A 72,089-nucleotide genomic window follows, 5' to 3' on the forward strand; every position below is an offset into this window, starting at 1 on the left:
GTATGAAGAACCGGTATCTCAGTTCAGTTCGGTTGATGAGATATTCTCTCCCAAGAGGCCTTCCAGTATAGTGACTATTTGGGCCGGAGTAGACCTTTCCCCCTTGGGCAAAACGATTATGGCCTGCTGTGCATCTTCCTCCAACGAGAAAAAAATAAGTGGTACTGCACTTGCAGATTACACAATCTATATGCCTTTAGTAAATCCATCCCATTGAGCAGGCTCAGGTTTTAAGCCCCTTCCACACAATTTTACTCATAATTCACTATGGCGCAATCTTTATGCCATCTATTTTCCTCTGGCTGTCCAGGGCTGAACCCCCCCAGGAAAAAAATGATCTACAGCCCCGGGTGAGCACAGAATAGGTACATAAGTCTTACCGTTGGGTGTCAGTTGTCCAGTTTGACCCTTCTGTCTTACATCAGACATGGTGGTCAAGTAAGTAGCCAGTCTGACCACCAAGGGACGCAAAAAATGTCTGAGCTGAATAGTGCATTTTGTCAAATTACAAATTAAAAAGACCAAATTCTTCTCTTCATGCAATAAGAAGGTTTTATTTTCACAGATATGGAGAACAGTACAGACAATATGGCTGTTCTGAGTTCTTTCAGCCATTGCACAGAAGTTTTATGGTTCATACATTTCCATTTGCTGCTCATTTGGGTGGTTACAAAATATGAAAATATAATATTCTATCATGGATACCTAGTAGGAAAACTACAAATTCTAACCAAAATTACAACAATTTCAACAAGTTAACACACATTTTGCAGCTTAAGATAGAATTATATATTTTATATAATGTTTATACCGCAGTTCAAGATGTTTTTCATTATACCACATCAATGAAAAACATTTTTTATAACATAACTGAGTACTGTATGTTAGATATGACCATGTACTGTACAATATTTCTAGATGTCTATACCACAAAACTCTTCTCTCTTATTCTATATAATAGGCGGGAAGCTGGGTTAGCTCTAAGCAGGATATGTAAGTAGCTCAGCGTAGAAGTATAAAAACAAATTGAAAATACACAATTTGTCTTTCTGATACAAAGAAGCAAAAGTCCCTTTCTAAAATGTCTAACATAAAACTAAATGGTTGCTTTTATATCATATATTGTATTGCCTCTCAAGTTTTACATGTGCTTGAGGGTAGAAGCTTTGCAAGTTACAAATTCTAGCTCAATATACTTCTCTAATGCTCGTAGTCAGTTTGCCCCCTTACCCTGGTGGTCAGCGTGCCCCATTACCCTGGTGATCAGTCTGTCCCCTTACCCTGGTGATCAGTGTGTCCCCTTGCCCTAGTGGTCAGTGTGCCCCCTTACCCTGGTGACCAGTGTGTCCCTTACCCTGGTGATCAGTGTGTCCCCCTGCCCTGGTGGTCAGTGTGCCCCCTTATCCTGGTGACCAGTGTGTCCCTTACCCTGGTGATCAGTGTGCCCCCTTGCCCTGGTAATCAGTGTGCCCCCTTGCCCTGGTGATCAGTGTGCCCCATACCCTGGTGGTCAGTGTGCCCCCTTAACCTGGTGACCAGTGTGACCCTTACCCTGGTGATCAGTGTGTCCCCTTGCCCTGGTGATCAGTGTGCCCCCTTGCCCTGGTAATCAGTGTGTCCCCTTGCCCTGGTGATCAGTGTGCCATCTTGCCCTGGTAATCAGTGTGCCTCTTACCCTGGTGATCAGTGTGCCCCATACCCTGTTGGTCAGTGCGCCCCCCTTACACTTGTGACACAAAGGTTGCAGTGCCCAGTGTTTCTCCCCACCTCCAGATCTGCAGCTTGTCTCTTCTGCCCCCCACGCTGATTGTTTTCCCGCACTTTTCTGCGGTGTGACAGTAGCTGGCGGGGATCACTTTCCCCCTGCTGTCAGTGTATGTGTTCCGGCACTCTTTATCTACAGACTCTGTGCCCATCTATTGGGGTGAGCACTGTACAGTAGCAGCACTCTGCAGAGACTGTGCCCGCTGTTACTGTCACCCTGCGGCCCAGCAGGGGAAAAGTGATCCCCATCAGCTCTTTACACTGTGAACTCTGTCAGGCCGTCACCCAGCAGAAGGAAGGCCATGACCTGGCCGATGGAACACCTCAACTGTGCTGCTAAAATCACTAGAAGAAGCAACCGATTGCTAAACAAATGAAATGTGGAATAAGTTATACAGATAGCATGCAGCAGAATATTGCAGTGGTTGGTGGTATGTGATTGGAGCAATTTATGATCATGTGACATTGATTGCCTCTGTATGGAACTTGTGTATCTTACTCCATAGGGAGCCATGTGTTCCATCCATTGCTATTCCTAATAAATCATTACTGATCAGTAAAAATCTCCTCGGTAGCTCTAGGTCTAAACTTTAACTAAATGCAAACACAGAGCAAAGTGTATACATGTATATTTCCAGAACAGTTTTTAATAAATTATCTATGAATTCCCTATTATTGTTATTACTATTATTCAGGATTTATATAGCGCCATTAGTTTGTGCAGCGCTTTACAACATGAGGGCAGACAGTACAGTTACAATACAAAAATCAATATAGGAGGAATCAGAGGGCTCTGATGCTGAGAGATTACAATCTAAGAGAGGGGGATCAAGTGATAAAAAAGGTAATAACTGTGGGATGGTCTGATGGAGAAAATAAATGTACAGTTGTTAGGTGGGGGCAGGGTAGGCTTCTTTAAAGAGAAGGGTCTCCTAAAAGTGGACAAAGTAGGAGATAGTCAGACAGATTGGGGTAGGGGGTTCCATACGATTGGGGAGGCTTCTGGAGAAGTCCTGGAGGCGAGCATGGGAGGAGGTGATGAAACAGCTAGAGAACAGGAGATCTTGGGAGGAACGAAGAGAATGATTTGGTTGATGGTCTGAGATTAGGTTAGTGATGTAGCTGGGAGCTGAGTTGTGGATGGCTTTGTAAGGTATTGTTTCGTATTTTGAATTTCATTTGTTGGGTGAGCGGAAGCCAATGGAGGGATTGGCAGAGATGGGTGGAAGATACTGAATGGAGACCAGTGGAGGATTGGTGGAGAGGGGTGGAAGATACTGAATGGAGACCAATGGAGTGATTGGCGGAGAGGGGTGGAAGATACTGAATGGAGACCAGTGGAGGATTGGTGGAGAGGGGTGGAAGATACTGAATGGAGACCAATGGAGTGATTGGCGGAGAGGGGTGGAAGATACTGAATGGAGACCAGTGGAGGGATTGGCAGAGAGGAATGGAGGACACTGAGCAGTTGGTAAGGTGGATGAGTCTGACAGCAGCATTTATGATGGACTGAATGTTTGGATTATCCAAATGATGATAAGTTATCTTATAGACACAACAATGCTTTCCTTTCAAACTCGGATAAAACGTTTTTTAGTGATTGAAGAACTTCAAATATAATTTATTTGGCTCCAACACAGAGATAGCAGAAAACATGCTGGAAGTACTATAAGTACTGAAATTCCAAGTATAATGTCTATGTATTCACTAATTATCACATGCTCTATATGATATGGATGGGTGAAAAGGGAAAACAGCGAGTAGCCTGAGGCACACATGGGTATTGTTCTCTATCATATATAAAAATGAGTGAGATGGGAGGCATTGGAGAACTGCTTAATCAAACAAAACAATAATTGGGACCCTCCAGATTTAAAATGACACCTTGTTTTTCAGTTTTACCAAATTGCCAGACTGAATTTCACCGATAAGTTCAAATTTTTTAATGTTTTCTTCCATTATTTTAATTCTCCCCAAAAATCCATCCTTTCCTTCCCGCTTCTCTTTTTCAATGAGCAGCTTCATGTAATCTACAGCAGACATCGGATTTGGTTTTAGGGCGATCTCCTGGAGAAGTTTGAGGATCTTGCCAATCTCCCCAGTAAGTTTCATTACATCATCCTCTGCTGTCTTCATGTCTTCCTTCAATTTTGAGAGAACTTCTTCTAGATCCATCACCTTCATCCCTGCTTTTTCATATTTTTCTTTAATATCAGAATAGGTTTTCTTCTTGGTTTCAACAAAAGATTTCCAGGAAAACTTTTCCGATATGTGTTTGCTTTGGCTATGTCCACACACACGACAAGTTCCATTCCAATAAAAAACTTCACATAAATAAACCAGGAAGTTAGCTAACACAATGCAGTCTTTGTGACATGTAGAGCTGCACTCCTGGCAGTTGGTTGAGTATTTGGATGATTCTTCCTTTCTTCTTACAGTTTCTGTCACTTCATACTCGAAATTCCCGTTCTTTTTAACCTCCTCCTTGTGGTCATTCAGAGCTCTCTCGTTTTGCTCCAGTTCATGCTGTTTCCCGGTCACCATCTCAATTTTTTTGGCAAGTCCATTCAAAGTTACATCCAAAGCATTTCTTTTTGCTAGAACATTCTTTGTTAAAGTTAAATCTTTACTGGCTAATCCAGGCAAATACTGTAAAAAAAAATCCTCAATGCTTTCCATTCCCATTTCCCACTGCATTTCCTGAGCCTTGTAGAAACGTTTGCCAACTTGATCAGGGCGGTTATTAGCGTACAGCATGCTGTTATTGACCATAAAATACACAGGTTTTCCATCTTTAGATTTTGCACAGGGAACATCAGCCTCAGTAATTGCTGAGAGAACATTTGGTTCCTGGGAATCAGCGAAGGTAGTGAAGAAGACTATATTATCCTTGATGTCATTCCCAAAAATGGATAAAATGTTGTCATAGATGTACTTCTGTGTTGCAGTTAACCGAGCCGAAGATGACTGAACCACAAAACAAATCGCATCAATTTCTGAGAATTTGCATTTAGAAAAAAATTCTCGTATCTTCTGCATGATTTTCTCATCATAGTATATCCCTCTGGTGTCTCCAAACCCCGGAGTGTCAATGATGGTTAAGTAGTATGGGATCCGGAAGCCATCTTCCTGGTTGATCTGGTACGTAGTGACACTCGATGTTTGGCTGTGAGCTTGACTCTTCTTACTAATCTCTTCAATTAGCTGGAACCGGTGATCATCCTTCCACTCCACACCAAAGATGTAGTTGATCACAGCATTAATCAGGGTTGTTTTACCAGACCCGGTTTCACCAACCATCATGATCACTTTGTTTTTCTTATTGAGCTTCATTGTTTTAAATTCCCATATACTCTGCTGCTTTACATCCTCCAATTTCATCTTGTAAATGATCAGAGGTCCAACCTTCTCTGTGCTGCTCGTGTATTTGTGCAGTCTCAGCAGTTTACTATCTTCTACCATAGAAAGGCCTCGTTCAGTATCTACAAAATCCACATACAAAGTTATTGATATCTTATTGAAATCTTTATATGATCACAGTAACAAGTTACCAAACACTGAATATCATACAAGGGCACAAGCAGATTATGGTGAGGTGGGCTAAGCCCTATCATGTCCTATAAACCGTTTTACTGAATAAGCAAAAACAAGCCCCTGAACCTATTTTCTTGTCACAGACATCTATAGGTCAGCATAACAGCAGAAGCAACTTTGTCGGGAGTTACTTTGGGTGGAGGGCTTGTGGAACTCAGCTTAGCTTGGAGAGCTCTGGGAACTCTGTGTCTCCCCTGGCCCCTCCTATATGTAAATTGCCCTGTGTCTATTAGGGGCACAGGGTGACCGAGAACCCCAGTCTGATCGGTGCTAGTCGGACTCGCTGTACAGCCACACTGGAATATTGTATATATGCATATAATATGTGTTGTCTCACGCTGTTGTGGACTTGTTGCTGGGATCGTTTGGGGTGTGGTTGTATCTCATTGTTCTATTGTGTCTGCCTTGGGAGAAAAGTATATTATGGAATGTATGTCTAAGTGGAGGGGGGGGGGGGAATTGGTCCAGCTGACCCTCCTTGCTGATAAGACTGTTTACTGATGAGAAGTTTGAATACACCTGACCTGTGTGTCTATTGTTATTGGACAGTTTACCCCACCCTGAAAGCAAAGGGGGGGAGGGGTTGTCCCTGAGCGTTACCTCTCTGTACATGTGTTTGAAAAAACAGTCTGTTTTTCACCCTACATTGAGTTACGGCTAATGACTGGGTGAGCTAAGGGGTCTTGGGTAGTGCTGGTTCTGGACAAAGGAAGCATTTATGGCAGACATAGTCCTGTTGAGGACGAGGGGTCCATCACAATTGGTTGGCAGCGGTGGGATCTTGCTTCCTGGCTGTGAACATGTCCAAACCACCCCCAGGATCCAAGGTCTGGATAGCAGAAGAGGAGAGGCACAGATACCAGCCGCAATAAATAGAGTGGGAAAAAAAATTGACTCGCGCTCAAAGCAAAAACTAACGTGTGTATGACTGAAAAAGAGTACTCAGCCGATATTTAAATAAATGTTGTGAAAACATATGATAAATGTGACAAACTGAATATTAGATGGGAAAATTGATCCCACTTCCCCTTAAAAGAAATATATTCAATAGCAAATCAAATTCGTACATAAAAACCATAAAGGGTAGCAGTGTATATAAAAGGGTAATATCTAAATTTGAAGAAAATATGAAAAAAAGGGGGGAAAGTCCATATACAAAAAACACCCTACAAGTGCTGTAGAAATGCAAAAAAAGTCCAATTTAAATGAAATCCCAGATGTGTGAGTCCACCACTATAAATAAAGTGCCTGGCCGCTTACCGGAACCCCATGACCCCCCGTTACAGAGGGTCTAAATGGGCATTGTAGTCATGCTGCTCGGATAGCTCAGGAACTAGAATGATGACCGGATTGGAACCTCTGAAACTGTATTGCTGTAAAGGCTGTATAGCGAATGGATCCACAGGGAAAAGGCAACACTCAGCCCTCAGTGGAGTGTAGACATCATATGGGGGAAACAGAAGAAGGCTCCCATAGTGTAAAATCAATTGGTATTTTATTAAAAAAACATAGTAAACACTCACATATAAAAAGCAAATATCCTCTGATGAGAGGCAGTCTGTGACACCGGCCGGATGTTCACAGGCCGCCCGTCCTGCTGGAGTACAACGATAGAGGAAAGTGACGCGATGACACCGCTCAGCCCTACGCTGCGTTTCGCAAAAGAATTGCGTCTTCCAGGGGCACGGGCGGTGCATCGCGCCACCTTCCTTAAATAATGACAATAAATGGAGAGAAAGCCTCGCTCTGGGTTCCGGATATCCGCATTCGTGTGGAGCGCAGAGGGTTAGACACAAGGGCGCATGCGCGCCCTGCATCGCAGCAGGTCGTACGTAAGGGAAGCCCAGGGTGGAGTGAAGGCCAAAAAGAAAGTTCCAATGCGCCTGCGCGCCTTGAATCTTTATATAACATGGCACTAGGTTAGGTAAACTGCTGAATCGCCTTACTGCACATAGGCAGCAGAGACCAGACACAGAAGGGGGAGGGGAAAGGGGGGCTTGGACGGGAAAAAGCCAACATTCACATATGCACATTGGGTTCCCGCGCCAAGCCCCACCCAAAAAGGAGAGAATGCGCAGCCCAGAGAGGGTCCACCATCCGCCATACCAGCGTGCGTCCACACTGAGGTGGACAAGCCACATCATACCACCCCATATTAGAAAGCATATGAGTGGTGACACGCATACAAAAATTGAAAATAAGGTCTCTGGGGACATGACAAAAAGGGGGACCTCTAGTGGCCAGCCTAAAATATTGCATACAGAATGCAATATTTAGGAATGTATTCCTGAATACATGTATGCATCATGTGTAAATAAGGAATATATAAAAAATCTTAAATATATAAAAAAAGGGGATAAATAATAATAATAAAAAGTATATAAAAATATATATATATAAAAAAGGAAAACTGTGGAGTTAGTCCGTGGGTCAAGTATGTGCTGAAATTATGTGTACTAAAAATGTGAAAAAGGGGGGGGGGGGGGGAGCAACCAACTGGGCCAAAAACCCCAAAATTCTATCAAAGTCCTCGTCCACAGACTATGACAATAAGGCCAAAAAATAATTGTGTTGGTGCGTGCTACCAAAAAGATTTTTGTGGTAAAGAAATATGAACCCGAAGCGCAACAGGTGTTCCAATTATGTGAACCCAGAGCGATGGCTTTGACAACGGATTCATAAATACAGTATATTTATATCCCATGATCAAATATTTGCATAAGATTACATGATAAAAAGAAGAGAAAATTGGAAAAAAGGGGGGGGGGGAGGGAAGGAGAAGCGGGGGGGTAGGGGGGTGAAGGGAACAAAAGAAAAGCCCACAATGAATTAGGCATTATTGATGAAGGCATTTACGTCGGTGTCGACGTTCATGCCGAATGGCACGTAACTTTTGACTTTGTATATCCAGGACATCTCTAACTTAGAGATCTCCCTAATGAGTGAACTGCCTCGCCAATGGGGTTTATACTTGTCAATTCCTACAAAAAGTGTTTTAGAGGGGTCTCTACTGTGGACCTGATCGTAATGCCTAGAGACAGGGTGTTTATCATAACCTCTTCTTATATTCCCTATGTGTTCATTCAAGCGAACACGTAGGGCCCTTTTGGTCCTCCCTATATATTGGAGCCCACAGGGACATTGTAGGAGATAGACCACCCCTTCAGAACTGCACGTAATAAATGGTTCAATATCATGTGAACGCCCTGTGCTGGTAGATGTAAATGTTGTGATACGTCTAGATCTATTGATGTTGAGAGAACACACTTGGCATTTTCCACACTTATAAAACCCCGTCAGATTTTGAAGAAAAGATCTAGTTTCTTGTGGGGGGTCTTGAACTGTGGGTGCTACCCTATTTCCCAAGGATGCTGCTCCCTTAAATATCACTCTAGGGTTGGATGGTAGAATGGTCTTAAGAGCTGCATCACTACCAAGAACGTGCCAGTGCTTACGTATCAGTTGCTTGATCGCACTGAGAAAGTAGTGATGAATGGGACAGTGTCTGAGACCTCCATCCTAGGTCTAGAAACATCAGACAGTAGATCAGCCCTGTCCCTATCCCTTGCTGATTTAACCGCCTGAGAGAGGGAAAGCTGGTCGTATCCCTTCTCTAGGAATCTTTTGGTCAGAATAGATGCTTGATGGTCAAAGGTAGCTATATCTGAACAATTACGTCTGAGGCGCAAAAATTGTCCTAGAGGGATGGCCTTAATCCAGGGTTCATGGTGGCAACTGTCTACAGAAATGTAGGCATTTCTGTCCGTTGTCTTGAAATATGTGGATGTCACGAACTGTCCATCCACGATCTGGATATTTAAGTCCAGGAAGTGGATGGCATCCTGGCTGGCCTCAAAATTAAACTTGATGCCTCGATTATTGGCATTCAGGGTATTCATAAAGTCATGGAGTTCGGCCTCGCATCCATCCCATAGGAGGAGGACGTTGTCAATATATCTAGCCCACAGGAGCACCTCAGGTCTCCTGGGGGCGTCGACGACGTCCTCCTCCCACTTGGCCCAGCACCAGTAACCTCTTCTTCATTCTACGGACAAGAGATGGTGAACCTCTATCCCCAGACACCAGTTATAGAGATTGGTGATTTGATAGACTTTTCTGGTGAGGAAGAACAACATGGTGAGCCTCCAGCAGGAGAGCTGGCGTCAGGGCCAAACTTCACTGAGCTGTGGAGTTACAAGAGACTTCTCCAGCTGAAGATCTGGCCACTGGACAGAGGGTCTAAGACCTCTGCCCCATACCTGCAGCAGTTTCAGGAGCCCATGGTGAGAAGATGATAGTCACTCCCCAACAGTTAGCCAAAGTGGATGATGTGGGGTACTCAGCTGAAGTGCTAACAGGGCAGAATGCTACTGGCCTCTGCACACAACTGCAGCTTGAGCTGATATCAGTGGATGGGACTGCGGTCTCCACTGACACCAACCCAGCAGAAGAGCGTGCAACAGAGCAGAGTGTTGCTGGCCTCTGCCCTCAAATAACAGAAGAGGGAGTTCCTATGGAAGTGGATGGGACTTCGGTCTCCACTGACACAACCCCAGAAAATGGTGCAGCTTTGAGACAGTAGGATGTCAACCATGCTTTGCAAGCACTGGGGGATTTTCATCTACCAAAAGTAGCTGGGACTTCAGTCTACACTTGTATACCCCAGGGATGCTGGGCAGTCGGCCCAGATCCCCAGCAGCATGACAGAGTGAGCCCAGTCACCGTGTCTTCACTCCAGTGGCTGAAAGGACTCCAGGGAGAAGAGTCAGTCCACGCGGGTATGTTCTCTGAGAGAGGCAGAGGTTGGCTGGGTGAGTAATGCTATGTTTGGGACAATTTATTTGGGGTACTGTGTGGATACCGGAATTTGGGGACTGGAACTACTGACTAACTTTGGATTCAACCCCTCTGGCGTCACCTCCTGTGTTAGCCCACAGCCAAAAGGGGAGAGATGTGACGGGAGTCACTTGTGGAACCCAGCTTACCTTGGAGAGCTCTGGAAATTCTGTATCCAGCTCCCCCAGCCCCGCCTATGTGTAAATCACCCTTTGTTAATTAGGGGCACAGGGTGACCAAGAACCCCAGTCTGATCTGTGCTAGTCAGACTCGCGGTACAGCCACTCTGGAATATTGTATGTAGCACCCGCTATCATAGGTAGGTGCTAGAATAGGATTTTTCTAGGCTAAAACTGTTAGTACAGGCAAATTTAGGCAGGCCTATGCTTTAGGCTAGGCCTGTTTGTTTTGATCTGGGGCTGGGAGTGGTTAGTGTAGCTGGGTTTGACCACCTGTGCTCTGGTTCTGAGACGCCTCCCCTGCTTTCAGGGAAATTGTTCTGGAAGAGGGGTTGGGCCTGGAACTGGAGTGGCAGGCAGCTCATGTGAGGAGCTCTGACCAATCCCCATTCGGTATTGGCAGGGGGCAGGCCTCCCATATAAACTGAGGTCACATGCCGCTGGGGGGGATTGTCGGCCAAGAGAAGTGGAGAATGGAATACTAGGCAGTTGCTGTAGGGCAGAGAAGCCCGGAGTAAAGCAAGAAAATGCCATAAACTGAGGGCTGGCATGACAGGATTAACAGTGGGAGCAATGCTGGAGAACTGGATGTAAGGAGGTAGAGGATAGGGTGCAGTAGAAATGGGGAGGGGCGATTAGGCACGAGGTAAAGCGTAGGTCCCTCCCCAGCTCAGTGTTACCAGGAGGAGTGAGCTTGCAACATGGCCGTGATGGAGGAGCTTCTGGCTAAGCTACGGGCAGAAGCGGCGGTAAAGGGGAATGGATGGCTGCAAGAGAGGCTTACGGCGGTGCTAGGTGAGGGTCCCCAGTGGCCAGCACAGCGGGGAGGGAGCCCGCACAAACTCGTCAATCTCAGCCGCCGGAGCGCTTCTCCCCGGACTCATCCCAGAGCTCAGCAGCAACGTGGGAGTGCCTTGCGGGCCCCTTCAGGGCCCCCTGCAAAGCGCACGGCCGGGCCTGTGGTGGGGGGTCCTGGGAGGAATCCCCATCATGGCCGGAGCTCAGTGGGCGGGAGCGCCGGCTGCTCCGGAGCTCCCAGCAGGCCTGCCACGCGGAGGGAGACGGATACGGAGACGGAGGGAGATTCGGTCATCAACGGCCGCCGGGCCTCCTTCATCCTCAGCCGGCGGCCCCCCACGGGTGGAGAGGCAGAAGAAGAGTGCAGAGCGTAGTGATCCACACTGTCAGAGCGGTGCAGGCGGCAGAAGCCCAGGCAAAGCGACCAAGAAATCTGTGGGCGGATCTGGCGTGCGGAGGCGTTAAGCGGAACAGCGCAGATCCCTGGCATCCAGTGATACATCTTATGGAGGGCTTTCGGCAGGAGAAGAAGAAATGGTGGTCGACCGTTCGGAGGGTGAGCTGTCGCTGTCGGAAGATGAGGGGCCATGTGGGTGCCCAGGGGCGATGGAGGCGGGACCTTCGGCTGGTGGGACCCTTCCTAGGCAGCCTGGTAAGTTGATTTTTTCTTCTTTACCTGTGTTATGTGATGATGTAGGGAGGGCATTAGTGTGGCTAATCGGTCCCCTGCGCAGTGGGTGGCTCTGACCGCGGCCTCCCCTTTGGCCGCGACGGTCCAAGACCGCACCACAACGGAGTTGGGATTACGGGGGTTCTTGGCGGGTTTAAAAGAATTGGTACACAAGTTCGAGCAGGGGCCGGGCGATCTCATGTTGCCGGTGCTGGCCTGAGTAGCTCCTGGGGGGGACGGGAGCGGGGACCCCCGGTACAGTGGTCACCCCTGCACCTCCAGTAGTGACGGCAGCGCCCACGGTGGTGGTTGCCGCGGCGGCAGGACAGGACGCAGCTCCCAAGGCGGCGGCGGGGGACATGGCAGGGGAAACTTCAAAGAAGCAGGATCTGGTCAGGCTGGCTGATGCGGCAAAGTGTGAGGTCTATGTGTGCTTTAAGGGACTCCTTGGGGCACACCTTAAAGAGGGAGTCCCGCGAAAAAAAGAAATAAAAGTCAGCAGCTACAAATACTGCAGCTGCTGACTTTTAAAATAAGGACACTCACCTGTCCCAGGGTCCTCGGGCGCTTCCGCCACCATTCTCTGTAAGGGAATCAGGAAGTGAAGCGCTGCGGTTTCACTTCCCGGTTCCCTACTGCGCATGCGCAAGTCGCGCTGCGCTTCCTAACTGGTCCCCGCTGTCTCTGGGACCCGTGTGTGCCCAAGCAGACAGCGCAGTGGGGACGGGAAGAGGCATAGACTCTAATGGGAGTCTATGCCAGAAGTGGGTGCAAATACCTGTCTTAGACAGGTATCTGCACCCCCCTCCCCCCTGAAAGGTGCCAAATGTGACACCGGAGGGGGGGAGGGTTCCGAAAAGCGGGGGTTCAATTTTTGTGTTAACCTCCGCTTTAAGCTGGAAGTGCGGGAAAAGATTTGGAAAGGTGAGTATGTTGAGATTTTTGCACTGCTGCCGCTGGAAAAGTTCAGTTTAGACGGGGTTAAGCCTAAGGATCATAAGAAGGAAGATGAGGAGAAGAGGAGGTATAGGCTCATACCGCGGACCTTCCCGAACTGGTTGCAGGCCTTCGCCATAATGGCTAGCGTGATTGGGAAGAAGAACCCAGAACATTGATCGGCGCTGTTCTGCCATTTAGACGCTGTGGGCGAGGCATGCAGAGTCTACGGGGGAACAGCGTGGTTGCGGTATGACAAAGTTTATGCAGCGGAGGGCGATACACGCCTGATGACGTCGGCGAGGACCAGTGGCTCATCCAACCCCGGACAATCAGCCACAAGAAAAAGTGTGCTGGCAATATAATGAGGGTTCCTGCAGGTTGGGGGGGTCATGCAAGTACAAGCACGAATGCTCCTGTTGCGGAGGTGCGCATCCCGTGTCCCATTGTTTCAAGCAAGGAAAAGGTTGTGCAGGTTAGTCTGTTAGTAAAGGGGATAACGCTAGTGAAGGTGGAAAGGATGCAGCCTTTTCTTGATAGGTACTCGGATAGGGGGGGGCGGTGCGGTTGTTAAGCCTGGAGTTTTTGGAGGGGTTTCGGATTCCGTTGACAATACATTAATAGCCGCGATCAGTTTTAAATGACTTTTTTTCCTTTAGAAATGTCATTTTGCTGTCAGACTGTTCTAAACACAGGAAACATGCGCCCCTTTACAGGCATACTATAGACACCCCCCAGGTACGAAATTTAAAGGGATATTACACTTTTATTGTTTGATTTTAAGCATTATTAAAATCGATGCCCCCGAAAAAACGGCCATTTTTAAAACATTTTTTTGCATTGATCCATGTCCCCTGGGGCAGGACCCGGGTCCCCAAACCCTTTTTATGACAATACCATGAATATAAGCCTTTAAAATTAGCACTTTTGATTTTTCACATTCGTGTCCCATAGAGTTTAATGCCCCGTACACACGGTTGGATTTTCCGATGGAAAATGTCCGATCGGAGCGTGTTGTTGGAAATTCCGACCGTGTGTGGGCTCCTTCGGACATTTTCCATCAGATTTTCCGACACACAAAGTTGGACAGCAGGAGATAAAATTTTCCGACAACAAAATCCGTTGTCGGAAATTCCAATCGTGTGTACACAAATCCGACGGACAAAGTGCCACGCATGCTCAGAATAAATAAAGAGATGAAAGCTATTGGCCACTGCCCCGTTTATAGTCCCGACGTACGTGTTTTACGTCACCGCGTTTAGAACGATCGGATTTTCCGAAAACTTTGTGTGACCGTGTGTATGCAAGACAAGTTTGAGCCAACATCCGTCGGAAAAAATCCATGGATTTTGTTATCGGAATGTCCGAACAAAGTCCGACCGTGTGTACGCCCTATAACAGTGTTCGCACAAACTTTTTGGCAGTTCGCATGTTCTGCTGCAAACCGAACCGGGGGGTGTTCGGCTCATCCCTAATCAACAATAAAGCCCTTTTCACACAGGGCAGGCTTTGCTCAGCAGGGAATTTGTCCTCTGATCCCCTCAGAGCAGGTGGATGACAGGTCCGTGTCCTCATGGGCGGTCGGATGTAAACAGATTCCACTGTCTGTTTACATCCAGCTACCCTCCGATCCCCCTAGACAGGGGGGAATGGATCTGTTTGTTGTTAGCAGACTGGATCCGTTTACATCGCCGCTTAATACAAGAGAATGGAGGGTCCGCTCAGGTCCACCTGTAAAATAGACGGGTGGACCCAATCTGCTCATGTGAAAGTGCCTACAGTGCAATGTGATAGATATGGAGAATTGATATATATATATATATATATATATATATATATATATATATATATATATATATACACACACATTACAAACTGCTAGTACAATAAATAACAATGCATAAAACATACATTTCATACAAATAAAACAATAAAATTGTGCTGTGATAAACATGTGAAGATCCACTGCAAGCTGTGTGCACCAACTTCAATGTGCCATCACCAAGATAGAGCACACACACCATCTGCTTATCAAAAAATGTGACCTCTTAGACCCCTTTCACAGTGAGGCACTTTGCAGGCGCTATAACGCTAAAAATAGCGCCTGCAAAGCGCCCTGAAAGAGCTGCTCCTTTAACTCCAATGTGAAAGCCCAGGTGCAGGACGCTAAAAAAAGTCCTGCAAGCAGCATCTTTGAGGTGCTTTAAAGAGCCCTTGCCCATTCAGATCAATGGGCAGCGCCGCAAAACCGCCGGTGGTTTTAACTCTTTTCTTTAAGCCTCTTTTTTTTAACTCTTTTTCGGCCGCTAGCGGGGGGTTAAAAGCACCCCACTAGCGGCCAAATAGTGCCGCAAATTGTTGTATGTGTGTCACCGGCGCAAAACCACTACTCTTTCAAACGTATGTGTCAGGGTTGCTGCGTTCAAAAAAGACCCTTCTTTAAGATGGGCTAGAAATACTGGTTGGTGTGTGTGAATGCGCTACTCCCATATTAACCACCACTTGCAATGTTCTTTTTCTATTAATCCAAATAATCACTTATAAATAAAATAAAATCATGTGCATTAACTTAAAACTTTAAATCAAGTAAAAATATAACCAAATATTATCCAATACATGAAAAAAGTCCTTCAAACGTGCTGCAAAATCCTTTAACAATTATTGTGGCTGGCGTGCTCCTATGTTCCTTCAATATCATATGTGACTGAGTGAAACACCTCTACCATTCAGATTGGCCACTCACCAGATGCTTAATTAAAGATGCGCCTTTGGTTCATTCAAGGGATAACCACTCCACCTAAGTAACACTCCTCACCGGCTATACTTGGACTCTAGTATTCCTCATAGGAAAGCATAGGGACAAAAAACGATCATAGCGCAATATGCTTGAATTATTTATTTAAAATTCAAAGAAAGAGTATCCACTCACATTTAAAAGTGCCCTCGAGCCGGCACGAAGCTTATCCAGCAGTTATGGACGGGTGTTGGGCTGTTTGCATGGTCCGCCTGGTAGTGTTGTGCGGCCTCCACGCTTGGCAGCTGGGAGGCTGCTGGGAGTTTTTTGCATCAGGTGACCGGACGTGAACGGGAACGAGGCTTGGAGCGCAAGCCAAGCGTGGAGGCCGCACAACACTACCAGGCGGTGAGGAGTGTTACTTAGGTGGAGTGGTTATCCCTTGAATGAACCAAAGGCGCATCTTTAATTAAGCATCTGGTGAGTGGCCAATCTGAATGGTAGAGGTGTTTCACTCAGTCACATATGATATTGAAGGAACATAGGAGCACGCCAGCCACAATAATTGTTAAAGGATTTTGCAGCACGTTTGAAGGACTTTTTTCATGTATTGGATAATATTTGGTTATATTTTTACTTGATTTAAAGTTTTAAGTTAATGCACATGATTTTATTTTATTTATAAGTGATTATTTGGATTAATAGAAAAAGAACATTGCAAGTGGTGGTTAATATGGGAGTAGCGCATTCACACACACCAAAAATAGTGCCGCAAAAACGACGGTAAAGCACTGCTAAAAATAGCGGCGCTTTACCGCCGAAGCCCCCACCACCCCAGTGTTAAAGGGGCTCTTAGACCCCTTTTACACGGAGGCGTTTTTCAGGCTTTAGCGCCTGAAAAAAGCCTCATCTGCAATCCCAGTGTGCTGGCAGGACTGGCCGAGTGCTGGCAGGACGTCAAAGGAAAGCCAAAGCGCCTGCAAAGCACCTCGGCAGCAGCGCTTTGTGGGCGCTTTTAACCCTTTATTTGGCCTCTAGCGGAGGTAAGCGCCCTGCTAGCGCCTGAAAAACGCCGGTAAAGCGCCACTACCCTGTTTCCCTGAAAATAAGACCTAGCGTGATTGTCGGTGATCGCTGCAATATAAGCCCTACCCCCCAAATAAGCCCTACCCTGTTTCCCCGAAAATAAGCCCTACCCTGAAAATAAGACCTACAAGGACTTTAACTAGGGCTTATTTGGGGGGTAGGGCTTATAATGCAGCCATCACCGACAATCACGCTAGGTCTTATTTTCAGGGAAACAGGGTAGTTTTAGCAGCTTTACCAGCATTTTTCAGGCACTGGCAGTGTGAAAGGGCCTTATAAAGTTGTGCACTATATCGTGCTTTATTCTTAGCAGGCACGGGGTTGCCTGTGGTTGGTACCACAGCGGACAGAGTGGTGAAAGGATGCTCTTGGGAGAAAACTGCTATACCTGTTTATTGTCACTTTTTGAGTGAAGTGGCTGCAAAAACCAGCAGATGACAAGCGCATGTGACCTCATACGTGAAATGCCGCGTACACACGATCGGGATTTTGGTTGGAAAAAGATATGACGGCTTTTCCGACGGGATTCCGCTCAAGCTTGCCTTGCATACACACGGTCACACAAAAAGTTCTCTGAACTTTCGACTGTCAAGAATGCAGTGACGTACAACACCATGAAGAGCTGAGAAAATGAAGTTCAATGCTTCCGAGTATGTGTCAAATTGTTTCTGAGCATGCGTAGGAATTTTGCGCGTAGGAATTGCTACAGACGATCGCATTTTCGGATAGGAACTTTTTCCGACCGAAAAATTGAGAACCTGCTCCCAATCTTTTTCTGGCTGAAATTCGGCCAGCAAAAGACCGATGGAGCATACACACGGTCGCATTTTCTGATCAAAAGCTCTCATCGGACTTTTGCTGGATGTATTTCTGATCGTGTGTACGCGGCATAAGAGGTCACATTTTTTGATAAGCAGATGGTGTGTGCTCTATCTTGGTGATGGCACACTGAAGTGGGTGCAAACAGCTTGCAGTGGATTTGCACAAGTTTATCACGGCACAATTTTATTGAACTTTTTGTATGAATTTTAGGTTTTATGCATATTATTTATTGCACTAGCACTTTAGAATGTACATATGATAATTATTCTCAATATCACATTGCACTCCCGAGCTTGGCTCTCATTGGTCTGTGGTCGGTGCCTACGTAAGCAAAAGGAGGGAAGAGGGAGGCGGGCCCATGCGATGAAATCATTCCCGCGCATGCGCCATGATTGGTTGCTAGGCTCAGCTAATTTGCCTAGCAACTGAGCGTATTGAGGCGGGGTCACCTGATGTTTCTGCGCATGCGCTGCCCACAGGAGCAGCACGGTGTTTTGGTCTTACAAATAAAGCTTTGAAGGGAAAAAAAAGAAAAAGCAGCCACGAAGCAGCAGTGAGAGTTTCTGGAGAGGGAGGGGACTGAAGCCATGGCTGAGCTGTATGTGAAGCCGGGAAAGAGGATATGGGGAGGGTTGTGTGTGTATATAGAGAACAATGCCCAATGATTGTTATTATTGATGATGAAGGATACCACTTCACTTGGGCCTCATTCAGTAAATCTGATAGATGTGTTGTTTGGACTTTACATGAAGAATCCAGTGTGCTGGCCAAACAAATCTGCAAAAGAAATCTTTATCTACTATTCTTTTTGGACGCTTGCGGGCCGTGTTTAGTCAATTGAAGAGCAGCTTTTTCTATATTAGATGAAGATTTATTTTGCAGCTTTGTTTGGCCATCAATAAAAATTCTGCCCCCAGCACTGCCCATCATTTAGAAAATCCGCCCCTTCGTGTAACTCTCCGCCCCTCACGTACATGAACATGCTTCAGCAATGCGAGACAACAGCTGATTGTAAACTCAGCTGTTCAGCGGCTCCATACTGCGCATGCGCAGCGCATGTGCAGCGCATGCGCAGAAACATCACGTGACCCCGCCTCAATATGCTCAGTTGCTAGGCAAATTAGTCGAGCCTAGCAACCAATCACAACACACGCACGGGAATGATTTCACCACACGGGCCCACCTCCCTCTTTCCTCCTTTCGCTGATGCAGGCACCGCCCATGGACCAATGAGAGCCAAGCTCGGGAGCTTTGTTCGCAGCCGCTGTTCAAACGCCTCCTGTGGCAGTGGGTGACAGTGCAGGCAGGCTCAGCCGGGACATGAGCCCGCTGTCAAATGCGGGAGACTCCCGCGAGTCGCAGGAGACTTGAGATGTCTGCACTGGTATAGCTGCATTTAATTGGCACTGATTAGGCTGTATTTAATTGGGGTGGGGGGGGGTCAGTGCCAGCGCAAAGCGCCACCTCCCTGAAATGAGTTTTCCACCTCTCTGAAATGATCTTTTTCAGGTTGGGATGTCTGGCATTGCATAGTATCCCATTCTGTGTCACATACCTGAAACCGAAGCCTGCGAGCATCCATCTTCGCCCCCTTCCGGGGCCGCGAACTCCGGCTCTGTGACTGGCCGGAGTCGTGTGACGTCACTCCCGTGCATACACGCGGAAGCCGCCAGTCACAACATGACCTCTTAGAAACGCCACGATCTGTCCTTTCTAAAGTGCGCATGCACCGTAGATGTTGGCGCATGCGCCGTAGATGTTGGCGCACAGCTTTCTTGTAAATATCTCCTAAACCGTGGAGGTTTAGGAGATATTTCCAGCACCTACAGGTAAGCCTTAAAGCAGAGTTCCACCCAAAAATGGAACTTCCGCTGTTCAGAACCCTCCCCCCCCCCCATGTCACATTTGCCATCTTTCAGGGGGGAGGGGGAGCAGATACCTGTTTAATACAGGTATTTGCTCCCACTTCCAGGCATAGATAGCCGCATTATCTGCGCAAGGCTTCACTTCCTGATTCCCTTATCAAAGATGGCGGCAGCAGCATCCGAGAGCCGAGGGACAGATCAGCCTGGGTGCCGACATCGCGGCCGCCCTGGAGAGGTAAGTGTCCTTATTTTAAAAGTCAGCACCTGCAGTATTTGTAGCTGCTGACTTTTTAAAAAAAAATTTTGGCGGACCTCCACTTTAATATAGGCTTACATGTAGGGAAAAGTGGTTGTACAGGGTGTACAACCACTTTAACTGTACTTTGCAGAAACACAAGATCTCTGTCTTCTCTACTAACAGAACGGCGATCTGCCTTGTTTACATTCTGCTTATCCCGGGAAGGATCCACGGGTCCCGGCAGACATCGAGTCCACCGGACCCACTGATTGGCTCCTGCTGTGTCCAATCACAGTGGGAGCAGGTCGCTGGTGGCTCACGTGCATGCCCCAGACCCAGAAGTGCAGAATCAAATACTTGTACGTGTTTCTGTGCACAGGAGCTGCCGCCCCACAGTACATGTACTCCGGGCAGTCGGCAAGGGTTTAAATATATGCTGGCAAACCCAAAAGCTGTTGCAGAGAATACAGTGAAAAACAGAACACCACAAACGCATTTGCCATAAAATATTTCAAAAACCTCTTTTGACACTGACCTTTCTGCTGAGTATTGTGAGAACTGTATGCACATACTCACCAGCCATTATTAGATACACCTGTTCAATTACTTGGGGGGTGAAATTCCTCTTTGCAGCTGCTGGCAGGCAGCTCTCCCCAAATCAAGCTGAAAAGCCTGTGTACATTGTTCCGGCCAGCTTGGCGAGGTCCTGGGTTATAGCTTGAGAGTGCCAAGCTAGGGACCCAGCAGAGAAGTGGGGGTGACGCTTGAGGAAGATACCACAGTGAAGATTGGAGGAGCTCAAGGGATTCAGTGGCAGTGAATCAGTGGGTCCAGTGAGAGACCGGGAGCTCAGTGGGCGAAGAACTACAATGAGAGATTGTAGTGGAAGTGAAAGAACTGTTATGCTTTGTGTTAGGAACTCTTAAAGACTGTTGCCATAGGCAGGGTTGTCTTTAAGGCAGGGCAAAAGGGGCAGCTGCCCTGGGCCCTGTCATTGTTGAGGGGCCCAAAGCAGCTACCTCACACTTGCCAACTATCCTGGTTTAAATTCTCTTGAAGTTTTAGTCCCGTGCTGTGTCCCGATATCTCAGTGTGAAGTTCTGTTACTAATGCTGGCCAGCTCTGCCCTATTGTTGTGTACAGATCCTGCAGACCCTGTGTTTACATGTAAATAACTGGCATTTATATGTAAATAGCAGCTGAATTCATATGTAAATAGCCATGGACCGACTGCATTCATATGTAAATAGAGGCAGCATTCATATGTATATCATGCCCCCCTGAGGTCATATCTACCATCACCTATACTGAATGCTGCCCACTGGGGAGATGAAGGAGCATGCTTGAAAATCCTGCCTACAACTGTGGTCATTAAGCTTAACATCAGCCTGTTCTGCAAAGGTAAACAAATTAGTGTGTGTGGGGGTGAGGGGGTAGTGTGGGGTGTGCAGAGGTAGGCAGAGAAGGAATTACAGTTTGGGGTGCTCAGGTGAGCAAGGAGGGGATGTATAGAGGTAAGGAAGGTGAGTGCAAAGATGAGCAGAGGAGGCAGGTAGAGTTACAGGGGTGGAAGGTTGGAGTGGAGAGGATGGGGGGGGGGTTGGGGTGCAGAGGTTAGCAGGGGTTTTATAATGCAAAGGTGTACTGACAGGGTAGATAAAGATGGAGGTCATGTGTAGGGCAGCCCAATTATTTCAATGGGCCGCTCTATGCGCTAGAAATGCTGAAGAAAGTCCCAAACCCTTTTTCAAAATCAGATGGGTGAGGGTGTCATTAGCAATTAATGGCACTGCTGTGTATCTGCTAAAGGGCCACACGTTTCCGTGGTGTCAGGAAAGCGATTTTGCATGCGTTCCCGACACATAAATGTGAACGCAGGCTGAATGTCTTAGTTACATTGGTGGTCAGTGTAAATCTCTCCTTACATTGGTGGTTAGTTACTATGAATGCTCCTATTACATTAGTAGTCAGTGTAAATCCCCTTTACATTGGTGGTCAGTAGGGATGAGCCGAACACCCCCCTGTTGGGTTCGCACCAGAACATGCGAACAGGAAAAAAGTTCGTTTGAACACGCGAACACCGTTAAAGTCTATGGGACACGAACATGAATAATCAAAAGTGCTAATTTTAAAGGCTTATATGCAAGTTATTGTCATAAAAAGTGTTTGGGGACCCGGGTCCTGCCCCAGGGGACATGGATCAATGCAAAAAAAAGTTTTAAAAACGGCCGTTTTTTCAGAAGCAGTGATTTTAATAATGCTTAAAGTCAAACAATAAAAGTGTAATATCCCTTTAAATTTCGTACCTGGGGGGTGTCTATAGTATGCCTGTAAAGGGGCGCATGTTTCCTGTGTTTAGAACAGTCTGACAGCAAAATGACATTTCGAAGGAAAAAACCCATTTAAAACTACCCGCGGCTATTGCATTGCCGGTCCGACAATACACATAGAAGTTCATTGATAAAAACGGCATGGGAATTCCCCACAGGGGAACCCCGAACCAAAATTAAAAAAAAAAATGATGTGGGGGTCCCCCTAAATTCCATACCAGGCCCTTCAGGTCTGGTACGGATTTTAAGGGGAACCCCCCGCCAAAAAAAAAAAAAAACGGCGTGGGGTCCCCCCAAAATCCATACCAGACCCTTATCCGAGCACACAACCTGGCAGGCCGCAGGAAAAGAGGGGGGATGAGAGAGCGCCCCCCCCTCCTGAACCGTACCAGGCCACATGCCCTCAACATTGGGAGGGTGCTTTGGGGTAGCCCCCCAAAACACCTTGTCCCCATGTTGATGAGGACAATGGCCTCATCCCCACAACCCTGGCCGGTGGTTGTGGGGGTCTGCGGGCGGGGGGCTTATCGGAATCTGGAAGCCCCCTTTAACAAGGGGACTCCCAGATCCCGGCCCCCCCCCTGTGTGAAATGGTAAGGGGGTACTTACCCCTACCATTTCACTAAAAAACTGTCAAAAATGTTAAAAATGACAAGAGACAGTTTTTGACAATTCCTTTATTTAAATGCTTCTTCTTTCTTCTATCTTTCTTCATCTTCTTCTTCTGGCTCTTCTGGTTCTTCCTCCGGCGTTCTCATCCAGCATCTCCTCCGCGGCGTCTTCTATCTTCTTCTCCTCGGGCCGCTCCGCACCCATGGCATGGGGGGAGGCTCCCGCTCTTCTCTTCATCTTCTTCATCTCTTCTTCTTTTCTTCTCTTCTTCATTTTCTACTCCGGGCCGCTCTGCATCCATGCTGGCATGGAGGGAGGCTCCCGCTGTGTGACGGCGTCTCCTCGTCTGACGGTTCTTAAATAACGGGGGGCGGGGCCACCCGGTGACCCCGCCCCCCTCGGATGCATGGTGACTTGACGGGACTTCCCTGTGACGTCACGGGGAATGCCACAGGGAAGTCCCGTCATGTCCCGTGCGTCAGAATTATTTAAGAACCGTCAGACGAGGAGACGCCGTCACACAGCGGGAGCCTCCCTCCATGCCAGCATGGATGCGGAGCGGCCCGGAGAAGAAAATGAAGAAGAGAAGAAGAGGAGAAAAGAAGAAGATGAAGAGAAGAGCGGGAGCCTCCCCCCATGCCATGGGTGCGGAGCGGCACGAGGAGAAGAAGATAGAAGATGCCGCAGAGGAGATGCTGGACGAGAACGCCGGAGGAAGAACCAGAAGAGCCAGAAGAAGAAGAAGATGAAGGAAGATAGAAGAAAGAAGAAGCATTTAAATAAAGGAATTGTCAAAAACTGTCTCTTGTCATTTTTAACATTTTTGACAGTTTTTTAGTGAAATGGTAGGGGTAAGTACCCCCTTACCATTTCACACAGGGGGGGGGCGGGATCTGGGGGTCCCCTTGTTAAAGGGGTCTTCCAGATTCCGATAAGCCCCCCGCCCGCAGACCCCCACAACCACCAGCCAGGGTTGTGGGGATGAGGCCCTTATCCTCATCAACATGGGGACAAGGTGTTTTGGGGGGCTACCCCAAAGCACCCTCCCAATGTTGAGGGCATGTGGCCTGGTACAGTTCAGGAGGGGGGGCCGCACTCTCGTTCCCCCCTCTTTTCCTGTGGCCTGCCAGGTTGCGTGCTCGGATAAGGGTCTGGTATGGATTTTTGGGGGGACCCCACGCCGTTTTTTTTTTTTTTTGGCACGGGGTTCCCCTTAAAATCCATACCAGACCTGAAGGGTCTGGTATGGGATTTAGGGGGACCCCCACATCATTTTTTTTTTAAATTTTGGTTCGGGGTTCCCCTGTGGGGAATTCCCATGCCGTTTTTATCAATGAACTTCTATGTGTATTGTCGGCAATGCAATAGCCGCGGGTAGTTTTAAATGGGTTTTTTCCTTCGAAATGTCATTTTGCTGTCAGACTGTTCTAAACACAGGAAACATGCGCCCCTTTACAGGCACACTATAGACACCCTCCAGCTACGAAATTTAAAGGGATATTACACTTTTATTGTTTGACTTTAAGCATTATTAAAATCACTGCTCCTGAAAAAATGGCCGTTTTTAAAACTTTCTTTTGCATTGATCCATGTCCCCTGGGGTAGGACCCGGGTCCCCAAACACTTTTTATGACAATAACTTGCATATAAGCCTTTAAAATTAGCACTTTTGATTTCTCCCATAGACTTTTAAAGGGTGTTCCGCGGCATTCGAATTTGCCGCGAACACCCCAAATTGTTCGCTGTTCGGCGAACTTGCGAACAGCCAATGTTCGAGTCGAACATGAGTTCGACTCGAACTCGAAGCTCATCCCTAGTGGTCAGTGTAAATCATCTCATTACATTGGGGCTTGGTGTAGAATCCTTTCATTCACACTAGTGTCCAGTGTAAAGGCCCCCCTTACATTGGTGGTCAGTGTAAATCCCTCCTTTTATTGGTGGTTACTATGAATGCTCCTATTACATTAGTGGTCAGTGTAAATCCCCTTTACATTGGTGGTCAGTGTAAATCATCTCATTACATTGGGGCTTGGTGTACAATCCTTTTATTCACACTAGTGGCCAGTGTGAAGGTCCCCCTTACATTGGTGGTCAGTGTACATCCCTTCTTACATTGGTGGTTACTGTGAATGCTTCTATTACATTAGTGGTCAGTGTGAACCCCTATTACATTGGTAGCCAGTGTTGAAACTATTGGTAGTCGCGTAAAAAAAATCAGCATTGCCATTGATCACAACCTCCTCTCCCCTGGCACTGCCACTGATCCCAGGACTTCTAGGATCCCTAGGAGTTTTATGTCTATTGATGGGCCCCCGCACCACCCCAGTCCATGGTGTGCAAGAAGGTGGAGATTGCATGGAGGGGGGCCCAAGAAAATGTTTGCCCAGGGTCCAATTAATATTAAAGACGGCATTGGCCATAGGAGACAGCATTCCTGCATGTGCAGATGTGGCATCTTGCTGAATGCCTTTCCCTGCATGGCTGTCCTCATATTGAAGTCTCAGAGTCTGTCAATTGATCTTGCAACTACCAAAGGGTGTCCTGGCCCTAACCCTCTCCCCGCAAAAAAAGTTTGTTAAGAGAGAAAAACTTTCTTTTGCATTCAAGAAGTGTCTGGCACCCAATAACCACTCTGCAAAAACCATGCCTCACAGCCCACTACATACAGAAGGATATCAGCTATCCCTGGCCCTGAAGGTTCTCATTAGTTCAAAGGAGGCCGGAGACCTTGCTATATATATATTATAGGTGTGCACAGGGGGCGTGTCAGGTGTGCCTGGGCAAACTGTAATCACTATGTGCAGTGCCAATTCCCCCTACTGCCTGGGCTCCTCCCTTGTTGCCCCCCCACCCTGCATTGCTGCTAACTTCCCTCCTCTCCCCCCGGCTGATGCGGGGGATGTTTCAGGATGAAAGAGCGTAGGAGGGGGCTAGTAAATATGTAATTTATCAGCACCTTCCCTTTCTAAATGAACACAGTGAACACACTTGCTCACTGTGTCCATTCATAACTAAGGCATAGTAAACTGTGTTTACTATGTTTCAGTTTGTGAATGAACAGGAAACCACTCAGCGCAGGCCAGTTCATTTACTACCTCATGCAGCTGAGGCTGCAGAGAAAGGTATGTGTGTTTGAGCTTTGGGGTGCACACCCTAATGTAATAGGCTGCGCACACCTATGATATATATTGTATACAGTATCTCACAAAAGTGCGTAGACCCCTCACATTTTTGTAAATATTTTATTCTATCTTTTACTCACTTTTGTTGCCAGCGGTTTAGACATTAATGGCTGTGTGTTGAGTTATTTTGAGGGGACAGCAAATTTACACTGTTATACAAGCTGTACACTCACTACTTTACATTGTAGACAAGTGTCATTTCTTCAGTGTTGTCACATGAAAAGATAGAAGAAAAGATTTACACAAATGTGAGGGGTGTACTTACTTTTGTGAGATATTGTAGCTAGTCTGGTTGAAAAACGACACAAGTTCATCCAGTTTACCCAATAAAAGGGAAAATAAACAAAAACTAACAAAATAAAAATGTTATATAATCAGGGCTTTTTTTTCAGCTGGAACTTGGCGGAACTCAGTTCCACCACCTCTGGCTCAGGCCTTTTGCTCCCTGCTCAGCACTATCACTTGTAAACACAGAAGTCTGACTTCTGTGTTTACAAGTGACAGCTTGTCTCTCATCAGCTCCCACAAATCTGGTCTCCTGAGTGGCTCCCACTGAGTGCAGGATGGGGACAAGGGAGATGTGGGTGCTTGGGGTGCAGTGCAGATTCCAACACCCCACTGGATGATCTCCCTGCAAGTGAGAGAGGCAGAGCCATGTACAGTGTGCAGGGAGGTCCTAGGGCCGGCTGGGAAGAGGGGTTAAAGTGAGATGTGGATGGGGGATGCAGAGGTAAACAGCTGTGGAAGAAGGCTGAACGCTGCACTCTGTATGTAGCGCACACCTGAACTCTGCACTCTTTATGCAGCGCATCCCCGAACTCTGCACATAGCGCACCCATGAACACTGCACATAGCGCACCCATGAACACTGCACATAGCGCACCCCTGAACTCATCACATAGCGCACCCATGAACTCTGCACATAGCGCACCCATGAACACTGCACATAGCGCACCCATGAACTCTGCACATAGCGCACCCCTGAACTCATCACATAGCGCACCCATGAACTCTGCACATAGCGCACCCATGAACACTGCACATAGCGCACCCATGAACACTGCACATAGCGCACCCCTGAACTCATCACATAGCGCACCCATGAACTCTGCACATAGCGCACCCATGAACACTGCACATAGCGCACCCATGAACTCTGCACATAGCGCACCCATGAACTCTGAACATAGCGCACCCATGAACTCTGCACATAGCGCACCCCTGAACTCTGCACATAGCGCACCCCTGAACTCATCACATAGCGCACCCATGAACTCTGCACATAGCGCACCCATGAACTCTGCACATAGCGCACCCCTGAACTCTGCACATAGCGCACCCATGAACACTGCACATAGCGCACCCATGAACACTGCACATAGCGCACCCATGAACTCTGAACATAGCGCACCCATGAACTCTGCACATAGCGCACCCCTGAACTCTGCACATAGCGCACCCCTGAACTCATCACATAGCGCACCCATGAACTCTGCACATAGCACACCCATGAACTCTGCACAAAGCGCACCCCTGAACTCTGCACATAGCGCACCCATGAACACTGCACATAGCGCACCCATGAACTCTGCACATAGCGCACCCATGAACTCTGCACATAGCGCACCCATGAACTCTGCACATAGCGCACCCATGAACTCTGCACATAGCGCACCCATGAACTCTGCACATAGCGCACCCATGAACTCATCACATAGCGCACCCATGAACTCTGCACATAGCGCACCCCTGAACTCTGCACATAGCGCATCCCTGAACTCATCACATAGCGCACCCATGAACACTGCACATAGCGCACCCATGAACACTGCACATAGCGCACCCATGAACTCTGCACATAGCGCACCCCTGAACTCTGCACATAGCGCACCCATGAACACTGCACATAGCGCACCCATGAACACTGCACATAGCGCACCCATGAACACTGCACATAGCGCACCCATGAACTCTGCACATAGCGCACCCCTGAACTCATCACATAGCGCACCCATGAACTCTGCACATAGCGCACCCATGAACTCTGCACATAGCGCACCCATGAACTCTGCACATAGCGCACCCCTGAACTCTGCACATAGCGCACCCCTGAACTCTGCACATAGCGCACCCCTGAACTCTGCACATAGCGCACCCATGAACTCTGCACATAGCGCACCCATGAACTCTGCACATAGCGCACCCATGAACTCTGCACATAGCGCACCCCTGAACTCTGCACATAGCGCACCCCTGAACTCTGCACATAGCGCACCCATGAACACTGCACATAGCGCACCCCTGAACTCTGCACATAGCGCACCCATGAACTCTGCACATAGCGCACCCATGAACACTGCACATAGCGCACCCATGAACTCTGCACATAGCGCACCCCTGAACTCTGCACATAGCGCACCCCTGAACTCTGCACATAGCGCACCCCTGAACTCTGCACATAGCGCACCCCTGATCTCTGCACATAGCGCACCCATGAACTCTGCACATAGCGCACCCATGAACTCTGCACATAGCGCACCCATGAACTCTGCACATAGCGCACCCATGAACTCTGCACATAGCGCACCCATGAACTCTGCACTCTGTACATAATGCACTCCTGGCATTTAAAAGAGAAGTATTGGGTTTTTTGTTTTTTTTGCTATTCATACTTACCTAAGTGGATACAGCATCACACCGATGCTGCACCTGTCCCCTGGCATCTCTGCATGAGAACCGATCCACCAAACTTTCCCGATGGTTCGGTTCTCACTCCTCCCCGAGTGGAGAGATGCTGCCTGTCAGTAAGCAGCTCTCCTCTCTGCTCCTCCACACTCATTGGAGTGCTGAGCTGTGGAGGGGCAGGAAGCAGCTGTCTCAGTGTCTGACTCCCTGAGATGCTGAGACTGCCATCAGTGAAGGCAGCTAGCGGATCCACACTTTGAAAGTCGGTATGACGCAGTGCCGCAACTGATCTTGGTGACGTCAGTGGAGAGCGGACTTCATTCCGCTCTCCGCTGAAAAACGGGTCACAGGAGTGCAAAAAGGATTGCACTTCTGTGACCCATAGGAGAAGCCCAGCCTAAAAAGCTCAGGCTGGATTTCTCCTTTAATGCCCCCTTAAGACCCTCCCACTGTTAGTGAAATAGGACCACACCGTATGTGTGTGTGTGTTGTCATGGTTGAGTTCCTGCACCTATTTTCTGAAAAAAAAGCCCTGTATATAATCCCATATACCCAATCCTATACCCACAGTTGATCCAGAGGAAGCCAAAAAACCCCAGTAAAGCATGATCCAATTTGCTCCAGCAGGGGACAAAATTCTTTTCTGATCCCCAGAGGGGCAATCGGATTTTCCCTGGATCAACTTTACCTATAAATGTCAGTACCCAGTTATATTGTGTACTGTACATTTAAAAAAGAATCCAGGCCTTTTTTAACCACTTGACCTCCGGAAGATTTATCCCCCTCCATGACCAGGCCATTTTTTGCGACGTTACTTAACCACCTGAGGACCACCACACGACGATATACGTTGACAGAATGGCATGGACAGGCACAGGGCTTTTTTTCTGATGGAACTTGCCGGAACGGAGTACCGCCACCTCTGGCAGCCCTGTCCTCTCCCCCTTGTCAGTGACACAGAAAAGTAAAGGAATCACTTCCTCCACCAGCTTCTAGTAGTGTCGGCATTGCATCCAGGGCACATGATGCTGGATGTTTACAGATATATGTGCCGGGTCTGGACGCTGCAATCACCCATATTGTTTGTGTAGCGCGGGTAGGTTTTTGATCTACCATCTGATAGGTAAATTTAGTGGGTTGCTTGTTAGAGGAAGTTAGTTTTGCCTCTGTTCCAGCTTGGCTGACGTTGCGTGTAGTTCCACATTGTGCCGGTGGGTGTCGTTGTCACCATGGGGTGTTGGAAAAGCAATGTGCCAAAGCATATGAGTGCTCTTCTGTCCCGGAGACGACTCGGTGGAGGTGGTCCTCCGAGTTGCATTCTGGGAGGGGATATTTATGGGACAGACGCCATATTTTGGGGTTCGTTTTCAGGCACCTGCTGGCTCTCCTGGCTGACATGGTATGCGTTAAGAGTACTACCTCGTGGTCCTCCGTTCCGGAGGCCCGCGTCGCTGTGGCGTGTGGGTGGGCCCAGAAGCCTGTCTGGGGCCTACCACAGCAACCGAGGAATGGTCCTGAGCTGTCTATCCTGAGTGAAGAAGCTGGACAACCGAGAAGATCCCAGGGGAGGACCCGTCATGGAAGGATCATGCAGAGAGCTGGTCTGGAGAGGGGCCTGGTGACTCGGTTGGAGGACGTATCCTGAAGTAGTCTTATTACATGGTACTGCCGGGTTGGCTTAGAGGTCCAAGCACTGTGTCTGACATTCACCGCAAACCAATACATCCTGTGGCAGAGGATCATACGGGTTTTTATTCCAAGCAAGTCTGTGGCAGAGACTTTTGTTCGTGCTACATGCTGGCTGCTAGGCAAGTGAGAGAGGCCTATCCAGGCGAGCAAAGATAGTGTCCCACCAAGGGGATCGCATCCAATTACAATATTCAACTTTAAAGGACGTTCTACAGAATCCTAAAGAAAGGTATTTGGGCTTCCCTGCAGCTTTCCTCCTGCCTCTTTCCTGCTACTTCCTTCGTTACTTGGTTCAATAAAGCATTGAAAACGTACTCAAGTGTTTGGTGCTTATATCGTCCGGAGGTAAACTCAACGGAACCCCTAGACCCGGTGCCGGTGAAACAGAGGGAAGGAGAGTGAAGGTAACAAGCCCGCTTTAAACCAGCAGCTCCACCGAGAGTTATTGCTACAATTGTAAATATGGGGCTTGGGGAGGCGGCTTCCTTCTCCACCTGCCGCCTGCCTGTTACAACTGTGTGTAGCACAGAGCGGAGTGAAGTGCTGTGAAACTCCTCCTCTGCTCCATGCTACATTGCTAATAGGCAGAGCTGCAGGAATGTCACTGTGTTGAAAAAATAAGCCCAGGCACAACTAACAGAGCCGTGATGGCTGCATTCTGCAAGAGGTGACAGAGAGCTGTGGGAGAGGAGGACAATCTGTGAACAGGTGAGAGAGCTTTTTGCCTGGGGGTGGGAGGATTTGTGAGAAAGCTGGAATTAGGGATCTGTGAAAAAAGTGAGAGAACTGGGGGGAGGGGGATCTGTAAAAAGGTGGGAGATTTGTGCAAAGGGGAGAGCTGGAAAAGGGGGGTTTGTGTAGGGGATATAGCAGGGAAGGGGGTTTGCAGATTGTGCAGAGGTGAAAGCTGTGAGGATAAGCTCTAGATGGGGGTGCTGAGGTAAGTTGTGGACTGGGGGTGTAATCTGTGGGGAAGGCAAAAACTTTGTTGGAACATCGTTAAAGTCTATGGGACACGAACATGAATAATCAAAAGTGCTAATTTTAAAGGCTTATATACAAGTTATTGTCATAAAAAGTGTTTGGGGACCTGGGTCCTACCCCAGGGGACATGTATCAATGCAAAAAAAAGTTTTAAAAATGGCCATTTTTCGGGAGCAGTGATTTTAATAATGCTTAAAGTGAAACAATAAAAGTGTAATATTCCTTTAACCGCTTCAGCCCCGGAAGATTTTACCCCCCTTCCTGACCAGAGCATTTTTTGCGATTCGGCACTGCATCGCTTTAACTGACAATTGCACGGTCGTGCGACGTGGCTCCCAAACAAAATTGACATCCTTTTTTTCCCACAAATAGAGCTTTCTTTTGGTGGTATTTGATCGCCTCTGCGATTTTTATTTTTTGCGCTATAAACAAAATAAGAGCGACAATTTCGAAAAAAACGCATTATTTTTTACATTTTGCTATAATAAATCTCCCCCAAAAATATATACAAAAACATTTTTTTCCCTCAGTTTAGGCCGATCGTATTCTTCTACATATTTTTGTTAAAAAAAATCGCAATAAGAGTTTATTGATTGGTTTGCGCAAAAGTTATAGCGTTTACTAAATAGAGGATAGTTTAATGGCATTTTTATTAATAATTTTTTATTTACTAGTAATGGCGGCGATCAGCGATTTTTACTGTGACTGCGACGTTATGGCGGACATGTCAGACATTTTTTACACATTTTTGGGACCATTGTCATTTATACAGCGATCAGTGCGATTAAAAATGCACTGATTACTGTGTAAATGACACTGGCAGTGAAGGGGTTAACCACTAGGGGGTGGGGAGGGGTTAAGTATGTCCTAGGGGAGTGATTACTAATTGTAGGGGGATGGGCTAGCAGTGTCATTACTCTGATCACAACTCCCGATGACAGGGAGCTGTGATCAGTGACACTTGTTACTAGGCAGAACGGGGAGATGCTGTTTACATCAGCATCTCCCCGTTCGTCCTCTCCGTGAGACGATCGCGGGTATCCCCGCGGCCCGACTCACAGAGCTCCCGGCGGCGCGCACGCAATGGCATGGTGGGGAATTCAAATGAACGTACAGGTACGCCCATTTGCCCAGCCATGCTATTCTGCCGACGTACATCGGCGTGCGCCGGTCGGGAACCAGTTGATCATCGTAGCTGGGGGGTGTCTATAGTAAACCTGTAAAGGGGCGCATGTTTCCCGTGTTTAGAACAGTCTCAGTCTGAGGCTGTGGAACTCGGTGTAAGTGGAGCTGGTATAAGTGGGAGTTAAAAACCAGAGTTATAGAGTGAATAAGTCTTGCTTGTTGTTTGCTGGGTTGCATTTTTGGGGCTTTTTCTTTTAGTTTTCCATTTGCCTTTTTCTGTCACTTTTTAAATACCTTTTTTTTTTTTCCTTTTTTTTTTTTTTTTCTCTGGTTCCTTCAGTCTGTCAATTAAGGGGGGTGGTTAATTGCTCACAGGTGCCTATTTAACTGGGTGTAGGACTCTGCTCAGTCTGAGGCTGTGCAACTCGGTGTAAGTGGAGCTGGTATAAGTGGTGAGTTAAAAACCAGAGTTTAAAACAGGAGGTTATAACAGGGGTCATAGTACCTACTACTAGTACCTGTAGTGTGAGTATCTGAGTGTTGTCTGAGTAGTGTGTGGATCATTAGTACTTGTGTATTGTGTACTGTATACTTGAGTATTGCGAGTGCACGTAGGTCTGCGACTGTTCTGTGATTGCACGTAGGTCTGTGAGTACCTGTGTATTGTTTGTTGTGTACCTGTGTATTGTCGTGTACCTGTGTATTGTCTTGTTGTGTACCTGTGTATTGTCTTGAGTATTAGTGCCAGGAAGCTAGTTGTTAGGTAATTTGGACAGGGTAAAATCCCCAAATCCTCACTAAATTGAATAGGTACGATGCCCGGCGGGTGTGGAGAGGCGACTCTTTGTACATCTTGCCGCATGTATGCGTTCCTTGGTCATCCGATCGAGGGCGAATACTGCTGTGCAAAATATAAGCACATTGTTTCCCTGGAAGCCCAGGTTCTGAATCTGGGGAAGCAACTGTCAGCACTGAGAAGTCCCTCCATACTAAAGGTGAGCCAAGAACGTACATGGCAGGTGTCGGCAGGGGCCAGCACAGAGGCGGGTGGAGACAAAGAGGTGCAGGCACTAGCAAAGAGTAGATGGGTGACAGTCAGGAGGGGTAGAGGGGGAAGTGCCAGAGAGGCCGATCCAGGACTGGAGCATCCCAATAAGTACGCTCCATTGAGTGACATTGGTGAAACCAGTCAGGGACCAGCACTGCTGGAGATGAGGGACTCTCCTAGCTGCCAGGGGAAGAACTCCTCCAGTGAGAGTGGGGGGGCAGCAAAGGGAAAGGAAAGACAGATTCTGGTGGTAGGGGACTCAATTCTTAGGACAGAGAGGGCAATCTGTAACCAAGACCTGAAGCGCCGAACAGTATGTTGTCTACCGGGCGCTTGGGTTTGGCACATCACGGATCTTGTGGACAGATTACTGGGAGGGGCTGGGGAAGACCCGGCTGTCATGGTGCACGTTGGCACCAATGACAAAGTCAGAGGCAGATGGAGTGTCCTAAAGAACGATTTTAGGGACTTAGGTGCTAAATTGAGGAAAAGGACCTCCAAGGTAGTATTCTCAGGAATACTACCGGTACATCGAGCCACACCAGAAAGGCAGAGGGAGATTAGGGAAGTAAACAAGTGGCTGAAGAGCTGGTGTAGTAAGGAGGGGTTTGGGTTCCTGGAGGACTGGGCCGACTTCTCAGTCGGTAACCGGTACTATAGAAGGGACGGACTGCACCTAAATGAGGAGGGTGCAGATCTGCTGGGAAGGAAGATGGCCAAAAAGTTAGAGGGGTTTTTAAACTAGGCGATGGGGGGGAGGGTCCAGAGACAGTGATAGCCAGCGTGGAAGATATTCCAGAGGGTAGTATTGGGGGCATTAGTGGTAGGTTAACCAAAGCACAAAAACACAAGGTGAGTATAGTAGCAAGTCCTAGTTGCAATCTTGAAACACCCAATACGAGGACAATATGCGACCGGTCTAAACTATGTGGCATGTTCACCAATGCCAGGAGCATCGCGGACAAGATGGGTGAACTAGAGATACTGTTGTACGAGGAGGATTTGGATTTTGTGGGAATTTCAGAGACCTGGTTCAACAGCTCTCATGATTGGCTGGCAAACATTCAAGGGTATACCCTATACCGCAAGGATAGAGAGGGTAAAAAAGGGGGAGGGGTATGCCTATATATCAAGAATAATGTACAAGTGAATGTGAGAGATGACATCACTGAGGAAGCTAGAGAGGAGGTGGAATCCTTATGGGTAGAGCTCCAAAGGGATGAAGCTAAGGGGAAAATAATACTGGGAGTATGCTATAGGCCCCCTAACCTGAGGGAGGAAGTGGAGGCGGATCTCCTATCACAAATTGGATTAGCAGCAAGGATGGGAAGTGTTATCATAATGGGGGATTTTAATTATCCAGACATTGACTGGGCGGAGGGAACCGCGCATTCATTTAAGGCTCGCCAGTTCCTTAATGTCTTGCAGGACAATTTTATGGGTCAGATGGTAGACGCACCAACTAGAAATAAAACATTACTGGATCTACTGATTACCAACAATACAGACCTGATCACGGATGTGGAAATACGGGGCAATTTAGGTAACAGCGATCACAGGTCAATTAGTTTCAGTATAAATCACACAAATAGGTAAACATGAAGGGAACACAAAGACACTGAATTTCAAAAGAGCCAACTTCCCTAAACTACAAACCTTGCTAAAAGGCATAAATTGGGATAAAATATTAGGAACAAAGAATACGGAGGAGAGATGGGTTTGCTTTAAGAGCATATTAAATAAGGGCATTAGCCAATGTATCCCATTGGGTAATAAATTTAAAAGAGCGAACAAACATCCTGGATGGCTTAACTCCAATGTAAAAATGCATATAAAAGCAAAGGAGAAGGCCTTCAAAAAATACAAGGTTGAGGGATCATCCTCAGCATTCAGACTTTATAAAGAATGCAATAAGAAATGTAAGGGTGCAATTAGGACGGCTAAGATAGAACATGAAAGACACATAGCGGAGGAGAGCAAAAAAAATCCCAAGAAATTCTTTAAGTATGTAAACAGTAAAAAAGGGAGGACAGACCATATTGGCCCCATAAAGAATGAGGAAGGACATCTGGTTACAAAGGATGGGGAGATGGCGAAGGTATTGAATTTATTCTTCTCCTCATACTTCACGAGTGAATCGGGGGGCTTCAGTAACCAAAACTGCAGTGTTTATCCTCATGACACAACACAGGAAGCACTTCCATGGTTAACAGAGGACGGAATTAAAATTAGACTTGAGAAACTTAACATTAATAAATCACCGGGACCAGATGGCTTGCATCCGAGGGTACTTAGGGAACTCAGTCAGGTGATTGCCAGACCGTTGTTCCTAATTTTTACAGACAGTCTATTGACTGGAATGGTACCAGCTGATTGGAGAAAAGCCAATGTAGCACCAATATTTAAAAAGGGCCCAAAAAACATCCCTGGGAATTACAGACCAGTTATCCTAACATCAATAGTATGTAAACTCTTGGAGGGGATGATAAGGGACTATATACAAGATTTTAGTAATAAGAATGATATCATTAGCAGTAATCAGCATGGATTCATGAAGAATCGTTCTTGCCAAACCAATCTATTAACCTTCTATGAGGAGGTGAGTTGCCATCTAGATAAAGGAAGGCCCATAGACATGGTGTATCAGGATTTTGCAAAAGCATTTGACACAGTTCCCCATAAATGTTTACTGTACAAAATAAGGTCCGTTGGCATGGACCATGGGTTGAGTACATGGATTGAAAACTGGCTACAAGGGCGTGTTCAGAGGGTGGTGATAAATGGGGAGTACTTGGAATGGTCAGGGGTGGGTAATGGGGTCCCCCAGGGTTCTGTGCTGGGACCAATCCTATTTAATTTTTTCATAAACGATCTGGAGGATGGAATAAACAGTTCAATCTCTGTATTTGCAGACGATACTAAGCTAAGCAGGGCAATAACTTCTCCGCAGGATGTGGAAACCTTGCAAAAAGACCTGAACAAATTAATGGGGTGGGCGACTACATGGCAAATGAGGTTCAATGTAGAAAAATGTAAAATAATGCATTTGGGTGGCAAAAATATGAATGCAATCTATAGACTGGGGGGAGAACCTCTGGGGGAATCTAGGATGGAAAGGGACCTGGGGGTCCTAGTAGATGATAGGCTCAGCAATGGCATGCAATGCCAAGCTGCTGCTAATAAAGCAAACAGAATATTGGCATGCATTAAAAGGGGGATCAACTCCAGAGATAAAACGATAATTCTCCCGCTCTACAAGACTCTGGTCCGGCCGCACCTGGAGTATGCTGTCCAGTTCTGGGCACCAGTCCTCAGGAAGGATGTACTGGAAATGGAGCGAGTACAAAGAAGGGCAACAAAGCTAATAAAGGGTCTGGAGGATCTTAGTTATGAATAAAGGTTGCGAGCTCTGAACTTATTCTCTCTGGAGAAGAGACGCTTGAGAGGGGATATGATTTCAATTTACGAATACTGTACTGGTGACCCCACAATAGGGATAAACTTTTTTGCAGAAGAGAGTTTAATAAGACTTGTGGCCACTCATTACAATTAGAAGAAAAGAGGTTTAACCTTAAACTACGTAGAGGGTTCTTTACTGTAAGAGCGGCAAGGATGTGGAATTCCCTTCCACAGGCGGTGGTCTCAGCGGGGAGCATTGATAGCTTCAAGAAACTATTAGATAATCACCTGAATGACCGCAACATACAGGGATATGTAATGTAATACTGACACATTATCACACACATAGGTTGGACTTGATGGACGTGTGTCTTTTTTCAACCTCACCTACTATGTAACTATGTAACAGTCCGAGAGCAAAATGACATTTCTAAAGGAAAAAAAGTCATGCAAAACTACTATCGCTAGCACCGGCTTTAATAAATGGTTGGTCCGGCAATACACATAAAAGTTCATTGATAAAAACGGAAATAAAAAAAAAAATGCGTGGGGGTCCCCCTAAATTCCATACCAGGCCCTTCAGGTCTGGTATGGACATTAAGGTGAACCCTGCGCCAAAATTTTAAAAAAAATGGCGTGGGGGTCCCCCTAAAAATCCATACCAGACCCTTATCCGAGCACGCAACCTGGCAGGCCGCAGGAAAAGAGGGGGGGACGAGAGAGCGCCCCCCCTCCTGAACCGTACCAGGCCACATGCCCTCAACATTGGGAAGGTGCTTTGGGGGGCTACCCCCTCTTTTCCTGCGGCCTGCCAGGTTGCGTGCTCGGATAAGGGTCTGGTATGGATTTTTGGGGGGACCTCATGCCATTTTTAAAAAAAATTTTGGCGCGGGTTTCTCCTTAATATCCATACCAGACCTGAAGGGCCTGGTATGGAATTTAGGGGGACCCCCACGCATTTTTTTTTAAATTTTGGTTCGGGGTTTCCCTGTGGGGAAATTCCATGCTGTTTTTATCAACAAACTTTTATGTGTATTGCCGGACCGACAATTCATTATAGCCGGCACTAGCAATAGTAGTTTTGCATGACTTTTTTTCCTTTAGAAATGTCATTTTGCTCTCGGACTGCTCTTAGCACGGGAAACATGCGCCCCTTTACAAGCATACTATAGACACCCCCCAGGTATGAAGTTTAAAGCAATATTTCACTTTTATTGTTTCATTTTAAGCATTATTAAAATAACTGCTCCCTAAAAAACGGCCGTGTTAAATTTTTTTTTTGCATTGATCCATGTCCCCTGGGGCAGGACCCGGGTCCCCAAACACTTTTTATGACAATAACTTGCATATAAGCCTTTAAAATTAAGGAATAGGTGCGCCTCTGAGAAATTATCATATCACGGCCGTGTCTCTCCCCTTACTACACAGGGACAGTGCGATCGCCGTGGAGATACAGCGCAGCCCTGCCATCCGGCCGGACGTCCTTCTCCCCCTCTCTTTATTTTGACATTTATGCCATTATGGGACTTATCCTTCCCTTGTTATTGGACTGCTGACACCATCTTCCAGGGGCATTGTATTACACCGGTGTGTGTATGTGCTCAGCCATCTGCACCCCTGCCTGCCTGGACTTGATTGTACTTCAGTCACATCGATACAGCTTCTGTTTACAGTCCTGCATTTCTCAGCTCTCCAGTCCTCACCATGTTCCTGTACATGACTTCTTCTACCTACATGTGAGTGGATATTTTGTTTGAAATAAATTGTTTATGATAATTTCTCAGAGGCGCACCTATTCCTTGTTTTTCTCAGCTATTGGAACTCGCTTTTGGTTTCTTGGTGGCTGCCCTGACTGAGATAGCGTTTTTTTTACTAGTGTACACATCCGTACATCTACATTCCTGCACAATTGGGTACTACATGTAAGGTATCTGCACATTGCGCCTTGTTACTTGTTTAGCCTTTAAAATTAGCACTTTTGATTTCTCCCATAGACTTTTAAAGGATGTTCCGAGGCTTTTGAATTTGCCGCGAACACCCCAAATTGTTTGCTGTTCAGCGAACGGGCGAACTGACACTGTTTGAGTCGAACTCATGTTCAACCCGAATATAAAGCCCATCCCTACATACTCCTGATCATAGTCTCTATGCTGTGCTGTATGGTACATACTGTACCTTTTCATGTTGTTTCCTGTACATGTTTATGGCTACTGCACCCTGTATGATATGCACTTCTCTGCACTGCACAATACATACTCCTGAGTCCTGTACTCTGTGTGTTTCACTTTTCTAAACCTTGCGCCTTCTGCGATACACAGTTCTGAGCCTTGATCACACCCACTATTTGGCAACCGCGTAATTTTCACCTCTAAAGGAAAGTGTGGCTGGGGGCGGGGTTGTGGGTGTGGTAGGGGCGGGGTTGTGGGTGTGGCCGGGGTGGGGCTTTGGCTGGGGAGGGTGAGTTCCAGCACCTATTTTCTGAGAAAAAAAGCCCTGAACAGGCATATGGGCGTGCCTGTACGTCCCTGCCTTTCAGCGGGGGGGGGGCCCCGATGCCTGCGCCGGTTGGCTTCCTTCCAGGAGCGAGCCGTGATGAGGGCGAGGCCACCAATTTATAGCCACCCCCTCACGATCGCTCCTGGCGACTGAAAGGCTTCCTCTGCTTCTGTAACTGTAAACAGAAGCAGAGGAAGTGATGTCACTCTCCTCGTGTTGGTCTTTTAGTCCGGCACTAAGGAGAGAATACATCTCACAGTAAGTGCACCAACAGTACACTGACACCAGTACACGTAGGCACACTTTTCACCCCCCCCCCCCCCCCGATCACCCCCTGCACCCCCAGTCACAATGTCACCGATTGCAGTGTTCATTTTTTTACTGATCACTGCATTTGGTGTCATTTGTGACTGTAAAAAGTGTTAGGGCAGTTAGTGGTAGGCCCCTTTAGGTCTATGGTACCCCCCTAAGCAAGGTTTAACCCCTTGATTGCCCCCCAGTTAACCCTTTCACCCCCTGTTGCCAGTGTCACTAAGCGATCTTTTTTCTGATCGCTGTATTATTGTCACAGGTGACGCTAGTTAGCCAGGTAGGTATTTAAGTTCGCCGTCAGCGTTTTATAGCATCAGGTACCCCCATATACTACCTAATAATAAAGGTTTTAACCCCCTGATTGCGCCCTAGTTAACCCTTTCACCAGTGATCACCGTATAAGTGTTACGGGTGACGCTGGTTAGTTAGTTAGTTTTTTATAGTGTCAGGGCACCCGCCGTTTATTACCCAATAAAGGTTTAACCCCCTGATCACCCAGCTGGTGACATCAGTTAGGTTTTAGGTCTGCGTCGCCCCAGGCAGCGTCAGATTAGTGCCAGTACCGCTAACACCCACAAACCCAGCATACACCTCCCCTAGAAGTATAGTATCTGAACAGATCGATATCTGATCTGATCTGATCTGATCAGATCTATACTAGCGTCCCCAACAGTTTAGGGTTCCCAAAAACGCAGTGTTAGCGGGATCAGCCCAGATACCTGCTAGCACCTGCGTTTTGCCCCTCCACCCGGTCCGGCCCAGCCCACCCAAGTGCAGTATCGATCGATCACTGTCACTTACAAAACACAACACACATAACTGCAGAGTTCGCAGAGTCATGTCTGATCCTTGCGATCGCTAACAGTTTTTTTGGTAGCATTTGATACAGTTGCTGACAGCCTAGGAACTTTTTTGCCTGTGAGTCTCACTACTGTACCAGTAAATTTAGAGCCCAAAATGGCAAATCAAAGGTACACTAGTGAAGAGGCCTACACGTTTCTGAGCATGACAGATAGTGAAGAGGAAGTCACTCATCTGTCAAGTTCAGGCTCAGAATACGATCCTGTAGAGAACAGCGGCTCCATGACAGATAGCTCTGACGACGGAGTTGTGGTCCCTGCCAAGGTCAGGCGTACCAGACCCCAAACTTCTTCTTCTGTCCTTGAAGTGCAAGAACCGCAGGGCTCTCGTATGGAGCAGAGCAGTACTAGCGCCGCTATTCCTTCTGGTGAACTGGCAAGCACCAGCGGCCTAGTACACCCTGGTCCTATATCCATCACTGCAGTATCACGTGGTGATGTGGCGAGTCCCATAAGTGCAGTTCAAGCTGGTGAGGTGGCAAGCACAAGTAGTGTCCCGCTGCCACCAAGAAGACGAACACAGGCCCGTCGTGCCCATAGTGCCCTTCCTGCTGCATTCGCCGATCCTAATTGGGAACCCACCACTTCTGCAGCACCCGTACTTCCCCCATTCACTGGCCAACCCGGCATTCAGGTGGAAAAAGTTGATTTTACGTCACTTGATTTTTATTCGCTGTTTTTCACCAAAGATTTCTATAGATCTATTGTGGACCAAAGCAATTTGTATGCTGGTCAACACATCGCCACTATTCCCCAGTCCTCCCTTGCCAGAGATTGGAAATCATTTACGATTTCCGAATTTAAGATCTTTCTGGGCCTTTCCCTCAACATGGGCATAAATAAAAAGAGTGAGTTGCGGTCATATTGGTGCACTGACACAGTTTACCATATGCCCGTGTTCTCTGCTTCCATGGCCAGGGCTATGATACGAGCAGATTTTGCGGTTCATGCACTTCAACAACAATGAACTCTGTCGTCCTCGTGGAGACCCTGCATACGATCAGCTCTACAAAATTCGGCCCCTCGTAAACCACTTCAACAAACGTTTTGCAGACTTGTTTACTCCCCATCAAGTTGTCTGCGTTGATGAGTCCCGGATTAAGTTTTCTGGCCGCTTGTCTATCAAACAGTACCTTCCCAGCAAGCGTGCCAGATACGGGGTCAAGATGTATAAGCTCTGTGACAGGTCCACAGGCTATACATGTAGTTTTATGGTTTACGAGGGCAAAGATAGTAACGTAGAGCCGGAGAACTGCCCAGACTACATAGGAAGCGCTGGCAAGATTGTGTGGGACTTGGTGTCACCCTTATTCGGAAAGGGGTACCACTTATATGTGGACAACTATTACACGAGCGTGCCACTTTTTAGTCACTTGTTTGATCAGCAGATTGGAGCATGTGGCACCGTGCGATCTAATCACCGGGGCTTTCCCCAGCGGCTTGTAGATTCCCATCTTAGGCTGGGGGAGAGAGCCTGCTTGCAGTGTAATAATTTGCTCGCTATGAAGTGGAGGGACAATAAGAATGTTTTCGTTCTCACCTCCCTTCATGCAGACACGACGACCCAAATTACTACGGCGACTGGTGTTGTGGAGAAACCCCTCTGTGTCCACGAAGATAACCAAAATATGGGAGGGGTGGACCTCAACGACCAGTGAAATATTCCTTTAAATATCGTACCTGGGGGGTGTCTATAGTATGCCTGTAAAGTGGCGCGTGTTTCCCGTGCTTAGAACAGTCTGACAGCAAAATGTCATTTTTAAAGGAAAAAAAGTCATTTAAAACTGCTTGCGGCTTTAATGTAATGTCGGGTCCTGGCAATATGGATGAAAATCAGTGAGACAAACGGCATGGGTACCCCCCAGTCCATTACCAGGCCCTTTGGGTCTTGTATGGATATTAAGGGGAACCCCGCACCCAAATTAAAATAAGGAAAGGTGTGGGGCCACCAGGCCCTATATACTCTGAACAGCAGTATACAGGCAGTGCAAACAAGACAGGGACTGTAGGTTTATTGTTAAGTAGAATCTGTTTGTAATTTTGAACGGGTACATTTTTAACGTGTTTAGCTCCAGCCAAAAAATTTTTTTAAGCTTTTTGGAAAACATAGGGAAGGGTTATCACCCCTGTGACATTTGTTTTGCTGTCTGTCCTCCTCTTCAGAAGATTTCACCTCACTTTTTGTCCCAATGACAAATGTTTTTTGAAAATTTGGGTTTTTTTGTGGATCAAGGATTGGTGATAAAGCATCAGCGGAAAGGAGAAATGTTTTTCCCATATTATCTCTTACAGGAGAGAATTTCCCTTCCTAGGGGTAGATTTCATCTCACTTCCTGTTGTCTCCTTCCGTTTGCAAGTAGGATGTTTGAAAGTAGGGGCCTGCCCTATATACTGAGCAGAAATTTGGGCCTTAGGTGTTGTTGTGGCCACAACACTGTAAGCCCTCACAGGGCCCTGCTGTGAAATATTAGATCAAGAATTGTAATTACATGCCCCTGTTGAACAAGGGCAGAAAAATTGGGCCTTTGGTGGTGGTGGTGGTGCTGGTGCCACAACACTGTAAGTCCTCACTCGCACTTGGTGGGCGCAGAAATGGGCCCTGCTGTGAAATATTAGATCAAGAATTGTAATTACATGCCCCTGTTGAACAGGGGCTGAAAAATTAGGCCTTAGGCACTGGTGCTGGTGCCACAACACTGCAACCCCTCACAGATACTCTAGTTGGAATGCAGAAACGAGCCCTGCTGCAAGTATTGCTTAAAAAATTGTAATTACACGCTCCTGTTAAACAGGGGCTGAAAAATTGGGCCTTAGGCACTGGTGATGGCGCCCAGAACCAAAAATGTTCTTACAAGCTATCAGCGTGGTCATTGAGGAGGGAGAGGATAATTACTCAGGGATAGTCACTCAGCATCAGCATAGGCAGTCTTTGAAGGGATCTGAGATTTCAAAAAAAATTATTCAGTTACATCAGCATCAGGTGCTTGGTAGCTGGTGGTGATCCAAGACTGATTCATTTTTATGAAGGTCAGTCGATCGACCGAGTCGGTGGACAGACGCACCCTGTGATCGGTTACAAAGCCTCCAGCAGCACTGAATGTGCGTTCCGAAAGAACGCTGGATGCAGGACAGGCCAGTAGCTCAATTGCACACTGTGCAAGCTCTAGCCAGTGATCCATCCTCAACCCAATAACCCAGAGGATTTTCGGTGGGAAAGGTGTCCAAATCAGATCTTGCCCCTAGGTATTCCTGCACCATGTAAAACAGACGCTGGCGATGGTTGCTGGAACCGATTATACCTTGGGGCTGTGGAACAAAAAATTGCCTGAACGCATCGGTCAGACGGCCACCTTCTCCACCGCTCCTTCTTTGACTGACCGAAGCCTCAGCAACACGTTGTCCAGAAACTGGAGTTTGTCACCTCCCAGTCTCTGGGAACGCGTTGCACAGACCTTTCTGCAAGGCCTCCCGAAGATGTTTCATCCTCTGCTCCCTCTGCGATGGCAAGATAAGGTCCGCAACCTTACCCTTGTAACGTGGATCAAGGAGGGTTGCCAGCCAGTATTGGTCCTTCTCCTTGATACCACGAATACGAGGATCCTTACGCAGGCTTTGCAGGATCAGGGAGGCCATGCAGCGTAGGTTTGCTGAGGCATTCGGTCCGGAGTCCTCTGGGTCACTAAGGACGACATGGTCTGCAGCCACCTCCTCCCAGCCACGCACAAGTCCATGTGTTTCTTGGGACTGATCCCTTAAAGACTGCTGCTGATGCTGAGTGCCAGGTTCCCACCTCCATACTGACACAATCTTCTTCCTCCTCCTCCTCCTCCTCGTCCTCTTCCTGTGTGATCGGCGGGCACGCAGGAACACTGTCTGGATAAAGGGGGCCTTGAGAGCTAAGGAAGTCCTCCTCTTCCTGCCTCTGTTCTGCCTCAAGTGCCCTGTCCATTATTCCACGCAGCGTGTGCTCCAACAGGTGGACAAGGGGGACAGTGTCACTGATGCATGCACTGTCACTGCTCACCATCCTCGTGGCCTCCTCAAATGGTGTCAGGACAGTGCATGCATCCCTGGTCATGGCCCACTGGCGTGGGGAAAAAAAACAAGCTCCCCTGACCCTGTCCTGGTGCCATAGTCACACAGGTACTCATTGATGGCCCTCTGCTGCGTGTGCAGCCGCTGCAGCATGGCCAACGTTGAGTTCCACCTGGTGGGCATGTCACAGATTAGGTGGTTCTTGGGCAGGTTAAACTCCTTTTGGAGGTCCGACAGCTGAGCACTGGCATTATATGACCGGCGGAAATGCACACAGACTTTCCTGGCCTGCCTCAGGACATCCTGTAAGCCCGGGTACCTGCCCAAGAACCGCTGCACCACCAAGTTAAGGACGTGAGCCAAACAGGGCACATGGGTCATTTGTCCCTGTCAGAGGGCAGAGAGGAGGTTGGTGCCATTGTCGCAAACCACCATTCCTGCCTTAAGTTGGCGTGGCGTCAACCACCTCTAAACCTGCCCCTGCAGAGCTGACAGAACCTCTGCCCCAGTATGGCTCCTTTCCCCCAAGCACACCAGCTCAAGCACCGCATGGCATTTTTTGGCCTGCGTACTTGCGTAGCCCCTTGAACGGCTACGGAGCACCGCTGGTTCCAAGGACAAAGCACAGGAAGAGGCCATGGAGGAAGAAGAAGAGGAGGGGGTGGAGGAGAGAGGTGTGTCACAATCATTAGTAGTGGCATTTTGGAGGCGTGGTGGCGGAACAACCTCCAACACTACTGCACCTTGTCCTGCATCCTTCCCAGCTGCCAGCAGAGTCACCCAATGCGCCGTGAAACTTAGGTAACGTCCCTGTTCATGCCTGCTGGACCATGAGTCAGCGGTAATATGCACCGTACCGCTGACCGCCCTGTCCAGCGAGGCATGGACATTGCCTTCCACATGCCGGTAGAGAGCCGGAATCGCCTTCCGTGAGAAAAAGTGGCGTTTGGGTACCTGCCACTGAGGAACCGCACATTCCACAAACTCATGGAAGGGGGCAGAGTCTACCAACTGAAAAGGCAGCAGTTGAAGTGCTAGCAATTTTGCCAAGCTAGCATTCAACCGCTGGGCATGTGGATGGCTGGGAGCAAACTTCTTTCGGTGGTGCAGCAGCTGGGGCAGGGAAATTTGCCTGGTACAATCTGACGTCGGTGTACCGAAAGCAGATTGCCCACAAGTATTTGGCTGTGACACACCTAATTCTACACCTTCATTCCTCTCAGTGCAGGTCTCAGAGAGGACTGAAGGTATAGTGGGGTTGGAGATCTCAGCTGATGAGGAGCAAGGAGAGGTCCTCTTTGTTCTTTGGTGTGGGTCTTTTAGATACGCTTGCCAACGAACTGCATGGCAGGTCAACATATGTCTGGTCAAGCATGTGGTACCCAAGCGGGAGATGTTTTGGCCACGCGAGATACGCTTGAGACATATGTTGCAAATAGCAGCGGTGCGATCTGATGCACTCGTCTCAAAAAAGGCCCACACCAAAGAACTTTTTGAATAACGCGCAGAGACTGCAGTGCCCTGCACATGTGGAGCTTTGGGGTGTGATGCAGTCAGTGTGCTGCCCTTAGGCTGGCCCCTGGAGGGCATCCTGCCTCGTTGGTGATGTGCCGCCTCCTCCTCCTCTCTCCTATCAGGCACCCACGTTGAGTCAGTGACCTCATCATCCCCTCCCTCCTCATCACTGGAGCAAACCTGGCAGTATGCTGCAGCAGGGGGAGCATGACTGCCAGGTTGCTGTCCTTCTTGGGCACCCCCTCTGCCCGTGCTCATGTTACTGCCTTCATCGAGCTCAGTATCATCATCAGAGCCTTCCAAACGCTGGGCATCCTCCTAGAGCATGTACCCAACACTGTGGTCAAACAGTTCGAGGGACTCCTCAGGAGGACATGGTGGGGCTAGGGAAGGGGTCACTGATGACATTGAGCCGAGGGAAAAGGCCGCTGCTTTGCCAGACAAAGTACCCTGAGCATGGGTGAGAGAGGATGAGGAGGATGAGGACGGCTTGGTCATCCACTCGACCAAGTCTTCCGCATGCTGCGGCTCAACATGGCCGGCTGCCGAAAAAAAGGCCAAGCGTGTCCCACGGCCACGTGCTGATGAGGATGCACCGTCTCCACGACCAGCACTAGACACAGAGCCTGCTTGCCCTCTTTTATTGGCTTGTGACTGTCTGCCTCTCCTTCTTGGCCTTCCAGACATACTAATGGCCTGTAGCTGCACTAAGCTGGGATATATATATATATATATATATATATATATATATACTGATACTGCAGCTAGCAAAATCAACTGCCTGCCTGTAGTATGAGAACACCACCAACCTTCTACAGGTAGCTTTAGCTGAACACTGTGCAGAGCTCGCAAAAAAATAACTTGTAGGTTTAGCTGAACACTGTGAGCAGGACGCACCACACTAACTTGTAGTTTTAGCTGAACACTGTGAGCAGGATGCACCGCACTAACTTGTAGTTTTAGCTGAACACTGTGAGCAGGACGCACTGCACTAACTTGTAGCTTTAGATGAACACTGTGCAGAGGTCTCACTACACTAACTTGTAGTTTTAGCTGAACACTGTGAGCAGGACGCACTACACTAACTTGTAGCTTTAGATGAACACTGTGCAGAGTTCGCAAAAAAATAACTTGTAGGTTTAGCTGAACACTGTGAGGAGGACGCACCACACTAACTTGTAGTTTTAGCTGAACACTGTGAGCAGGACGCACTACACTAACTGTAAATAGTCTAGCTGCCTGACTGTGGTACTAATAGGATCAAAAGAACACCAGCAATTTTCTTCAGGTAGCTGTAAATACTGTAATAAGACAAGCCTGCCTGTCAGTAGGAAGATAACAGGAACGGATCTAGCTAAACTGAATACAGTGTATATATATATATATATATATATATATATGCAACACCTGGGATGCATATATATACGCAATACACTGTAAGTGCAGCTAACTCACTGACTGTCCTGCCTAATCTAGCTAACTCAAATGAAATTACACTGTCCCTCTGTCTATCTATGTATCTCAACGCCGGAACACACACTACACAGGGCCGCCGTGCAGGCGGCCTTATATAGTGTGGGGTGTGTTCTAAACCCCCTGAGCCATAATTGGCCAAAGCCACCCTGGCTTTGGCCAATTACAGCTCTCTCTACCGACGGCGCTGTGATTGGCCAAGCATGCGGGTCATAGTGCATGCTTGGCCAATCATCAGCCAGCAATGCACTGCGATGCCGCAGTGAATTATGGGCCGTGACGTGCCACACGAATTTGGCGCGAACGGCCCATATCGTTCAGAATTTGGCGAATGACCGAACAGCCAATGTTCGAGTCGAACATGGGTTCGACTCAAACACGAAGCTCATCCCTAGTTGCGGGGTGTCAGACTGACACCCTGCAACAATGATCGCCGCGATGCGTGTCCCCCGGGGACGCGCAGCGGCTCAATATCCTGCGGACGTCATATGACATCCAGTCAGGATATTGAAACCACTTTGCCGCCGTCATTCTGCTATATGGCGGGCGGCAAGTGGTTAATCAAAAATTTGGGCAATATAGTGTGTTTTAGTGCATTTAAATAAAAAAAGTGTGTTTTTTCCAAAAAAAGATGCATTTGAAAAATCGCTGTGCAAATACTGTGTGAAAAAAAAATGCAACACCTACCATATTAATTTGTAGGGCCTTTGCTTTAAAAAAATATATAATTTTTGGGGGTTCAAAGTAATTTTCTTGCAAAAAAAAAAAAATTTCATGTAAACAAAAAGTGTCAGAAATGGCTTTGTCTTCAAGTGGTTAGAAGAGTGGGTGATGTGTGACATAAGCTTCTAAATGTTGTGCATAAAATGCCAGGACAGTTCAACCTCCCGCCCCCAAATGACCCCATTTTGGAAAGTATACACCCCAAGCTATTTTCTGAGAGGCATGTCGGGTATATGGAATATTTTATATTGTGACACAAGTTTCTGGAAAATTGTTATTTTTTATTTATTTATTTATTTTTACAGAAAGTTGTCACTAAATAATATATTGCTCAAACATGCCATGTGCATATGTGAAATTACACCCCAAAATACATTCTGTTGCTTCTCCTGAGTACGGGGATACCACATGTGTGAGACTTTTTTGGAGCCTAGCCGCGTACGAGACCCCGAAAACCAATCAGCGCCTTCAGGGTTTCTAAGGGTGTAAATTTTTGATTTCACTCCTCACTACCTATCACAGTTTCGGAGGCCATGGAATGCCAAGATGGCACAAAACCCCCCCAAATGACCCCATTTTGGAAAGTAGACACCCCAATCTATTTGCTGAGAGGTATAGTGAGTATTTTGCAGACCTCTCTTTTTGTCACAAAGTTTTGAAAATTGGAAAAAGAAAAAAAAAAAAACATTTTTCTTTTCTTTCTTAATATTCAAAAACAAATGAGAGCTGCAAAATACTCACCATGCCTCTCAGCAAATAGCTTGGGGTGTCTACTTTCCAAAATGGGGTCATTTGGGGGGGTTTTGTGCCATCTTGGCATTCCATGGCCTCCGAAACTGTGATAGGCAGTGAGGAGTGAAATCAAAAATTTACGCCCTTAGAAATCCTGAAGGCAGTGATTGGTTTTCGGGGCCCCGTACGCGGCTAGGCTCCCAAAAAGCCCCACACATGTGGTATCCCCGTACTCAGGAGAATCAGCAGAATGTATTTTGGGGTGCAATTCCACATATGGCCATGACACGTTTAAGCAATATATCATTTAGTGACAACTTTTTGTACATTTTTTTTTTTTGTCATTATTCAATCACTTGGGACAAAAAAATTAAATATTCAATGGGCTCAACATGCCTCTCAGCAATTTCCTTAGGGTGTCTACTTTCCAAAATGGGGTCATTTGGGGGAGTTTTGTACTGATCCTGCCATTTTAGCACCTCAAGAAATGAGATAGGCAGTCATAAACTAAAAGCTGTGTATATTCCAGAAAATGTTTGTAGACGCTATAACTTTTGCGCAAACTAATAAATATACACTTATTGACTTTTTTTTACCAAAGATATGTGGCTGAATATATTTTGGCCTAAATGTATGACTAAAATTGAGTTTATTGGATTTTTCTTATAACAAAAAGTAGAAAATATAATTTTTTTTCAAAATTTTCGGTCTTTTTCCGTTTATATCGCAAAAAATAAAAATTGCAGAGGTGATCAAATTCCATCAAAAGAAAGTTCTATTTGTGGGAAAAAAAGGACGCAAATTTCGTTTGGGTACAACATTGCATGACCGCGCAATTACCAGTTAAAGCAGCGCAGTGCCAAATTGTAAAAAGTGCTCTGGTCTTTAGGCTGCCAAATGGTCCGGGGATCTGAAGTGGTTAAACTGACAAATATGCGGTCGTGCGACTCTGTACCCAATTGCCCCCCCCCCCCCGAAAATATCACCGACTAGACAGACACAGACATTTTTTGAGATACAGTGCTGCGTTACTTTAACTGACTGACAATTGTGCAGTTGCGTGACGCTGTACCCAAGTAAAATGGATGTCCTTTTTTTCCCACAAATAAAGCTTTCTTTTGGTGGTATTTGATTTTATTTTTTGCGAATATAAACAATCAATATTTTTTACTTTTTGCTATAAAAAAATGTCTTCATCAGTTTAGACCAATATATATTCTACATATTTTTGGTAAAAAAAAACTGCAATAAGCGTATATTGATTGGTTTTGCACAAAAGTTATAGCGTCTACAAAATAGGAGATAGATTTATGGCATTTTTATTTATTTATTTTCTACTAGTAATGGTGACAATAAGTGATTTTTCGCGGGACTGCAGTGTACAGACGGAAGCACTCGAGTGGAGTGTGAGGGGGATCCATTACAGGCCGGCCACTTTGGCTGCTCTGCGCTATAACCTATTTGTTGGGTGAATTTGCCCTTAACCTCCCTGGTGGCAATCCCGAGTGTGGCTCAGGGTGAATTTTCATTACCAAAAGTGGAAACCCGAGTCCACACTTGGAATTGCATCCCAGGATCCTGCAATGTCTCCCCGCTGTGTGTGCGAGCTGTGTCCTCCGCCGGATCTATCACAGTGCCGAGCTCCGTACCCTGCAAGTGTCGCGGAAAACACAAAACACATACAGTAATGTAATCTGTAAGATTACAATGTACTGTATCAAATTATTTAACCTTCCTTTTGTCCCCAGTGGTCTGTCCCGTGCCCCCCTGCATGCAGTTTTATATTATAAATACTGTTCTTTCTGCCTGGAAACTGGAGATTGTCCATAGCAACCAAAAAGTGTCTCTTTACATCAAAAGCGGTTGTAGACCAGCTAGAAAACAGCGATAATGAATTAGAATCACTTGCAGAATTGAGTGATAGAGATTTATGGGGAAATCCGTCATAAAACACTGAAAGTAACGACGGCGACAATTCTGCAACTGAGCAAATTTTAGCGTTTTTGATTTGATTACATTATTGAATAATTTTTATTATTATTATATTATTATTTGTTATAATTATTTATAGTTATTTATTATATTATAATTTATGATTTTGTGTTTCAAACTTTATCACACCCGGGATGTCTACTAGACTCTTGGTGGACAGATATAAGTGAGTTATTCCTAAGAATTACAGGACTACAATATAAAACGCCAAATTTCCATGCAAAATAATTGTCCCGCTTCCAGCATCAAAAATCTGAATTAATCATCCCGCCAGGGAGGTTAAAGGCACAAAGGAGTTTTTGATGAAAAGGTTTAAAATAATAATGTTAGTAATAAAATCAGAGAATTATCATAGGTATGTGCAGCTTATTGCATTAAGGTGTTCGCCCCAAAGCTCAAACACACATACCTTTCTCTGCAGCCTTCGTGAATGAATGGGAAGTGCTCTGTGCTGAGCAGCTTCCTGTTCATTCACAAACTGAAGCGTAGCAAACACTTTACTGTGCTTCAGTTATAAATGGACACAGTGAGCGAGTATGTTCCTTGTGTTCATTTATAAAAGAAAGGGGCCGATAAATTACATATTTACTAGCCCCTTCCCCCACTCTCCATCCTGAAACATCCCGCACATTAGCCAGGGGAGAGGAGAGAAGGAAAGCCACCAGCACTTTGGGGCAGGGTCCAACATGGGGGGAAGCCTGGGCAGTAGGGGGAATTGGCACCGCTTGTAGTGATTAGGGTGTGCCCAGGCACACCCGGCACGCCCCCTGCATACGCCTATGAGAAGTATAATAAATAGACTGGATGTAGACCTTATTTAAGGACTCCATAAAAACAAACCTACTGGAAGATTTTTTAATTTAGGAATGATTTGTAGTCATTGGTATCGAATTCAGATGTGATCAATAAATAGGGAATAGGAAAAGCATATTTGTTGGACCCCAAAATTAATAAAGTCTTATTACTCAGGATATAAAATGTCACAAATTTCACACTGGACCCAAATGAAGGGAAACCACCAACAATGTGACTAATAAAAACTCATCACCCCTCTGTTATTTTGTATTTAATCTACAGGTGTCTTCACCGGCCATGGATCTATAATTTCCCCCTACAATACCCCCCCCCCACATAATAATATGTAGTCATACCTTTCCCTGGAGCACCAGCCATGGTCTGTGCGTTGTGTTTGCTTCCTTCTTTTCCTGGAGCACCAGCCATGGTCTCTGTGTTGTGTTTGCTTCCTCCTTTCCCTATAGCACCAGCCGTGGTCTCTGTGTTGTGTTTGCTTCCTCCAGAGTCCGGGCTCCTCTCTTATATACTCTTAATCCTCTTTCACTTTCTGTACAACAAGACTTCTGTCAGCAAAAAATTAAGCATTTTTTTTTTCTTGGAAATAACACTGAGATTGTGCTTCTCTCTCCATGAATGATGAATGTAAAGAGTACAATAAAAAAAACAACACTGCAACTATCACTATCAGAGTAATCCTTTATGATTGGTTCAGATCAAGATTCACAAGATGTGGGTCTAGAATTACACCCAAAAAATAGAGCCAGTCCAGATATAGAACATTCTAAAATGCGGGTTGCTGTAGTATTTCATTCTCATACATTGAATACTGTGTTTTATCCCCAAATTACCTAATCTACCTTAAAGTATAACTAAGGGCAAAACTTTTTCTTTTTAGTTATCAATGGTGTGAAGAAGAATTAGAACATCTGTGAGGTTTTTATTGCTGGCTGTGCTCCCATTAGGAAGATTCACCTTCTCTGCTTGTCCCCTTCAGATCTGGTACAGATTTTAAGAGGGATGCCACTCAAAAATATGTGAGATCCCCTGAAAAATCCATGACAGACCCTTAATCTGAGCATGCAAAATGGCAGGCCAGGAAAGGAGGGACAAGCTTGCACTTCCCCCTCCTGACCCATAGCAGGCCACAAGCCCTCAACATGGGGGTGCCTTCCTTAGCAATCGACAGCCGGATGCTGTCATGCTTTTCCATGTTGAATGCCCTAAATGTTTGACGGTCAGACAAACGTCCAAACAGCCAGGGTTTCAGCTTGAACTAACATTTGGATCGACTAAGCTCATCCCTACCTGGCACCCAGTACCCATTTCATATAGGTTAATCCAGGGCTGCTTTTAGAAATTACAGGTCCCTATATAGCCTATCCGACAGGGCAACCCCCCCCCCCCCCCCACACCTCTCCAAAACTATATATTCACAAAAAATACACGGAAATCAATGTTAGCGGACACAAACATAACATCCAATTCCTGCTAAATCTAAAAGATTAAACTGTATTGAGTCACTAAAGTTCTCTGTTCATATGAGGTATTGGGGCTCATTCACATGGGTAATGTGGCCTGTGCAGTGTGAATCAGTGTTTTTTTTTTTTAAATAAATTTTTAAAAATATTTTTTTATTTTTTTTTCAACGCTGGTGGGGGGTGTCAGGACTGGGCTCTCAGCCCTCCCTTCTCAGTGCTCAGGTTTCTCAGCTAATTGCCAGTACTGATTGTTCCACAGTGGCTCACCTGGTGATCATTTCCTGCTCATCAGTCCTGCCTACAGCCAGCCCCTTCTGGATATTTAAACTGCCTGCTTCATTCCTTCCATGCCTTTGCCAAACATATCTGGAGACGCTCTGTTTCTGTTCTGTGTGTTCCTGTTGAAGACTTGCCTGGCTGATGTCCCTTCTGGTTCCTGATCCTGTCTGCTGCCTCTGACTATGCTGATCTCTGGCTTCCCGGTTTACTGGCTTGTTCTGAGTACACGCTTTGGCTACCGTACCGTAAATTTCTGGGTTATGTCCCCCCCAAAGCACCTTGTCCTCATCCCCGCAACCCTTGCCCAGTGGTTGTGGGGGTCTGCGGGTGGAGGGCTTTTTGGAACCTGAAAGCCACCTTTAACAAGGGGGCCCCCAGATCCCACCCCCCCTATGTGAATGGGTATCGGGTACATTGTACCACTACCCATTCACCAAAAAAAGTGTCAAAAAAGTAAAAAAAAGGAGACAGTTTTTGACAATTCCTTTAAAAAAAAAAAAAAGTGTCCTGCAATGTATATCCATCTTCAATCAAGGAACCGACGGACCTGAAAAATAGAAAAAACGAAAATACTCCACCTCCATGGAATGACCCCGCCCCCCTTTAAAGGCACATGATGTCAGAAGGGGCGGGGTCACTTGGTTACTTCACTGGGTGGCCCCGCCCTTTCCTATATAACAGCTGTCACAGCCAAGAGACAGCAGTCGGCAGGACACCTCCCATCGAGGCAGAGGTTTTTTTTATTTTTTTCCATTCTTCGGATTTGTCGGCGCCATGAAGATGGATGGACATCGCAAGTTACTTTTTTTTTTTTCTTTTTTCTTTTTTAATAAAGGACTTGTCAAAAACTGTGTATTGTGGTTTTTGCCTTTTGACACTTTTTTTGGTGATTGGGTAGGGGGTACAATGTACCCGATACCCATCTACATAAGAGGGACGGGATCTGGGGGCCCCGTTGTTAAAGGGGGTTTCCAAATTCCGATAAGCCCCAGGCCCGCAGACCCCCACAACCACTGGGCAAGGGTCATGGGGATGAGGCCCTTGTATCCATCAACATGGGAACAAGCTGCTTTGGGAGGGACCCCAAAGCACCCTCCCCATGTTGAGGACACGTGGCCTGGTATGGTTCACTATATACTCTGCACTGTATTATATATACTACACTGACTGCACTATATACTCTGAACTGCAGTATATATACTATACGGACTGCACTATATACTCTGCAGAAAAATTGTGCCTTTTGGTTTTGATGGTGCCACAAACTGTAACCCCTCGCAGTTACTCTTGCTGGGCGCAGGAATGGGCCCTGCTGTTAAATATTATTTCCAAAATTGTAATTACATGCCCCCTGTTAATCAGGGGCAGAAAAAATGGGCCTTGGGTGTTGGTGGTGCCCTAAACCAAAAATAATGTTGGAAGCTAGCATCATCAAGATTGAGGAGGAATAGGATAGGCAGCATAGGCAGTCTTCAAGAGATCCCAGATCCATAGCAAATTCAATCAGTTACATCAGCATCAGGTGCTTGATAGCTTCTGATCCATTTTTATAAATCTGAGCCTATCAATTTAGTCTGTGGACAGGCGCACTCTTTGATCCATTACAAACCCTCCAGCAGCACTGAATGTGCGTTCAAAAAGCACGCTGGATGCAGGACAGGCCAGTAGCTCGATTCCATATTGAGCAAGTTCTGCCCAGTTCATCCTCAAGACCCAGTAACCCAGTGGATGCTCTGTTGGAAAGGTGTCCAAGTCTGCTCTTGCCCCAAGATATTCCTGCACCATGTAATGCAGACGCTGGCGATGGTTGCTTGAACCTATCAGACCTTGGCGCTGAGGACTGAAAAAATTGTTTAAAGGCATCGGTCAGCCGGCCATCCTCTCCACTGCTCTTCCTCTGACTGAACGAAGCTTCAGAAACACGTTGTCCAGCACCAGGAAATTGTAACCTCCCAGGGTCTGGAAAGGCATTACACAAATTTTTCTTCAAGGCCTCCTGAAGATGTTTCATCCTCTGCTCCCTCTGCAAAGGCAGGATAAGTTTTGCAACTTTACCCTTGTAACGTGGATCAAGAAGGGTTGCCAGCCAGTAATGATCCCTGTCCTTGATACCATGAATCCTAGGGTCCTTTTGCAGGCTTTGCAGAACCAGGGAGGCCATTCAGCATAAGTTTGCAGAGGCATTCGATTATGAGTCCTCTGGGTCAATAAGGAACACATTATCCGTAACTACCTCCTCCCAGCCACGTACAACTCCTTTGGTTTCTGGGGACTGAAAACCATCCCTTGAAGACTGCTGCTGAGTGTTATCCTCCATGTCCATGCTGACACAATCCTCCTCCTCCTCTTCTTCCTGTGTGTTTGGTGGCCCCGCAGCAATGCTATCTGGATAAAGGGGACCTTGGGAGGAAAGGAAGTCCTCCTTTTCCTCCCGCTGTTCTGCCTCAAGTGCCCTGTCCATTATTCATGAAGTGTGTGCTCCAACAGGAAGACTAGAGGTATAGTATAACTGATGCATGCGTTGTCGCTGCTCACTATCCTTGTGGCCTCCTCAAAAGGTGACAGGAACTTTTTTTTTTTTAAAGGGTAAATTTTATTCCGATTTTCAAAAATGGTGTACAATTATATTCCATAGTGCATATTCACATGTAGTATAACATTAACAACAATCAATCATAACTTTGTAGCATATGATCAGAATATGTGCATCATGTCATACATCCACTGCATCTTATCAATAAAGTAAACCTACTGCAATATTATTAACCAAGCTTTGTGTTTCGTTCGTGTCACACTATACTTTCAAAAAAACATAATAACTTATGGCTATTTCAGCAAAGGCTCATCTGCAGCATGTTCATAGCCATCTTATTCCTACTACAACAATTCGTCGGCAGTGGCGAGGTGGCGGCCCGTCCATAGGTGGAGCCTGGGCGCCGCCCCCCCCCCTCCAGGAAGTGTAAAAAAAAAATGTCAAAAAAAAAAAAAAACAATTTTTAAAGCTGGCCCTTTAAAAAAAAAATACACAAAAAGGTCCTTAAGTGCACTGTGTTCGGACACGAGGTTGCATACGTGGCGCTTCATTTGCGGGCGTTTAGCCCGCCTTGCGGCGCTTCCTTAAGCGCCGAGTAGCTTCCGCTAGGCCCTAGTATCTATTACTAGGGTCGGGCGGTTTGATTGACATCTTAGTATGATGTCACTTCCTGTTGCTCTCCAATTGCGCCCAGGAGAGAGAAGCAGGAAGTATGAGAACAACGGACCTCTCCACAGGAGACACCGCTGGAGAGGACAACACACAGCAAGGTAAGTAACCGGGGGAGGGGGGTTTTGATGGTGACACACTCTGCAATCTGGTGACACATGCTGCAATCTAGTGACACATGCTGTAATTTGGTGACACATGCTGCTGCAATTTGGTGACACATGCTGCTGCAATTTGGTGGTGACACATGCTGCTGCAATTTGGTGGTGACACATGCTGCTGCAATTTGTGGTGACACATGCTGCTGCAATTTGGTGGTGACACATGCTGCTGCAATTTGGTGGTGACACATGCTGCTGCAATTTGTGGTGACACATGCTGCTGCATTTGGTGGGACACAGGCTGCATTTTATGTGACACAGGCTGCATGTAAGGAGGGACTCCGCTGGGGACACCCGATGGCAACTGGTGGCAGGCGACGTGGCTAGTGACATGCTCAGGGCTCCCACTTATTCTGCATTATAGTGAGTTGAATGATTTCATTTTATATTACAATGTAATAATAGAAATAATGCGCTTCAATCATCCTGACACCATAACAACCATGGTGTCGGGATGATTGAAGCGCTAACACCAGGTGTTTGGAGTATCTTTATCTGCTGATTGTTAAACTTTCTAGAATACACATATTTCTATTGTTGTGTAGGATCTGGGCCTGTTGTCCCTTCATCCCTCTCTCCCTCTCCCTCCATCCCTCGTTTATCTCAGACACTAACCACACCACCTTAGAGCCATGCCCACTATTTCGCTGAAACCACGCCCATTTTCACCAAGTGGGAGGGGTCAAAAAGGAAGGGCGGGGCCTGGTGCCCCCCCATCCTAAAACTTCACCAGCCGCCACTGTTCGTCGGCTATTACACCTCTACAGTATGTCTCCTGATACATATTTTATCCAACCCGCCCATACTTTCTCAAACTTCCTAGGGCAACCACTAGCAGCACAGGTTAATTTGTACATTGGCAATGCTTTGTTAATAAGTGTCACTCAATTCTGAAGAGATGGAGAGACCGGGTTCCTCCATCTAAGGGCCAATGCTTTCTTAGCATAGCAAAAGACTATTCTTAGTAGGGTTTTCTGCGAGTTAGATATCTCTTCCTCCTCCATGTCTCCCAGAAGACACCTGGCTGGAGAATAGATGTTTGGAAGGGCCAGGGTATCTTCCAGATATTTCAGGACTGCCTTCCAAAATCTCCCCACCAGGGGGCACTGCCACACCATATGGAAGAAGTCTCCCATTGCTTCCCTGCAACAAGGGCATTCTTGTGATTCCTGCCTACCCATTTTATGCAGACACGTTAGGGTATATTCTGTGTAGTTAAACTGTAACAATTTATCTCTAGCTGAGATCATTGAGGGCAGCAGTGATTCCAGGGCCTCAGACCATGACGCCTCCGTGAGTGATGGTATTAGGGTTGCCACCTTTTCTTCAAGCCAAACCCAAACACTTTAGTGGCCTGGGACACCTTTGGGTGCCCCAAGGAGAGTAGTAATGTGGTACGCATAGCGTGCTGCAGCGAACAGTAGGTGTAGCCAAATTGCTCATGCTGACATCATTGGCCTGCCCCCAGACAGCTGTCCACAGCTCCCGGATGGCAACAGATATGTGTGTGACTATCTTGGTTACTTGGTGAGCCACAGCCCAGTCTGAATAATGTGTCCGGGTTTTAGTCCGCCTGAAACCTGGACACAAGTTTCAAAACCCGGACTGTCCGGGTGAATCCTGGACAGGTGGCAACCCTAGATGGTATATCCTCCTTCCATTGTGCAGCCACCCTCTCCATCCTAGGAGAAAAGGATGTCAGCAGGGTGAAATAATATTTTGAAATTAGTTTTGAGTGATCTTCTTCAGATATAAATTTTTCCATACTGGATGGGGAAAGCACCACCTCCCCCCTACCAAACTGCGCTGTTGCTGCATGACGCAGCTGAAGGTAGCGGAAGAACGCATTTGGTATCTTATATTCCGTCTTTAAGTCTGTGAAAGATCTAAAGGTCCTGTCCCTAAACAGTTGATGGGCATATTTGACTCCGTAGTTGGCCCAACATGCTCCATCTGGGATCTTGTAGATTTCGCTGAGCTGAGGGTTGTGCCATAAAGGGGCATGGGGAGGTGGTTAGGCTGGTGCCCCCTACTCTAGTGTTACACATATGGAATATTCTATAGGAAAGTTTCAATATGCCCACTCCGTGATCAGGATACGGACCCTTTCTATATAATAAATTAATCAACACCTCGTATGAGTGGACCTGGGCTGCCTGAGTGGCCACCGAGACAATGTCCATTTTTGGAAAGCCCCACCAATGGACATGCATTAACTGGGACGCAGATCGTAACACTGCAGGTTTGGTAATGCCAAACCTCCCGCTCGTAACGGTAAAAATTTTGAATCCAAGGACACTGTGCATGCAAGTGCATGCATCCTTGATCAGTAGCCACTGGCGTGGCGAAAAGAAGCCAAGCTCCCCTGACCCTGTACTGGTGCCATAATCACACAGGTACTCATTGATGGCCCTCTGCTGTGTGTGCAGCCGCTGCAGCATTGCCAATGTTCAGTTTTACCTGGTGGGCATGTCACAAATTAGGCGGTTGGTGGGCAGCTTGCTTTCCCTTTGAATGTCAGCAAGCTGAGCACTGGCATTATATGACCAGTGGAAATGACCACAGACTTTTCTGGCCTGCCTCAGGAGATCTTGTAAGCCTGGGTACCTGGTCAAGTAACGCTGCACCACCAAATTTAGGACATGTGCCAAACATGGAACATGGGTAAAGTGTCCCTGTCGGAGGGCAGAGGGAAGGTTGGTGCCATTGTCGCATACACCTATTCCTGGCTTAAGCTGGCGTGGCATCAACCACCTCTAAGCCTGCCCCTGCAGAGCTGACAGAATCTCTGCCCCAGTGTGGCTCCTGTCCCCAAGGCAGACCAACTCAAGCACTGCATGGCATCTTTTAGCCTGACTGCTTGCATAGCCCCTTATACACTTATGGAGCACTGCTGGTTCAGTGGAAAATTCTGCAGAAGAGGCCATAGAGGAAGAAGAAGAGGAGGGAGTGGAGCAGAGAGCTGTGGCAGAATCACCACTAGCTTTTCGTAGGCGTGCTGGCGGAACAAGCTCCAACAACACTGAACCCTGTCCTGCATCCTTCCCAGCTGCCAGCAGAGTTACCCAGTGCGCCGTGAAGAAAAGGTAAGGTCCCTGCCCATGCCTGCTGGACCATGAGTCAGTGGTAATATGAACCTTACTGCTGACCAAAGAGGCCAAAACATTGCATTCGACATGACGGTAGAGAGCCGGAAAAGAAATGGAGTTTTGGAACCTGCCACTGTAGTACAGGACATTCCACAAATTCACAGAAGGGAGCAGAGTCTACCAGCTGAAAAGGCAGCAGTTGCAGTGCCAGTAATTTGGCCAAGCTAGCATTGAGATGCTGAGCATGTGGATAGCTGGGACCAAATTTCTTTTTACGGTTCAGCAACTGGGGTAGGGAAATTTGCCTGCTGAAATCAACTGGTGGTGTACTGCTAGCAGATTGGCTGCAAGTACTTGTGACACCTATTGCTATACCTTCATTCCTCTCAGTGCAGGTTTTTGAGAGGACTGGAGGAAAAGTAGGGTTTGAGATGCCAGATGAGGAGCAAGGAGATGTCCACCTTTTTCTATGATGTGGGTCTTTCAAGTGCTGATCTGCTTCAGACTTAGGTTGCAAACAGCAACGGTGTGATCTGCTGCACACGTGTTGAAAAATGCCCACACCAAGGAACTTTTAAATGTCAGCGACGAGTCAGCCCTGCACCTGCGGAGCTCTGCGGTGCGATGCAATAGCGTGGCTCAAGTCTCAAGAGTAGCAGCCGTGCTCTTGAGTGAGCATGGCGTAAATCTAAATCCCTGCAAGACTTTACCCTCTACAAATCTGCCCTTCTCAAATACAACTCCTGCCTCCACACTGCTAAACAAACCTTCTACAACACTCTCATCAAAACCCTCTCATCCAAACCTCGTCAACTCGTTTCTACCCTTAATTCCTTACTTCACCCTCCACTGCCTCCACCCACCAACTTGCTTACCGCTCAATAGATTGCCAACCATTTCAAAAGCAAAATTGACACAATTCGCAAGGAGATATCCAGCATTCAACTTCCTCCCCTAGCCAACACATCAGGTCCAACACCACACTCAATACTCTCCTCCTATTGCCTAGTTACCACTGATGAAGTTGATAAACTCCTCTCCATTGCCCACCTCACTACCTGTCCCCTGGGCCCTGTCCCTTCACAATTGCTGCGACCACCTTCCCGCTCTATCCTAAACTGCCTAACCCACATCTTCAACCTCTCCCCCTCCTCCGGCACCTTTCCTTCCCCGCTCAAACATGCACTGGTTATCCCCATACTTCAAAAACCCTCACTAGACCCCACCTGTTTGAATAACTTAAGACCCATCTTCCTGCTCCCATTTGCCTCCAAGCTCATCGAACACCTTGTCCATGACCGAATGAGTCGCTACCTCACGGACAACAACCTTCTCGACCCCCTTCCACCCACAATATTCTACTGAAACTGCCCTACTAAAACTCACCAATGACCTACTAACTGCTAAAACCAATTGCCTTTACTCCATACTCATACTCTTGGACCTCTCTGCTGCCTTTGACACAGTTGACCATCTGCTCCTCCTCAGCAAACTACACTCCCTTGGCCTCCGTGATTCTGCTTTATCCTGGTTCTGCTCCTACCCATCTCAGTGCACTTTCAGTGTCACTTACAACTCCATCTCCTCTTCCTATTTCTGTTGGGGTACCCCAAGGCTCTGTCCTTGGGCTCCTCCCATTCTCATTCTATACCACTTCCCTGGGCCAGTTGATAACCTCCCATGGCTTCCAATACCACTTCTATGCCGACGACACCCAGATCTATCTCTCCACTCCTCAATTCACCCCCTCGATCCCCTCACGGATCTCAAACTTACTGAATGACATCTCAGTATGGATGTCACAACACTTCCTCAAACTCAATCTTTCTAAAACTGAGCTTGTTCTATTTCCTCCTTCCTGGTCCACCCATGACTTTACCATTAAGATCAACAACACAACCATTGGTCCCTCCACACATGCCCAGGTGCTGGGTGTAATCCTTGACTCTGACCTCTCCTTCAGCCCCCACATCCAATCACTGGCTAAATCCCGCTGTCTTCACCTCTGCAACATCTCCAGAATTCGACCCTTCCTGACTAATGACACCACAAAGCAACTTATTCACTCCTTGATTATTTCCCGCCTTGACTACTGCAACTCCCTCCTTAATGGGCGACCCTTACACAGGCTCCTCCCCCCTTCAGTCTATTATGATTTCTGTTGCTAGACTAATACACGTCACTAACCGTTCCATGACTGCTGCTCCTCTCTGCCAGGCCCTTCACTGGCTTCCCCTACCCAACCGTATAAAATTCAAAATGCTAACCACAACATACAAGGCCATTCACAACATTGCCCCCATTTACATCACCAACCTTATCTGCAGATATCGCCCAAATCGTCCCCTCCGCTCCTCCCAAGACCTCCTGCTCTCTAGCTCTCTTGTTACCTCCTCCCATGCTCATCTTCAGGACTTCTCCAGAGCCTCTCCCACCTTCTGGAACTCCCTGCCCCGGTATGTCTGATTAGACCCTAACCTCTCCACCTTTAGGAGATCCCTGAAAACTCATTTATTCAGGGAAGCCTATCCCACACCCACCTAACAACTGTCCCCGAGACACCCCCATCAAATCATTCTCCGCAGCTATTACCTTTTATACCACCACCCCCTCCCTTTAGAATGTGAGCTCTACAAGCCAGGCCCTCCTGTCCCTTCTGTATTGAACTGTACAGTAATTGTGCTGTCCCCCCCTCTACATTGTAAAGCGATGTGTAAACTGTTTGGCTCTATATACAGTGGGGACGGAAAGTATTCAGACCCCTTAAATTTTTCACTCTTTGTTATATTGCAGCCATTTGCTAAAATCATTTAAGTTCATTTTTTCTCCTCATTAATGTACACACAGCCCCCCATATTGTACACACAGCCCCCCATATTGTACACACAGCACCCCATATTGTACACACAGCCCCCCATATTGTACACACAGCACCCCCATATTGTACACACAGCACCCCATATTGACAGAAAAACACAGAATTGTTGACATTTTTTCAGATTTATTAAAAAAGAAAAACTGAAATATCACATGGTCCTAAGTATTCAGACCCTTTGCTCAGTAATTAGTAGAAGCACCCTTTTGATCTAATACAGCCATGAGTCTTTTTGGGAAAGATGCAACAAGTTTTTCACACCTGGATTTGGGGATCCTCTGCCATTCCTCCTTGCAGATCCTCTCCAGTTCTGTCAGGTTGGATGGTAAATGTTGGTGGACAACCATTTTTAGGCTTCTCCAGAAATGTTAAATTGGGTTTAAGTCAGGGCTCTGGCTGGGCCATTCAAGAACAGTCACGGAGTTGTTGTGAAGCCACGCCTTCATTATTTTAGCTGTGTGTTTAGGGTCATTGTCTTGTTGGAAGGTAGACCTTCGGCCCAGTCTGAGGTCCTGAGCACTCTGGAGAAGGTTTTCATCAAGGATATCCCTGTACTTTGGCCTCATTCATCTTTCCCTCGATTGCAACCAGTCGTCCTGTCCCTGCAGCTGAAAAACAGCCCCACAGCATGATGCTGCCTCATGCGTGCTTCACTGTTGGGACTGTATTGGACAGGTGATGAGCAGTGCCTGGTTTTCTCCACACATACCGCTTAGAATTAAGGCCAAAAAGTGCTATCTTGGTCTCATCAGACCAGAGAATCTTATTTCTCACCATCTTGGAGTCCTTCAGGTGTTTTTTAGCAAACTCCATGCGGACTTTCATGTGTCTTGCACTGAGGAGAGGCTTCCATAGGGCCACTCTGCCATAACGCCCCAACTGGTGGAGGGCTGCAGTGATGGTTGACTTTCTACAACTTTCTCCCATCTCCCGACTGCATCTCTGAAGCTCTGCCACAGTGATCTTTGGGTTCTTCTTTACCTCTCTTACCAAGGCTCTTCTCCCCCGATAGCTCAGTTTGGTCGGACGGCCAGCTATAGGAAGGGTTCTGGTCGTCCCAAGCGTCTTCCATTTAAGGATTATGGAGGCCACTGTGCTCTTAGGAACCTTAAGTGCAGCAGAAATTTTTTTGCAACCTTAGCCAGATCTGTGCCTTGCCACAATTCTGTCTCTGAGCTTTTCAGGCAGTTCCTTTGGCCTCATGATTCTCATTTGCTCTGCCATGCACTGTGAGCTGTAAGGTCTTATATAGACAGGTGTGTGGCTTTCCTAATCAAGTCCAATCAGTATAATCAAACACAGCTGGACTCAAATGAAGGTGTATGTGTATATATATATATATATATATATACACAGTCAGGTCCATAAATATTGGGACATTGACACAATTCTAATCTTTTTGGCTCTATACACCACCACAATGGATTTTAAATGAAAAGAAGATGTGCTTTAACTGCAGACTTTCAGCTTTAATTTGAGGGTATTTACATCCAAATCAGGTGAACAGTGTAGGAATTACAACAGTTTGTATAAGTGCCTCCCATTTTTTAAGGGACCAAAAGTAATGGGACAGATTAACAATCATCCATCATCAAACTTTCACTTTTTAATACTTGGTTGCAAATCCTTTGAAGTCAATTACAGCCTGAAGTCTGGAACGCATAGACATCACCAGACCCTGGGTTTCATCCCTGGTGATGCTCTGCCAGGCCTCTACTGCAACTGTCTTCAGTTCCTGCTTGTTCTTGGGGCATTTTCCCTTCAGTTTTGTCTTCAGCAAGTGAAATGCATGCTCAATCGGATTCAGGTCAGGTGATTGACTTGGCCATTGCATAACATTCCACTTCTTTCCCTTAAAAAAACTCTTTGGTTGCTTTCGCAGTATGCTTTGGGTCATTGTCCATCTGCACTGTGAAGCGCTGTCCAATGAGTTCTGAAGCATTTTGCTGAATATGAGCAGATAATATTGCCCGAAACACTTCATAATTCATCCTGCTGCTTTTGTCAGCAGTCACATCATCAATAAATACAAGAGAACCAGTTCCATTGGCAGCCATACATGCCCACGCCATGACACTACCACCACCATGCTTCACTCATGAGGTGGTATGCATTGGATCATGAGCAGTTCCTTTCCTTCTCCATACTCTTCTCTTCCCATCCCTCTGGTACAAGTTGATCTTGGTCTCATCTGTCCATAGGATGTTGTTCCAGAACTGTGAAGGCTTTTTTAGATGTTGTTTGGCAAACTCTAATCTGGCCTTCCTGTTTTTGAGGCTCACCAATGGTTTACATCTTGTGGTGAACCCTCTGTATTCACTCTGTTGAAGTCTTCTCTTGATTGTTGACTTTGACACACATACACCGACCTCCTGGAGAGTGTTCTTGATCTTGTCAACTATTGTGAAGGGTGTTTTCTTCACCAGGGAAAGAATTCTTCGGTCATCCACCACAGTTGTTTTCCGTGGTCTTCCGGGTCTTTTGGTGTTGCTGAGCTCACCGGTGCGTTCTTTCTTTTTAAGGATGTTCCAAACAGTTGATTTGGCCACACCTAATGTTTTTTCTATCTCTCTGATGGGTTTGTTTTGTTTTTCAGCCTAATGAGGGCTTGCTTCACTGATAGTGACAGCTCTTTGGATCTCATATTGAGAGTTGACAGCAACAGATTCCAAATGCAAATAGCACACTTGAAATGAACTCTGGACCTTTTATCCACTCCTTGTAAATGGGATAATGAGGGAATAACACACACCTGGCTATAGAACAGCTGAGCAGCCAATTGTCCCATTACTTTTGGTCCCTTAAAAAGTGGGAGGCACATATACAAACAGTTGTAATCCCGACACCGTTCACCTGATTTTGATGTAAATATCCTCAAATTAAAGGCTACACTGAATGCAGAGTATATATATATATATATATATATATATATATATATATATATATATACATATATACACACACACACAATATCTCACAAAAGTGAGTACACCCCTCACATTTTTGTAAATCTTTTGTTCTTTTTATGTGACAACACTGAAGAAATGACACTTTGCTACAATGTAAAGTAGTGAGTGTACAGCTTGTATAACAGTGTAAATTTGTTGTCCCCTCAAAATAACTCAACACACAGCCATTAATGTCTAAACCGCTGGCAACAAGAGTGAGTACACCCCTAAGTGAAAATGTCCAAATTGGGCCCAAAGTGTCAATATTTTGTGTGGCCACCATTATTTACCAGCACTGCCTTAACCCTCTTGGGCATGGAGGTCACCAGAGCTTTACAGGTTGTCACTGGAGTCCTCTTCCACTCCTCCATGACGACATCACGGAGCTGGTGGATGTTAGAGACCTTGCGCTCCTCCACCTTCCGTTTGAGGATGTCCCACTGATGATCAATAGGATTTAGGTCTGCAGACATGCTTGGCCAGTCCATCACCTTTACCCTCAGCTTCTTTAGCAAGGCAGTGGTCATCTTGGAGGTGTGTTTGGGGTCGTTATCATGTTGGAATACTGCCCTGCAGCCCAATCTCTGAAGGGAGGGGATCATGCTCTGCTTCAGTATGTCACAGTACATGATGGCCTTCATGCTTCCCTCAATGAACCGTAGTTCCCCAGTGCCGGCAGCACTCATGCAGCCCCAGACCATGACACTCCCACCACCATGCTTGACTGTAGGCAAGACACACTTGTCTTTGTACTCCTCACCTGGTTGCCGCCACACAAGCTTGACATCATGTGAACCGAATAAGTTTATCTTGGTCTCATCAGACCACAGGACATGGTTCCAGTAATCCATGTCCTTATGCCGCGTACACACGAGCGGACTTTCCAGCATACTTGGTCCGACGTTCTTCCCGCCGGACTTTACTTTTTGAACGGACGGACTTGCCTACACACGACCGGACCTTCCGTCAGGCTAGGTCCGCCCGTCTTTCCGACGGACTTTCGCTGGAGTTACGGCGGACTTTCAGAATGAATGGACTTGCCCACACACGGACAAGTCCGTTCATTTTGAACGTGACTCGGGTACGACGGGACTAGAAAAGGAAGTGAATCTCGCCGCTTTTATCGGCGAGATTGATACCTTGCAAGCCCCTTCCTGGGGCATACCAGGCCCTTAGGTCTGGTATGGATCTTAAGGGGAACCCCCTACACCGAAAGATCGACCCCCATCCCAAAGCACCTTGTCCCCATGTTGATGAGGACAAGGGCCTCTTCCCGACAACCCTGGCCGTTGGTTGTCGGGGTCTGCGGGCGGGGGGCTTATCGGAATCCGGAAGCCTCCTATAATAAGAGGGCCCCCAGATCCCGGTCCCCCACCCTATGTGAATGAGTATGGGGTACATGGTACCCCTACCCATTCACCTAGGGAAAAAGTGTCAATAATAAAACACACTACACAGGTTTTTGAAGTAATTTATTAGACAGCTCCGGGGTCTTCTTCCGACTTCGGGGGTCCCTCCGGTTCCTCTTCTCCCGGCGTCTGGTTGGTTCTTCTCCGCTCTCTCTGTCCTCTTCTCCCAGTGTTCCAGTTCTTCAGCTATCTTCATGCCGCTCTCTTGCCAGCGGAGGTCCGGACTTCTGGCCTCTGGCTTCTGGGCTTCTTCTCTTCTTCCCATGTTGACACGACGCTCTCTCTGGCTGGAATGGTCTCTGAGCGCTCCGATGTGACTTATATAGGCGGAGACCCCGCCCCCTTATGCTGTCACAGTCCCTGGGCATGCTGGGACTGTAAAGTTTTAGGGGGCGTGGTCACCGGGTGATGTTGACTTACGTTCGACTCGAACATTGAGCTCATCCCTACTGTCTATGGATTTTATTGTGGAGTTACCCAACTACCATGGCAACACAGTTATTCTATGGTGGTTGACCGGTTCTCAAAAATGTCTAATTGGAGAAGGTGCCCACATCCAAAGAACTGGCATCCTTTTTTGTTTGGGTGATATTAGGGTTACATGGGTACCCAAGGTTATTATCTCGGACAGGGGTAGCCAGTTTGTCTCCATGTTTTGGCGAGCCTTTTGTGCACAGTTAGAAATTCAGCTTTCCTTCTCCTCTGCGTATCACCCGCAGTCCAATGGGGCCGCAAAACAAGCCAACTAAGCCTTGGAGCAGTTTCTACATTGCTATATTTCTAACCACCATAACAACTGGTCAGACCTCCTACCTTGGGCGGAGTTTTCTCACAATAGTACCATCAATACCACTTCCCGATTGTCTCCATTTATGGTGAATTATGGTTTCCAACCTTCAATGTTGCCTGACTCTTTTGTTCCTCAAAGAATTCCTGCGTTAGAGGAGCATCTCCGTGATCTTTGCTCCACTTGGGTGCAGGTCCAAGAGTCCTTTCGATGTGCCAGTGAGAGATACAGACTCCATGCTGACCACAGATGCCTACCTGCGCCTTCTTACAAGGTTGGGGAGAGGGTCTGACTGTCATCTCGTAACCTCTGACGTTGTGTTTCCTCACTAAAGCTGGCACCATGGTTTGTTGGGCCTTTCCATATTCTCCATAGGATCAACCCAGTGGCTTACGCATTAGACCTTCTTTCTAACATGCATATTTCAAATGTGTTCCATGTCTCTTTGGTGTGCAACCGTTTCAACACCTCGTTACCACGTCCTCGCCCGGTTCAGGTTGGGAACCATTAAGAGTATGAGATACAATTGATCATTGACTCCTGTAGGTCCCGTGGGCGCATACAGTATATTATTCATTGGAAAGGGTATCCAGAGGAACGCTCTTAAATCTCATCCTCAGACGTTCATGTTCCTGTTGTCCTCCGTGCTTTCCATAGATGTTTTTCTCTCAAACCCGGTGTCCCTCCAAGGGGGAGGGTTCATTGAGGAGGGGGTACTGTTAGGGCTAGGCTCAACTCTCCCTTCTCAGTGCTTAGGTTGCTCAGCTGTTGGTTAATTGCCAGTACTCAAATTATTAATTGTATCACACCACAGAGTGGTCCTGTGGATACAAAGAAAGTAACCAGCGTCCTATGAATTTGGCTTTTTAGGCACAACCAATCAATTATACAAAAGTATATTTTATTATAAACATATAAAATTTACATGATCTCTAAAAAGCCACATTAATAGATCAACACACAATCTACAATACCGCAACTGTATATAACCATCAAATAACCACAAGGAAACTAGGAGATGGGTCACAGTTGTTCCATATTGTAAAAGAATCCAGGAGTGTGGTTTGATTACAGAGAAGCGGTAGAAAGATGTTCAAAAAAGAAAGTTTGCTCTACATGTTACGCGCTCATTGCGCTTCTTCAGGAGAATTTACATTGACTATCAAAAAATGGAGAAGAAAAACATAAATACATATATTACTGTCATGAACAGGTGTGACCAGATTGTGTGGACTGCCAAGAGGAACCCAAAACACATGTAAAAGTGAATAAGAATAATGTTTAATTAAAATAAGTGATATAAATAAGTAAACACCCCAAATACAAATAGTGCTCAACCAACCAACCAACAGAAAACCCACAGACAACAGATAATATATACAGCCAAAAGGAAGTACCAAGATCAAACACGTTAGCCAGGCCAGGGTCATACACAGGGAGATCGGCAGATGGGGTATGGAACACAGGACAGGGAGAGGATGGATGGGTCAGGCTGCAGGCAGGGATGCAGGGTAACAGGTGGGACAGGATTGGGTCCCAGACAGGGAGACAGGACCAGGGGACAGGATCAGGGCACAGGTTCAGGGCACAGGTTACAGGATCAGATAGCTTGCGGGTCGGGAGGCAATGACGAAGTCAAGGCAAACATGTAAATGTTTGCCGGGTATTTATAGGCCTACGATTGGCCTCAAGTGACACCTGATTGTAGGAGGTACTGTCTGCTCCACACTGCCAGGATCCTTCCGCTGGTGGACGCCAGTACTGCGGCCCAAAGATGATATACTATTAACAGGGAAAAGCTCTCCTGACAGTTCCAAACTGCCAGGAGACACCTGCTGGTGGGCCTCAGTACTGCATGCCAAATAACAGGTCTTACCAGCGGATGGAACATTTCCTGACAATTACATACTACTGAAAAACAGGTTAACAACATATTTTACAAGTAGCAAGATGTCACAACTAAACCCATAGTGGCCAGACCCAAGCATCTATGATACCCAGAGAGAGAGACAAACCAGGATACTATGGGAGCGTGCATAACATGATAAAGCATGTCTATAGCAGATGGAGGCAGTAGCTCCCTAAGGTCAAACAAACTTGTATAGTGTTAACAAAATTGCAATATGAGAAGCCATCTGCGGACACAGAGGGGAAGGAGCAAGGGGGGAAAAGAAATATCAAATATACAGTAAATGTAAAATATATAAAGCCCTTACAAAAGGAACACACATGATATAATGTAAGGAAAGTTATTACTAATATTTAAACCCTTGGGCATTTTAGTATATACTGTAGCATCAATTGACGCCATCAGAGAGAATGTACTTACTGAATAATGTGGGATATATGGAAAAATGCTATTTAAAAACAACAAGTTAAAGTACGAATGGAGAAACACCAAGCCGCTGGTTTGGGGGGTACAGTAAATGGTAATCCTGTCACAAGGATAGACACAAGGATAATTTTACTTAAAATAGAAAAGCACAACAAAGATGTAGTCAGCTATCAATGCTAGGACATAAGCCTTATTCATTTATTATACTAAAACGACCATAGCTAGCACGCTTGCTGATGATGGAACTCACCAGGCTAGTAGAATGTAAATATACAGTCAGGTCCATAAATATTGGGACATCAACACAATTCTTATCTTTTTGGCTCTATACACCACCACAATGGATTTGAAATGAAACGGAACAAGATGTGCTTTAACTGCAGACTTTCAGTTTTAATTTGAGGGTATCCAAATCAGGTGAACGGTGTAGGAATTACAACAGTTTGTATATGTGCCTCTCACTTTTTAAGGGACCACAAGTAATGGGACAATTGGCTGCTCAGCTGTTCCATGGCCAGGTGTGTGTTATTCCCTCATTATCCCATTTACAAGGAGCAGATAAAAGGTCCAGAGTTCATTTAAAGTGTGCTATTTGCATTTGGAATCTGTTGCTCTCAACTCTCAATATGAGATCCAAAGAGCTGTCACTATCAGTGAAGCAAGCCCTCATTAGGCTAAAAAAACAAAACAAACCCATCAGAGAGATAGCAAAAACATTAGGTGTGGCCAAATCAACTGTTTGGAACATCCTTAAAAAGAAAGAACGCACCGGTGAGCTCAGCAACACCAAAAGACCCGGAAGACCATGGAAAACAACTGTGGTGGATTCTTGTGGTGGATTGTCGAAGAATTCTTTCCCTGGTGAAGAAAATATCCTTCACAACAGTTGGCCAGATCAAGAACACTCTCCAGGAGGTAGGTGTATGTGTGTCAAAGTCAACAATCAAGAGAAGACTTCACCAGAGTGAATACAGAGGGTTCACCACAAGATGTAAACCATTGGTGAGCCTCAAAAACAGGAAGGCCAGATTAGTTTGCCAAACAACATCTAAAAAAGCCTTCACAGTTCTGGAACAACATCCTATGGACAGATGAGCCCAAGATCAACTTGTACCAGAGTGATGTGAAGAGAAGAGTATGGAGAAGGAAAGGAACTGCTCATGATCCAAAGCATACCACCTCATGAGTGAAGCATGGTGGTGGTAGTGTCATGGCGTGGGCATGTATGTCTGCCAATGGAACTGGTTCTCTTGTATTTATTGATGATGTGACTGCTGACAAAAGCAGCAGGATGAATTCTGAAGTGTTTCGGGCAATATTATCTGCTCATATTCAGCAATAGACATGTGCACACTGAAATATTTTGTTTCTGAATTTCGTTTTCGTCGGAAAAATACATTTATTTAGTTACTCCCGAAATTCGTTTTTATTTATTTTGTTTCTCGTTAAAAATTGCATTCGTCCGAAAAATCCAAATTAAGGTGGAATCTGTCATTGAAGGCTTATGGTGTCTGTCGAATGTTCAAAGAAGATTCGACGGAGCAGCTAAACTGTACAACGCCGTATAGTTTACCTGCTCCGTCGAATCTTCCTAGAACTTTCAATAGACACCATAAGCCAAAGTACATGTGTACTTAGTTCTAGCTATTTTACTGCTCCTCCTCTTTGGTTACAATCAGCCAATAACATTCATCATCATCATTATTTTTATTTATCTTTTCTCCCCTATGTCGAATCTTTTCTCTCTATGTCAAATCTTTTCTCTCTATGTCGAATCTTTTCTCTCTATGTAGAATAATCTTGGACTAATAAAGTTAAGGTTAGGCACATTCAACCACAGGTTTGATGGACACAGATTGTTATTGTCATCATCATGTCGAATCTCCTATCTATATCCAACTGTTATAGCAACGAAAATGAAAATAAAGCATTTGTTTATGTCGGATCTTTCGTTTTTCGGATTCTGCACTTTCGTTATCGTTTGTTAAAACGATAATGAAAATACCTGAAATTCGGA

At 46.5% G+C, this 72,089-nt stretch overlaps 1 protein-coding gene across 1 annotated transcript; it reads right to left on the reverse strand.

Annotated features, from left to right (window-relative positions):
* Nucleotides 1-3,120: 3,120 nt before the first annotated feature.
* On the reverse strand, nucleotides 3,121-51,987 carry LOC141145647 (uncharacterized). Its single transcript, XM_073632484.1, has 2 exons — nucleotides 51,866-51,987; nucleotides 3,121-5,246 (listed from the first exon to the last, which is right to left on the reverse strand). Exons 1-2 carry the CDS (start codon nucleotides 51,933-51,935, stop codon nucleotides 3,637-3,639), a joined length of 1,680 nt encoding a protein of 559 aa, XP_073488585.1. The 5' UTR covers nucleotides 51,936-51,987; the 3' UTR covers nucleotides 3,121-3,636.
* Between the last annotated feature and the right edge of the window lie 20,102 nt (nucleotides 51,988-72,089).

The sequence above is a fragment of the Aquarana catesbeiana genome, linkage group LG05 (assembly GCF_042186555.1).
Source record: "Aquarana catesbeiana isolate 2022-GZ linkage group LG05, ASM4218655v1, whole genome shotgun sequence".
In the NCBI taxonomy this organism is placed as follows: Eukaryota; Metazoa; Chordata; class Amphibia; order Anura; family Ranidae; genus Aquarana; species Aquarana catesbeiana.

Excerpts from the sequence above, each read along its gene's own strand:
- LOC141145647 (XM_073632484.1), bottom strand. The coding sequence starts at position 51,935 with ATGGCTGGTGCTCCAGGAAAAGAAGGAAGCAAACACAACGCACAGACC. Across the intron at positions 5,247-51,865 it reads GGCTGGTGCTCCAGGGAAAG|ATACTGAACGAGGCCTTTCT; the intron begins GTATGACTACAT and ends TGGATTTTGTAG.